General features: G+C 46.1%; 1 protein-coding gene across 1 annotated transcript; it reads left to right on the top strand.

Annotated features, from left to right (window-relative positions):
• Positions 1-25,799: 25,799 nt before the first annotated feature.
• On the top strand, positions 25,800-48,601 carry LOC309393750 (E3 SUMO-protein ligase KIAA1586-like; the record flags this gene model as incomplete). Its single annotated transcript, XM_081956245.1, has 3 exons — positions 25,800-26,427; positions 26,965-27,634; positions 48,417-48,601. Exons 1-3 carry the CDS (start codon positions 25,993-25,995, stop codon positions 48,599-48,601), a joined length of 1,290 nt encoding a protein of 429 aa, XP_081812371.1. The 5' UTR covers positions 25,800-25,992.
• Positions 48,602-72,089: the final 23,488 nt, after the last annotated feature.

Raw genomic sequence — 72,089 nt, 5'->3', positions numbered from 1 at the left:
AGGTCAAAGTGCTTTGGATGGGGGACAAAACCTTCAGCTGAACCTGGCAGGAGTGAATGGGGGGCCTGAGTTCTTTTCTCCTTTTGGTTCTGGGACTTTATCTTCTCTGAGGATGGATGGATGGATGGATGGGGGGTAGCAGCCCAGATCCCCCCAGGGCCTGATCTGGGGGTCCTTCTGGATCCACAACTCCTGCCAGAGGAGCAGGGGGGGCAGCCGTGGTCAGGAGGGGCCATGGCAGAGTTTGGGGGTTTCCCCCCCCCCGTAGCTCCCTTTCCTGGGCCACCTGGCTCCCTTCAAGGCCACTCAGGCCTTGCTCGCCCCCAGGATGGACTACCGCAAGGCTCTCCCCGTGGGGCTGCCCTTGGAGAGCATCCAGGGACTCCGACTGAGGCAGAAGGCAGCTGTGAGGACAGTTGTGTCTCTGCTTAAACAGCCCTGGCAAAGAACAGGAGGGCCTCCACTTACAACGGATCGTTTAGTTCAAAGTTAACCACAGCACTGAAAAAAAGGGACTTATGACCGTTTTTTACACTTACATTTACTGCAGTATCCCCATGGTCACGTGATCAGACGTTTGGCAACTGTCTCATATTTATGACAGTTGTAGTGTCCCGGACTCATGGGATGGCGTTTTGGGACCTTCTGGCAAGCAAAGTCAGTGGGGAAGATTCACTTAACAACTGTGGCAAGAAATGTCGTAAAATGGGGGCAAAACGCACTTATTGACTATTTTATTTAGCAACAGAAATTCTGGGGTTCATTGTGGTCGTAAGTCAAGGACCATCTATAGGCTTATTTGGAAGCCTCCTCCCCAAATGGTGAAGTGACATTCAACACAAAGACCCACAATCGCGCACAAAGGGCCAGAGTGTGACTGACAGAAGGGGAGGAATGGAGGTAGGTGTGAATTCCTGGGACTTTGATGCCTTCAGACGGAGCCCCTTCCTCACCTCGGATAAGCCCCTCAGATAAGCCCCATACATACATACATACATACATACATACATACATACATACATACACACACACACACACACACAGAGAGAGAGAGAGAGAGAGAGAGAGAGAAACAGACATACAGAGCCTAAAAGGAAATAAATTCCTGCACTGGCTCCGATTGTGGCTCAGAAGGTATAGGAAGCCCCTCCCTCCCCAGCGACCCCACTGCAGCCTGCCATGCGGTGAGCTCCCCTTCCTGGGGATGCTCCTCCAGGCCCCTCCCCCTGCCAGACCCTCTTGCAGCTTGATGGTTCGGGGGTGCGTGGCGGGGGGTGTCACTGTGTAGGTGCAAAGGGGGCCGAAGCTGAGGAACCATCCCCCCCCCCCCATTCCGTGACTTTTCATTAGGTTGGGGAGCGAAAGAAGCAGAAATGGCAAAAGGCAGATTCGCATGCTCAAGTCGCTTTTGAAGCTCGAGGCTGCCAGGACTTTGTCACATGCGGAGCGAGCCCTCTGGTGGCAGCTCCCTTTCTGAGCCAAAGGCAAGAGACGCGCCGAAAGAGGTGTTAAGTCCTAGAGCGGAAAGGAGAAGAGGCTTCCTTGCAACAGATCCTCCCACCTGGAATTCTCTCTCCCTCCCATTCAGGAGAAACTGCAGGCAACGCTCTCTGGTGCATGCTCCCTTTGACGCTACCTAGGCGGCTTCTTCCGGGCGTTGTGCGAGCGAAGCACGGAGGCGTCCCTCGAGCTGGGGGGGGTGTCTCCAGGGGAATGAATTGCTGGGGGGGGGGGGGGTCGTTGACGGGGCCTTTTGGGCGAGGGGGCAGCGGGGGGGGGCACCAAGGGGCCTTCTTTTCTCTCCCCTTTGGCAGTGCGGGAGGGGGAGAGAAGTCTGTAATGAAGAGGGGATTATGGGTTCTGTGGTCCAGGATCCATCTCACGAGAAAGGGCCAACGCCAATTGAGGCCCGGTAGTCCGCATCCTCCATGCCTGTCTGATCTGGGGCAGCGGAAGGATTAAGCTGAGAGAGGTGTTAAGTCCTACAGCGGAAAGGAATACAAGCGTCCTACCAACAGATCCTCCCACATGGAATTATCCCCCCCATTCCAGGAGCAACAGCTGGCAATTTCTTTTGCGCATGCTCCGTTTGTCCTCTGAAGCTGCTGAGTCGTATTTTTCCGGAAGTTCTGAAAGCGAGGCTCGGAGGATTCCCTCGAGCTGGGGGGATGGGTGTCGTCGCTCGAGGCAATCCGGCTTCGCTCTTGCCCTCTTGCCTGGGGGGGGGGGGGGTATTTTGGGGTGTTGGAAGAAATGTCCTTCTGGGTTCACCCCCAAGTGGAAAAAAATACACTGGAGGCATGGAGGCTGCTTACAAAGATGGTTTAATGGAAGACAGGACCGCATGGCTGGAGGTCCTGGGGAAAAAGGTGATCACATGCTTCCAGGTGTTGGGTGATGAAGAAGAAGAAGAAGAAGAAGGGGTTGCAGGGCTTTTTATAATCTGTTCAGCCTCACCTTTCTGTTTCCTGTTCCTGTGTAAGAAATGTATTCTGATTGGTTTCAGACTCATATGGGCCCATGCAAGGGCAATCCTCTAGGCCAGTCGTGGGCAACCTTTTTTTTCAACTGAGCCAAATCTCGCCAAAACCACGATTGAAATTTATTTTGAGAGCCACATTTTTAAAACCGAAAATACATAGGATGGTACACTGTTTTTAGTTTCAATAAACTCTGGCATTTGAAGCACGCAAGTCTTAAAGCTGTCAAGTTACAAGATCCTTGCCCCCCTAACCCTTTAGAAAAAAAAACCCCAGGGGTCTTCAAACCTGACAGCTTTAAGACTTGTGGACTTCAACTCCCAGAATTCCTCCTCCAGTCATATTGGCTCAGGAACTCTGGCATTGAAGTGTGCAAGTCTTAAAGCTGTCAAGTTGCAAGACCCTTGCACCCCTAACCCTTTAGAAAAAAAACCCAGGGGTCTTCAAACCTGACAGCTTGAAGACTTGTGGACTTCAACTCCCAGAATTCTGAGAATTGAAGTCCACCAAGGGCATCAATCATATTAGCCCAGGGATCTGCAAAATTGGCTCTTAAGACTGGTGGATTTCAACTCCCAGAATTCTGAGAATTGAAGTCCACCAGTCTTAAAACAGCCAACTTTGCAGACCCCTGTGTTAGCCCAAAGCCTGGTACTGGGCCTTGCTCCCCCATTGGTGGAGCCCCAAGAAGCGAGGAGGGAGAAAAAGAGACGGAGGCCAAGGAGCTTCCCCTCCCACCCCAGCAAAAATCTAACCAGGGAGCCGGGCAGTAGCAAATTAGCCAATCATGCGAGGAAAGCGAGGTCTGACCGGGTGGGCAGCGAAACTCCAGGGCTCTCTGTTCTAATTCCCCGTGAAAACTGTTGCCTCTGAAGCGTTTGCTCTACTGTTTGAACCTTTAAGCGCCCCTTTCCCTTTTTTCTTTTCGACCCACAATGATTAGGGAGGATCCCGGTTAGATTTTTGCTGGGAGGGGGCGGGGGGGAAGCTCCTTAGCCTCCGTTTCTTTTTCTGCCTCCTCGCTTCTCGTCCCCGCCCGACTTCAGGATCCTCCCTAATCATTGTGGGTTGAAAAGAAAAAAGGGAAAGGGGTGCTTGTTTTGAAGTGCCGGCACACAGAAGAGCCGCATTAAAATGTGTAAAGAGCCACATGTGGCTCGCGAGCCGTGGCTCGCGAGCCGCGGCTTGCCGACCACTGCTCTAGGCTGTTTTGAATCCAGGTTTGAGTTCAGATGCCATGTGGTCAGTTGAGCAAAGGCTTATATACCATGCCTTCATTCCCTGGAGCTGAAGGGGAGAAGTCTTTTATTATGTACCGTGGACTAGCTGGGGGTTTAATGGCTCATGAACAAAAGGTGGGGGCAGGAAGCTGCAGGGAGAGTTACCTTGTCTTTTTGAAACATGTTTCTTTTCACATCCAGAGAAATATTCTGCCTTTTCAATATTTCCTAGGATATTTCATTTTTCTGGGAGAGGGCTGGCTGATAACTTCCTACAGGGGGGAACATATTTTTCAATCGTTTACAAGATAATAGGTGTAAGAATAAAGATGAGTATGAGTGAAATGGATAGAAATAAATGAGGACGGCAGACACAATGGTTACGGGTTCTGGGGTTCTGCAAATGTTTCTCTTTCTCTACACACACTCCCTCCCTCCCTCCCTCCCTATCACAGGTTGCAGAGTAGAATCTGTATAACTTCCCAGTCCAGCGAACGGACGTCCCTCTTCCACATCTGGACGAAGCAGCCCCTTCCGATTTCCCCCCCTCAACCCTGATTGTGCCTGGAGACTGATGACGCTACAGAAGGGAGAATTCGTATTGGTCCGCTGGGGCTTCACCAGATCCTGGAAAATCTGATTCGCTGGTTGTAGCCTGCATTTCTCTGAACATCCCTCGTTTCTCAGACATTGCGTCGTCTGAAGACCTGTTCTGGGCTCGGCAGCGCGTGCGTGTATCTCCCTGGCCTGATGCTTCCAGCCCCAGAGGAGGAATCAGGAAGGGGTGTGGAGCATTTGTCTCAGATTTCGGAGGTGGGAGGGCCGGGCCAGAACTAGCGGCAGCACCAATGAGAATTCTCCCTGCCTGAGCGTCATCGGTCTCTGGGCAGAGTCCTTTGAGGCATCAGCTGAAGGAGGAAAGCCAGTTCTGCGGAGAGAGAGAGGCAGGGAAAGTGGGAGGGGGGATCTTGGCATGAAGAGCCTACTGGGGCTTCTTCTCTGCTTGGAACGCTCTACTGCATTGGGAGAAGTAGAGGGAGACTCTGCCTGGAGATCGATGATGCTGCAGAAGGGAGAATTCCTATTGGTCCTCCTCCTTTCTGGACCCTCCCAATCCCGAAGTTCGAGGAAGCTTCATTCTGGGCTCTGCAGAGTTTCTGCAATTCCTTCGCTTTGGGTACAGAGAGAGCCACCAGGGAACTGGACTGCCTGAGCCAAAGAGGTCCATGGGATCTTGAGACAGGTCGTTTTCTCGTGGGGGGGAGAACACCCCCCCTCAGGAGGGGGTTGGGGGGCAGGTCGAGTCAATTCAGCCGGTTGGCCGAACAGCTCATACAATTAACAACCCATTTTAGGGAACCCATGGGAACTGAATTGTCTGAATTCCACCCCTACCTGGTTCCATGTTGGGCCAAGTGATACGTCCCTCCCCCCTGCTTGTGGGCAGACCAGAGGCATCTGGGGGGTCAGCGTGGATTTTAGACTGACCTCGGTCTGATCCATCAAACCTTTTCTACCTGCTTAAAATGGAATTTGCAAAGTGATCCGAGTGGCAATCAGAAGCCATTCTGAAACCTCAGGCTGACTCCTGATCCACACACAATCTCTGTGGTTGGAAAGCAGAAGACTTTCCATGGGTGCCTCTTGTTAGAAACCTGGATGTGCCTCCCCATCTCCGATACTCCCCCTCCCCTTCTTGACCTGGATGAATAGGCGGCATTGAACGCAGGGAAAGGCTTTATGGACAAATTATAGAGTGGGAAATTAAAGGGCCGGAATAGTGTTAGTTGTTGCTATTTTCATTCTCTGGATGAGGAAGGAAAAAATAGAGTGGGGATTTCTAAAAGGTAGATACTTAAATAATAACAAACCCAAAGTGAAACCTCAGACAGCTGTTCCGGTCGATGCTTTCTGTGAAAGGGGTTTTATCAGGAGACCAAGAAAGAAGGACATAATAGTGATGGAGAGCAGGTCAATCCCAGCATTCCAGGTCATTCTGCCATTCCAAGGCTTCTCATGGAGATGATCCAACAACACGGTTAGAGCAGGGCTCCTACAGTTCTCATCTGACCTTAGGATCTTTCTCTCTCACATACACAAACTTTTAGTTTCTGTCAGTAGGAACAAGTGCCTCAATTATTTTTCATAAGGTGTCTGGTTCATTAGTAGTTGCTGAATATTACATTCCTCTGAATGACTTTCACAGAGTTCTCTTTAGCAAGATTTATTGGGTTGAATAGGGAGATACAAGAAGTACAGCCATTCAATCATTTCCCATTCTGAAACAAGGAGATTTGATTTTCTTTGGCTCCTGCCTACTATTTAAGTGGAAAGAATATCTCCTTTCAAATAAAAGAAACATTAACAATTCTTCCAATATAATAATGGTGTTATATCTCATGTTTTTACATTTATTTACCTTCAAATAAAAGCCAAAGGGGCGACTTGGAGCCAATCACCAGGGGACTCGAGTTCTAATCCTCCCTTAGGCATGAAAACTTCCTGGGGGACTTGGGCCAATCACCAGGAGACCCCTGAGTTCCAGTCCCACCTTAGTTCTTATTGAATGGGGCTGTGAAAGTTGGAGATATTTTCTCAGATTAATTTTGGGATACCAGAATTGGGGATTCCTAGAGTGTGAGATGTCCGAGTGTCCAATATTGTGGTGTGTGATGGAAGAAAGTGAAATTGTGCAGAAATGTCTGTTCCATGTTGAGCAAAACCATAAGTATCTGCCTTCTTCTGCTTGTAGGAGAACCAGAGGCCTCTGTGTGGTCCCTGTGAATCTTAGACTGACCTTCTTCTGGTCCATCAGATCTTTTCTTACCTCCTTAAAATGAAATTGCAAAGGGATCCTATTCCCAATTAGGAGCCATTCATAGTCCTAAACATTGATTACCAACTGATCAGCAATCTGTGTGATGGGGAGCAGAAGAGCTTCCATGGGTGCCTCGTCCTAGAAACCTCAAAGTCCCCCACCCCCTAATTCAGCACCTTCTTGGACCTGGATGGATATTATGCAGCATTGAAGGTTTGTGACCTGGTCAATGATGCGGCTGCCTTTAGACAGGATCCCTCCAACCTCCTCCTGAGGAGAGTCTCAAGGTCCCCTTTCTCTGGGCATCTTGTCCAGCCCTTCACAAAGAAGACACACTTGGAAGAGGACCAGAGAAAATGCTTTAGGTAGAAATTGTAGAGTGGGAAATTAAAGGATGTGAAAACCACTATTTTAATTCTCTGGTTTAGCAAAGAAAAAAAATAGAGTGGAAATTTTACACATTTTTTTATTTACTTTGTTTTTATTATTTTGGTGTGAAGGTTTCAGGAAGAGGAGCTTCCGGGACAATGGCGGTCTGCCTTTGAGCTCTGTACGGACCGCGGGGCTCTTTTGAAAACAGGGATGCTGCCCGACCCTCTTTACCATGTCCGAGGGTCGGGCCCAGTAAGCGACCACCCTGGCTTCCCATCAAGACCTGGGTCGGCCTCCAGGGCGGTCTGACGGTCGAGGATGGGGGCTTCACTGGCCGGAAGGCGCCGGTCAGCTGGAGTCAGCTGGAGACGCCGGGCGTTTGGCCGATGTCGGTCTGGTGTTTGGCTGATATCGGGTTTCAAGAACTTGAAGAGCCCGCCGGGGGAGTAAGCCGAGAACGCTGGGGGAGAGGGCAGAGCGTCAGAGGCCTGGCAGGAGGTTTTCAGATGCCGGAGCGGAATGGAGACAGAATGGAGATGGAATGGAGACGTTTTCCAGAAGTCGGAATGGAGATGGAATGGAGACGTTTTCCAGACGTCGGAGTGGAGCAGAGTGGTGAAGCGGTGGAGTCCGGGCAGGAGGCTGGGCAGGAGGCTGCCGAGGTGTGCCGGGCTTGGAATGCCGAAGGACGTGCGAGGCCTGGTTGCCAGAGGCCGGGACACCAGGCTGGACAGAAGGCAAGCTGGGACTGCCGAATGCGGAGGGCTATGGTAGTCGGGAATCGGGAGGTCTGCATAACAGCTAGGCCAGGGCCTAGAAGCCCTAGGTTGAGGCCGCTCCCCATTGACTGATTTACTTACTGCCTCGTTGAAATCATTCTAATGCCAGGACCCATAAGGGGGCCGGGAGATCTTGCAACGGGCCCGTCCATGTACCATCTTTGGCCGAGGCCCGTTGCCTATGGCCCTGGAAGAGTAGCTCTGGGCTGGATTTGCTAAGGCCACACTGTGATAGTGCACTCCATGCGACTATGTGCACTTTATGTGACCATCCAGTGACCATCTTACCACCTTACCCAGGATTTTGGCCTTTTCGTACCGGACATCGTCTCACTGGAATTAGTGAATTTTTAATTATGTATCCCAACACCTGAAACAACCCTGTAATCAATTGATGCTCTGCCGGTAATGTCATCCGTCATATACTCGAGGGCAGACCTGATCCTACTGCGGCAGTCCTCCCTCTCGCAAGTATGGCCCGCCGCCCTTTCGAGGGCCCACCTTGATGAGGGATTTATTAATCCAGAGAGGTGGACGAAGCGTAGTCTCAGGGGTTTTTTAATTAAATTTTTTATCCATATTTTAGGGGGTTACAGGGTGGGGGGTGGGGTTAGTCAGGCTGAGGGAGGGACCAGTGCCAGGCCGACGGGTGGGGTTAGCAAGGGAGTGAGCGGAGCCGTTAGGGGGGGGAGTAGCGATACTCCAGAAGAGGGTCTTTCTATCCCAACGGTCGTAGGCAGGGGTAGGTGCGAGGGTAGACAGAGATCCTATAACCGGTTGGGAGACCGTGGTCGTTGGTTACGGCCGGTCATATGTCCCAACCCCCGCAATCTAGGTGGTCAGGACTTATAGAGCCGGGGCCTGAGACTGATGCTATGCAATGCCAGGTCCGTTGCTAATAAAGCCCCCCTCATTAACGACCTGGTCTCGGAGGGGGAGCCGGACCTGGCAGGGATAACAGAGACCTGGCTGGGCCACGAGGGAGGTCTCCCCCTTGTGGAAATGTGCCCGCCAGGTTACCGCGCATTTCATCAGCCATGGGCCCGTGGCAGGGGTGGTGGGGTAGCAGTCATTGTAAGGGAAGGCCTTGAGCCGAGAGAGTCCACTGTGCCACAGATAACCGGTTGTGAGTCCCTGTGCGTGAAATGGGGCCCAGGGAGACAGTTGGGCTTGCTGATTGTATACTTGGCTCCTCGCTATGCATCAGCAGCCCTGCCCGAGCTCCTCGAGGTGATCGCCGAGATGGCGGTTGAGACCCCCAGGGGGTCTCATGGGGGACTTTAACTTGCCATCGGTAGGGGAAACATCCGAGGTAGCCCGGGAGTTCATGGCCTCCATGACAGCCATGGACCTGACCCAAGTAATTCAGGGCCCCACACACGAGGGTGGTCACACACTGGACCTTATCTTTGTCTCTGGCCAGTGGAGGAGTGATCTAGGAGTAGGGGATTTAGTCATTACACCCCTGTCATGGTCAGATCACTCACTTCTCCGGCTCGACTTCCCAGCTGCTACTCCCCATCGCGGGTAGGCGGAACCGGAATGTCCTAGATGGTTCTGCCCCAAACGCCTGATGGAACCTGATGGATCCACAATGGATGACCATGTGACAGCCGTGGCAAGGGGGGCGTTTCACCAGGTTCGCCTGGTGCGCCAATTGCATCCCCTATTGGACTGGACCGCCCTCCGCACAGTCACCCATGCGCTTGTGACATCCCGGGTGGACTACTGTAACGCTCTCTACATGGGGCTCCCCTTGAGATGCACCCGAAGGCTGCAGTTGGTTCAGAATGCGGCCGCGCGGGCAGTTTCGGGAGTCGCTAGGTACTCCCACGTAACACCTCTCCTGCACGGGCTGCACTGGCTACCTGTGGCTTTTCGGGTGCGTTTCAAGGTGTTGATTATCATCTTTAAAGCGCTCCATGGCATAGGACCTAGGTATTTGCGGGATCGTATCCTGCCCCATACATCCCTTCGGCCGATCCGCTCACACAGAGAGGGACTTCTCTGGGTGCCGTCCACTAGGTTGTGCCAGCGGGCGACCCCCAGGGGAAGGGCCTTCTCTGTGATGGGCCCGACCCTCTGGAATGACCTTCCCCCTGATATCAGAACAACTACAGACCTCCGCTCCTTCCGTAAGAAGCTTAAAACCCACCTGTTCAATTTAGCCGGCCTGGCCTAATCCCAGCTTACCTACCTCAAGTCTGCATTTTTAAAGTCTATGGGTTGGTTTTAGGCCGAGTTTTAATTTTTATCAATTTGTACAGGGTTTAAGGTTTAATTTGATTTTAAGGGTATTTATTATGTATATGGTTTTTTAATGTGGTACCTGTACACCGCCCCGAGTCCCTTCGGGGAGAGGGGGCGGTCTAGAAATCAAATAAAATTGAAATTGAAAAATTGAAAGTTCCTACCAAAATAAAAACAATCCCAAACTGAAATCCCAGACAGCTGTTCTGCTGAATACTTTCTGCAAAGGAGGTTTTATCAGGAAATCAAGAAAGAATGATATATTCGATTTCCCTCCCCAGCTGACAGCCAGTCAAACATGGCATTTCACATCATTCTGGCATTCTCAGGGAGAGGATCAGGCAACCATGCTGGTTCTTGGTTCCCACAGCTTCCTCCTGAACTCTTTTCCTGCGCTCTCTCTCTCTCTCTCTCTCTCCCTCCCTCCCTCCCTCCCTCCCTCCCTCACACACACACACACACACACAAACACACACTCACACACACTTTTAGCTGTAGGAACAAGAGCCTGAATTATTTTTAAACGTGTCAAATTCAGTAGCTGTTGCTGAACAGCAAATTCCTCTGAATGACTTTCAGCAAGGTTTATTAAGTTGAAAGGGAAGGGAGCTAGAACAATTCAATAATTTCCTATTTTGAAACATATAAATATTTTCTTTGACTCCTGCATACTATCTAAATGGAAAGAATATCTCCTTTCAAATAAAATAAACTTTAACAATCCTTCCAATATCATAATGGTGTTACATCTCATGCTTTTACATTTATTCTGGCTGTGAGATGCTCCTTTGTGTTCAGCTCTGGCCTCAGAAGGATAATGTAGGATTTGGGGATGAAGATGCAGCCCAGCAGACCAGCACTGGAGGCCAGGATGGAGAAGACCTGAACAGCCACCATGTATCTCCCTTTGGTGCTCAGGTAGGTGGGCACAAAAGTCACCCAGACACTGCAGAAGACCAGCATGCTGAAGGTAATCAGCTTGGCTTCGTTGAAGGCCCCAGGCAGATTCCTGGCCAGGAAAGCCACCGTGAAGCAGATGGCAGCCAGGAAGCCCATGTAGCTGAGGGTGACGTAGAACATGACAACGGCCCCTTCGTTGCATTGCAGGATGATCTCTCCAGGCTGGGAGTGGAGGTCAGCGTCAGGGAAGGGGGGAGAAACTGCCAGCCAGATGGAGCAGATGATAATTTGGACAGCAGAAGAAGAAAGGATGATGGAGTTGGCCAAGCTCTTCCCCAACCATCTCTTCACTCGGTTTCCTGGTTTTGTGGCCAGGAAAGCCAGCACCACCGTGATGGTTTTGGCCAAGAGAGAAGAAACAGCAACTGAGAAGATGATGCTGAAAACCGTTTGTCGGAGAAGGCAGGTGGCTTTCCTTGGTTGACCAATAAAGAGAGAAGGAGACAAGAAGCAAAGCAGGAGGGAGACCAGGAGAATGTAGGAGAGGTCCCGATTGTTGGTTTTGACAATGGGAGTTTCCCTGTATTTAATGAAGATGATTAAAACAAGGTCTGTGGTTAGGAAGAAGAATAGGGCAAAAGAAACCAGGATGATGCCAAGATGTTCTTCATAAGACAGGAAGGTTATAACTTTGCGGATACATTGGACTCTGTCCTCATTTGGATATTTATCATCTGGACACTTGATGCATTTTTCCACGTCTGAGAAACCAAAAAGCAATTTTCTTTAACATTCTGTCCTTTTATCTTACAGTAAATACCTTCTCTGGATAACAACTGATACCATGGACATTTTCCAAGAAGTATTTCTTAATGATTTCATTTAAAAGAGCATAAGAAGGATATTTTTTTTAAAAAAATAGCTAGGTATTTGAAGTTGAGGGAAGTCCTAGGATGTTAATTATTTCCTTTATAATGTGTAGAATCTTCTTAGGGAGCTACATTACTAGAAATTAGTATGAATCATATAATCTTTTTAGGCAAACATCCTGAGTCCTGCCACATGGCAGTTAATATACTAGACTTGGAGGATACCTACAGTATCTTGTAACACTTAAAAACAATCTTGAATTAAGGAGAAACTTCCTAATAGTAAGAACAATTAACCAGTGGAACAGCTGGCCTCCAGAGGTTTTGGGTTCTTCAACACTGAATGTTTTAAAGAAGAGACTGGATAGTCACTTGTCTGAAATGGTATAGGTTCTCCTGCTTGAGCAGGGGTAGAAGATCTCCAAGGTCCCTTGCAGCTCTACTCTGATTTATTGATCTACATGACTGGCAGAATATTTGTGTAATGAGTTCCCCCCATCACTATCCACAGCACCACATTATGGACCAGTGACACCTTCTCAGTGATCCTCAAGGGGAGGATCCAATATACAGTGAATTGCAAGGTCTTTCAGAAGGTGGACCTAAAACAATTCATCAAGTTTCAAAGAACTCAGGTGTTCCTAGAAAGGTGAATTTAGCAGCACAAGTCCAAACTAAAAAGCAGAAGAGATATTTCCTTAAATAGTAGTAAAACTTGCTCAGTCTTCCACCTCCTCTTCCCAACTCTTCACAGCCCCCCCTTCAAAGTTTTTTTTATTTACTTCCTTTTAGATAATTGTGCAGGTTAAAAATAAAAAAAACTGGTGAACTTCAGTCTGTCTTTTAACTTACATTTTCATGAAAATGTTCTGGATGGATCCAGTTCCACAAAGCCTCCCATTTTCCTCAGTGTGACCCACCTTCCTGAGTGGAGAAGGTCCCCTCCGGACAAGGAACGCAGTCATAGCAGCAAACTGGCTCTCCTTCTTGAGCCCTCTTGACAAATCCAGGATGACAACTTTCCACACATTTGGACTGAGGCAGGGACTGAGCAGAAAAACAAGGAATGCCAAAGAAATGGTACTAGGACTCTCCGTCCATGGAAAATGGAGGGAGAAATGGATGGAGACAAGTAGCCTGTGGTCTTCACTGAGGTAATTTTGAAAAATGAAATTACAAAAGCCCAGTCTAGCACAATACCAATGAAGAAGAAAAATAACAGCTCCCAAAAGAAACCAGCATGGCTGCATAAACAACTATCTGACAAACTGAAAGACAAAAAAAGTAAGTATAAAAAGTGGAAAGAGGGGGACATAACTAAGGCAGAATATCAGCAAATAGCCCGAGCCTGTAAAGATGAAGTGAGGAAAGCTAAGGCTCACAATGAGGAAAGGCTTGCCACAAAAGTAAAAATTAACAAAAAAAGCTTCTTCCAACATGTTAAAAACAAGAAAAAAGTTAAGGAAACAATTGGTCCATTGCTAGGAGAAAGTGGCAAGAAGGTGACAAACAACAGGGAGAAAGCAGAACTATTTAACTCATGTTTTGCATCTGTCTTTACACAAAGGGATAAAACAGTCCAACCTATCAAAAGCAGCACCACAAAATTAGGAACACAAATTGAAATAGGGAAGAAAATGGTAAGTGAGCACCTGTCTACCCTAGACGAGTTCAAATCACCAGGACCGGATGGATTACACCCCAGAGTTCTGAAGGAACTAGCAGACGAGATCTCAGAACCACTGAATTATATCTTTCAGAGATCCTGGAACACCGGGGAACTACCAGAGGACTGGAAAAGAGCTGATGTGGTTCCCATCTTCAAAAAAGGGAAAAAATTAGATCCAGGAAACTACAGACCTATCAGCCTAACCTCAATACCAGGAAAGATTCTGGAAAAAATAATCAAGCAACGAATTTGTGAACACCTAGAAGCAAACAAAGTAATAGCCAAAAGCCAACATGGATTTGTCAAAAACAGATCATGCCAGACTAATCTTATTGCATTCTTTGATAATGTGACAAAATTAGTGGACCAGAGGAATGCCGTTGATATAGTTTACTTGGACTTCAGTAAGGCTTTTGATAAGGTAGACTATAACCTACTACTAGATAAAGTAGAAGAATGTGGGTTAGACAGCATCACCACCAGATGGATTCATAACTGGCTGACCAACCGCACTCAACGTGTAGTTCTCAATGGAACTGCATCTACATGGAGGGAAGTATGCAGTGGAGTACCCCAAGGCTCTGTTTTAGGCCCAGTACTCTTCAACATCTTCATCAATGATTTGGATGAGGGAATAAATGGGGAACTCATCAAATTTGCAGATGATACCAAGCTGGCAGGAATAGCCAACACTCCAGAAGATAGGCTAAAGATACAGAAGGATCTTGACAAACTTGAACATTGGGCACTATCTAATAAAATGAAATTCAATGGTGAAAAGAGTAAGGTTCTACATTTAGGCAACAAAAACGGAATACACAGGTACAGTATAGGTGATACCTTGCTCAGTAGTAGTAACTGTGAAAGGGATCTTGGAGTCCTAGTGGACAACCATTTAAATATGAGCCAGCAGTGTGCAGCAGCTGCCAAAAAAGCCAACACAGTTCTAGGCTGCATCAACAGAGGGATAGAATCAAGATCACGTGAAGTGTTAATACCACTTTATAATGCCTTGGTAAGGCCACACTTGGAATACTGCATTCAGTTCTGGTCGCCACGATGTAAAAAAGATGTGGAGACTCTAGAAAGAGTGCAGAGAAGAGCAACAAAGATGATTAGGGGACTGGAGACTAAAACATATGAAGAACGGTTGCAGGAACTGGGTATGTTTAGCTTAAGAGAAAGAAGGACTAGGGGAGACATGATAGCATTGTTCCAATATCTCAGAGGTTGTCACAAAGAAGAGGGAGTCAAACTATTCTCCAAAGCACCTGAGGGTAGAACAAGAAGCAATGGGTGGAAACTAATCAAGGAGAGAAGCAACTTAGAACTGAGGAGAAATTTCCTGACATTGAGAACAATTAATCAGTGGAACAGCTTGCCTCCAGAAGTTGTGAATGCCCCAACACTGGAAGTCTTTAAGAAGATGTTGGATAGCTATTTGTCTGAAACGGTATAGGGTTTCCTGCCTAGGCAGGGGGTTGGACTAGAAGACCTCCAAGGTCCCTTCCATCTCTACTATTGTATTATTGTATTAAATATGAAATCTCTGACTACTTCTAAACAGATGCAGGAGGGATAACAACTGGAAGATTCTTCATTTACTTCCTCCCTTTTGATTTTGGTATTTAATATTACAATAAAGTACTTTTCTACTTTAAATTTTATTAACAGATTTAATTGAAAAAAATTATGATGATATATGTAAAAGATTTAGGAAACTTTTATTCCATTAGATTTTTTAATATAGAATAAAACTGTGATGAAGAAAGAAACCTCTGACCAGTAAGATCTTGAAAGGTTTCCATAAAACATGGCAAAGCCCCTCCACTTAGATCCCATCTGTAGGAGAACTTCCATTAGATGACACTAACTGGCATGGAAGGCCAACCACCCTGGAGACTCTAGGCTTTGCCCACTTGAAATGGGACCTCAGGCTTTGGGAATCAGAGAAAAGACACCAAAATTTCTCTCACCTTATTGAGCAACTTTAGCTGTGAAAGAGTATCTTGATTGATAGAAAGTCTCTGTCTTATAAAATACGCCAGAATCTCTTTCCTGGGATGCTCATTGGGGAGAACCAAGAAGCCGTGAATGCCAACATCTGCTGTTATCTCTCCATTTTGATCCAAGTACAGTTTTCTCTGAGAAATATTCCAAAATTCATTCTTCTCCAGAAAGGGATGAAACTAGAATGGGAACATCCAGGAATTTGAAAAACAGAAAACTTTGTTTCTTATCCCACATAGAATCTTTCTTCTACAATTGTCCAATCTCCAAATATAGTTAAATAGGGTACAAATACTGCCAATATCTTCATAAGTGAATGAACAGTTTGAGAAAAAATTGTCAATCACATACTGTCAAAATATAAAGAAAATATAATCCATACAGTTGGTCAATTATAGGGAACATTCAATAAAATGAACAGAGAAAAAAAGATGATCCATAAACTCTTTGAAAACAACAGGTTGATTCCCTGAAAGCATGGGTTGATCAAGAAGAAATCTTTCAGGCTAATCTTCTCCCTTGTAATCCTGATGGAAAACACCTTCAGATGTGCTAATTCTGCTTTATTGTAATGTGACTTTAACAAAAATTTTAAAATCTGAAAGAACAAATCTCCCACCAACACTTTTCTCAGCTTGAAAAGTTAGTGAGGATCCTTTCTGAGTTTCTTTCTCTCCCATTATGCAGCTGCAGGATTCTCCCCTCTTCTCTGATCCTTTCCTAGGCAGCCGCTCTTCTCCTCATCCCAAAAGTCATTCTCACATATCATTACACTTTCTAAATGGATTATGGGAACTGGTGATAGAACTGGATTTCAGTAAAGGACTCACAAAGAATTTTGTGAATTTTGTGGAAACTTGAGGGGTGGTCTGATAACTAAATGGATAAAAACTGTCTTCAAAATGTTACTCAAATATTTTTTAACAATTTTTAATCTTTCCTATGAAACCTGAAGGTGATGGATTATAATTTGCCATTGGTCACAAGTCAAGTAGTTGCAAGTAGATGCCTAATTTATAATGGTGGGCCTGTTTTGCAAGGGGGAGAAACTTATTGCTGTATTGTATTCAACTGGGGGGACAATATGCATGTTTTTTTCTGTTTTTAATGAACATTTTTTTAAAAAAAACGTGTTGTCTACTTTTGTTTTGTCATTGTAATAGTTTTATTTTACCTTTTTGAATAAAAAAAATTGTAAGAGGAATATCAAGTTTCCAGAAACAATATTTATGATTAGCACGCAGAGAAGGGTGCATAAGTAAAAAGCAGTAGAAAAATATCTGATTTTTAGCAACTAGGACTTGACTAACAATAGAGTCTCATACAAGAACATGAATGATGGACTGGAAGAAAGATGAGGGATACCAAATTTTATATGTATGTTTGTGAAAATGATCTCAAAATCGTAGTTAACTGGAAACAGAATCTGAGTCAGCCGGGAGATGTTCATGGAAAGAAGGCAAATGCAGGAATAAGAATCTTAGGAAGTGAATGTTCTGGTTTGGGGAGACCCCGACTCAAGGACCAGGTCCCCTTGCAGGCATCACACGTGGAGGAGAATTTGTACAAAATCTACGTGAACTTCAGGGAAGGACAAGGAAGCCAAGGAAGAGATCAAAGGAGTTGCTCTTAGCCTTGAGGAAAGACCACAAGGAGAAGAGCTGAAGATCAGGAGGAGTCTGGGAGCCCCCTTTCCAACTGACACAATCTCTTGGTTGGAGAAGGGAGGATACAGCCAGTGGTGGGATTCAGACGGTCCGGCGCGGTTTGAGTGAACCAATAGTAAAAATTCTGCCTGGCCACTTCTCTCCCTACCACTACTTGCCTCGCAGGCCTTGGCTGGTGCCTTAGAGTCATAGTTGCAGCTGCTCTTTGGCTCCCTTGCCTCAACCACGTGTCCATGCAGCCCATCCTGTTTGCCTGTCTTTGCCATGGCCTCCTGCTCTTCTTGGCCTGTTCCCAAATGCCCACCTCAGGCTGCTCCCCACCACTCCAGCAGCAGCCATTCTTCACCTTTTCCCTCTTTCCTTTCCTTTCTCTTTTCCTTTTTCCTTCCTTCCTTCCTCCCTTCCTCCCTTCCCATTCCCTCCGTTTTTCATCCTTTCCTTCTTTCCCATTTCCTTTCCTTTCCCTTTCCCTCCCCCTTCCTTCCTTCCTTCCTTCCTTCCTTGGAGTCTGAGGGAGAGTCAGGGGACCCCTTTCGTCCTTGACCCCCTCCCCAACATCTGCTCTGATGGCAATTATGGCTAAAAGGTGTTTGGAAGCTGGGGCTACACCCTCCCGCTCCCCATTGCAGAAACTCCTCTTGCTGCAGAATTGGGATCTTTCAGATCTTCTTCTCCTGCCCCCCCACCTCCCCCCTGCACAGTCTCAGTTGCTGCTTGGAGGGGGGGGGGATATTTCTGGTTTTGCAGGGGCTGAGAGGAAAAGGGGAAGGGTGAACAGGCCCTCCAAGGCTGCCCACCCCTTGGCGTTTCTGCAACCAAATTCTACCCCCAAACAGAGGGAAACCCCCCCACCCGAATACTGCAGGGAAGAGGAGGCTGGGCTCATAACTGGGCAGCGTGTTGGGGGAGAGGCTGCAGCAGCTCCGCAGTGACCGGAGGGAAGGAGGAAAGTTTGGCCAGGTCCAACCGGGACGGGGGGGATTGACCAGCTCAGCCAACAGATTTCAATCGTCCCTCCTGGCTCACCCAAGCCACTCCAATTTCCCCCCTGGCCAGAGGCACCTCCGGCTAAAAGCCCCTCAGTGGATTCCCCATGCACACGCCCCCCAACACGGAGTTCAGAATGACGCTTCTCCCAAAGAAGTTCTGGGGAACCCAACCCCTCCCCCGCAGACCCTTCCAGAGCCCCCAAAAACTCGCAGGCAAAGCAGCGCCGCCTCGCTCTCAGGAGAGGGGGATAGAATGGATGGGAGGAAAGAAAAACTTGGGGAAGAGGGATGGAGATCCAGAGGAAACGGGGAGAGGCCCTCATCCCATTTCCGCCTCCTCCCAGGCGGCCCACAAGGTTGAAAAGCTTCTGATTCCTCACTCTCACTCTCTTTTTCTTTTTTCTTCCCCCCCCCCTCTCTCTCTCACACACACACACACATACACACTCACACTCTTGTCCCTGCAAGACCCCCTTCTCTGCCTGCTCCAGAGAGAGAAGTTTGCCTGCGCAGAAGAGGCACTGATCGAAGCGCGTCCCAGTAAGTTAATCAGCCGGGCTTTTCTGGGATGTGAGCGATGCTGCCGGGCGCTTGGAAAGGACTTCGGCCACCGGCCCACCAATAAAATCAAACAATGAGGCGAGGCGCAGAGCTGGTTGGAAGACTGTGTGCATGTGTGCGTGTGTGTGCGTGTGTGTGTGTGTGCGCGCGCGCGCACGCGCGTGTGTGTGTGTAAAATGGACGGCTTCATCCAAAGGAGTTTTTGTTTCAGGTGGATGTCCTAGCTTTGGAAAGAGGAAAGGAAGGGGTAGAAAGAGAAAGAAAGAGAGAGACGAAAGAAAAGGAAAAAGAAAGAAAAGGAAAAGAAAGGAAAGGAGAGAGAGAGAGAAAGAAAGAGGGAGTTATGGAAGGAAGGGAAAGAAAGAAAGAATGGGAGGGAGGAGGAAGTGAATGAGATATAATTGGATGGATGGGTCAATAGATACATGGAGGGAAGGAAGGAGGGAGGGAGGGAAAGAGAGAAAATGAGAGGAAGGAAGGACACAAACCATGGCTTCAGAAGACTCTTTCGAAAAGCACAACAATGTTTGAAAGGGCTGGAAGGGATCTTGGAGGTCATTTTCTAGTCCAACCCATGCTCTAGTAGGGTCAGAAGGAACCGTAGAGGCCATCTAGTCCAACCCCCTGCTCCAGCTGGAGATCTGATATCCTCTGGATTATTTTGGTGCCTCTAACAGAGAGGAAAATTTACTAGGACAAGGCTGCCATGCAGAGGAAGGAAGAGACAGTTTTTGACATGACCACAATTGAGCCCAACATTTTGTTTCCTAAGCAAGAGCGTTGTTAAGTGAGCTTTTCCACATTTTACTCAATCCATGACGTCTTCTGGCTCTAACAGTCATGTGCAGGCTAGGGAAGAGCATCTGAAGGCCTGTGTAATGTTCTAATGGGCAGAAGTTAAATGTGTGGCAGAAAGTGGACTCTGGGTGTGTTTTTCCAAACGCAATAAGTGAGGTTGAATGTGTATAGTTTTAGAAGAGCTGTGTGTGTCTGTGTGTGTGTGTGTGTGTGTGTGTATACACATACAGTGTATAAAGTAGATAATGTATCTTTTTGTGTGCCTATACACATAATATGCCTTGTAATATGTATGTATACATATGGCATATATACATAGGATTAAATTGTGTATTTTGGATGTTCATTAGTAGTAAATAAATAGACAGGGAAATTGTATCTCCTTGAGGCAAGGAGAGGCCAGGCAAGGTACCCCTTGTCGTGAGTGATGTCAAGTTGGCTACGCCCACCCAGTCACATGACACCAAGCCACGCTCACCCAATCACATGACCGCCAAGCCACGCCCACCCAGTCACATGACCACAAAGACACACCCACCCAGTCACATGACCACCAAGCCACGCCCACCCAGTAACAAGACCACCAAGTCACGCCCACCCAGTTACATGACCACCAAGCCACACCCACCCAATCACAGGACCACGAAGCCACACCCACCCAGTTACATGACCACCAAGCCACACCCACCCAGTCACAGGACCACGAAGCCACACCCACCCAGTTACATGACCACCAAGCCACACCCACCCAGTCACAAGCCCACCAAGCCATGCCCACCCAGTTACATGACTACCAAGCCACACACCCCCATCACATGACCACCAAGCCACATCCACCCAATCACATGACCACCAAGCCACACCCACCAAGTCACACGACCACCAAGCCATGCCCACAGAACCAGTAGTAAAAAGATTTGAATCCCACCACTGGATACAACCCTCATACAAAAAATATGATAAAAGGATGAGCTGTTTTAGAGCTGAGCCAGTAAAGCAGAGAAGTTCAGTCTCCTCTTCATGGATCGTCTGAGAGCAAAGACTGAGCAGCCATCAGTCAGGGAAGCTTGAACTGGGATTCCTGCAGAGAGGAGGGGTTGGGCTAGATGGTCTCAGGGTCTCCTCCTAATTTATAAAGGTTGTCATGCCACAACATGTACCGTATTTTTCGGACAATAAGATGCACCAAGGTTTTGAAGAGGCAATTTTTTTTTAAAAAAAGTAGGTAGGTAGGTAGAGGGAGACAAAGAGAAAGAAATAAAGTAGGTAGGGAGAGAGAGAGGGAGAGTAATTAGATAGGGAGGTAGATAAAGGGATATATATATATATATATATATAGAAAAATAGAGAGAGATATAGAGATAGAGAAATACAGTAGGTAGGTAGGTACATGTTTCCAAGTGTATTTATCCATGTGCTGGAGAAGGAAATCGCTGACAATCTGCAGCACCTAAGACTTTGTTTCTGCTGGCAAAGCACTTGATCAATGTAATTCTCATCAACCACTTAAACAGCTTTCCAAGAGGGGGAAAAATGTTTTTACACTCTGCAAACCTCCCCAAAACAGCCTGTTTTTCTGAAAATCCCCCCCTTTTTTAAAAAAGTCATGAATAGCCTTGGGGGGGCTTGCAGAGTGCTGGGGGGGAGGGAAAAATGAGCAAAAAATGGCTCGATTTTCCCCAAAACAAGCCTGTTTTTGTCAAAAAATTTGCATGCATAGCCTTATGGAGGCTTATAGAGTGCTGCTGGGATGGGGGGGCCCAAAATGGTCCAATATTTGCTCATTACTGCCGTCCCCAGCCCCCAGGAGCTCTCTGAAAGCCTCCATAAGGGTATGCACGGCCATTTTGGTGAAAGTGGTGGGGCTTCGGAAGGCAAAAAATGCTGTATTCGATGTATAAGACACACCCAGATTTTCAGCTTCTTTTTTGAGGGAAAAAGGTGAGTCTTATATTCTGAAAAATACGGTAACTGTTGTGCTGTTCTTGCTCTAGCCCCACCTAGTGGCCGGGGGCAGAAAAGCCTCACTATAAGGTCTGAAGCCAGACTCCATTTTCTGTCAGCCTTTGGAGAAGACGGAAGCAGCCGTTGTGACCGAACCCGGAAGTAACCAAACCCGGAAGTAACCGGCACCGGCCCCGTCGCTCGCCGTTAAGGCTAGCTCGCTCCCCCGCCCATCGCAGCTCGCTCGCTCCCCCGCCCGTCGCAACTCGTTCGCTCCCCCGCCCGTCCGCACTAGTCTAGCCCAGCCCACCGATCACTGATTGGCTGGAGACTCCAGCCTGGAGTCCAGCCAATCAGCGCTCGAGGCGACCTGTTTAAAAACGTAGCGCCAACGGCCAAAAGTCCTCTTTTGAAAAGAGTCTTTCTCTTTTGGAGACTTCTCTTTTCAAAAGAGTCTTTGCAAGTTGCGATAGAGCAAACGGTTATCTGGAGTTTCGTTTCTTCTTCCCTTCGTCTTCCAGGAGCTGCTTCCCTCAGGTAAGCAACTAAGGCGGGGCGGCGGGAGGCGGGCGGGCGGCGGCGGGCGAGTTTTGCGATGAAAGGCCTTTTTCAGGCCCGATAGAAGCCGCGGCCTCGTGCAGGCGCACGAGGCGGCGGGAGGGGGGCAGCTGCACTCGGGAGGCAGGCGGGCGGCGGGGGGGGCGAGCGGCGGCGTGGCAACCTAGTTTTGCTCGGGAGGCAGGCGGGCGGCGGAGGGGGCGAGTGGCGGGGGGGCACACGGCGGAAGGCGGGCGGCGGCGGCCTAGTTGTGCACGGGAAGGCCTTTGGCCTTCCCTCGCAAAAGCCGGGACCTCGCGTGGCCGATCTGGCCGAAGGCGGGCGGGCGGCGGCGGCCGCGGCCTTTCCTCACGAAAGCCGCGGCCTCGCATAGGCCACGCGGCCGCAGGCGGGCGGGGCGGCCTAACTTGCGTGAGCCATGGGCTCGCGTAGGCAATCTGGCCGAAGGCGGGCGGCGGCGGCCTAGTTTTGCGCGGGAAGGCCTTTGGCCTTCCCTCGCAAAAGCCGGGACCTCGCGTGGCCGATCTGGCCGAAGGCGGGCGAGCGGCGGTGGCGGCGGCCTTTCTTCACGAAAGCCGCGGCCTCGCGTAGGCCACGCGGCCGCAGGCGGGCGGGGTGGCCTAACTTGCGCGAGCCATGGGCTCGCGTAGGCAATCTGGCCGAAGGCGGGCGGCGGCGGCCTAGTTTTGCGCAGGAAGGCCTTTGGCCTTCCCTCGCAAAAGCCGGGACCTCGCGTGGCCGATCTGGCCAAAGGCGGGCGAGCGGCGGCGGTAGTGGCGGCCGTGGCCTTTCCTCAGGAAAGCCGCGGCCTCGCGTGGCCGATCTGGCCGAAGGCGGGCGAGCGGCGGTGGCGGTGGCGGCGGCCGCGGCCTTTCTTCACGAAAGCCGCGGCCTCGCGTAGGCCACGCGGCCGCAGGCGGGCGGGGTGGCCTAACTTGCGCGAGCCATGGGCTCGCGTAGGCAATCTGGCCGAAGGCGGGCGGCGGCGGCCTAGTTTTGCGCAGGAAGGCCTTTGGCCTTCCCTCGCAAAAGCCGGGACCTCGCGTGGCCGATCTGGCCGAAGGCGGGCGAGCGGCGGCGGTAGCGGCGGCCGCGGCCTTTCCTCAGGAAAGCCGCGGCCTCGCGTGGCCGATCTGGCCGAAGGCGGGCGAGCGGCGGCGGCGGCGGCGGCCTTTCCTCAGGAAAGCCGCGGCCTCGCGTGGCCGATCTGGCCGAAGGCGGGCGGGCGGCGGCGGTGGCGGCGGCCGCGGCCTTTCCTCAGGAAAGCCGCGGCCTCGCGTGGCCGATCTGGCCGAAGCCGGGCGAGCGGCGGCGGTAGCGGCGGCCGCGGCCTTTCCTCAGAAAAGCCGCGGCCTCGCGTGGCCGATCTGGCCGAAGGCGGGCGAGCGGCGGCGGCGGCGGTGGTGGCGGCAGCCGCGGCCTTTCCTCAGGAAAGCCGCGGCCTCGCGTGGCTGATCTGGCCGAAGGCGGGCGAGCGGCGGCGGCGGCAGCGGCCTCGCATACGCCCCGCGGCCAAAAGCCCCCCCCCCCGTTCTCCAGCCTCGCCTGGCTAGCTAGCTAAGCCTGCCAGGCGATGTCTTTACTAAACTTTACTCTATTTCTTCTCCAGGTGTCTTACCTTTCCTGCTGCCAGCCAGTCTCGCCATCCATCGCATCGGAGTCCGGAGTCTGATCCATCGCATCGGAGTGCTGCTGATTCTGCCTGCTGGTAAGTGACCTGGTTTTTTTTCTTTTTTTTTAAATGTATTTTAAAATATATTTTATTTAAGAATTGTTTTAAAATAGTTTTACTTAAAAGTATTTAGCATAGAATATTTTAAAATGGTCTACTTCAATTTATTGTGTCTGGATCTTTTTTTAAATAGTCTTAGACTATTTAAAAAAAGAATCTTTCCCCAATAAATTAAAGTAAACAATTTAAAAATATTATATACTCAATGCTTTAAAATGTATTGTGCATAGATTTTTTAAAAATAGTTTTATTGCAATTTTTGGTGTATGGAATATTTTTTAAATGGTTCCCTTTTAATTGTATGTGGCAGATCCTTTTTTTAAATTGTCTTAGACTATTTAAAAAAAGAATCTTTCCCCAATAAATTAAAGTAAACAATTTAAAAATATTATATACTCAATGCTTTAAAATGTATTGTGCATAGATTTTTTAAAAATAGTTTTATTGCAATTTTTGGTGTATGGAATATTTTTAAAATGGTTCCCTTTTAATTGTATGTGGCAGATCCTTTTTTTAAATTGTCTTAGACTATTTAAAAAAAGAATCTTTCCCCAATAAATTAAAGTAAACAATTTAAAAATATTATATACTCAATGCTTTAAAATGTATTGTGCATAGATTTTTTAAAAATAGTTTTATTGCAATTTTTGGTGTATGGAATATTTTTAAAATGGTTCCCTTTTAATTGTATGTGGAATAGTTTGAAATGGTTAAAATCTAAAACATTGCTCGTGAAATAACAGTAATAGTATAACTTAAAATAGTTACAGTATAAGTTATTGCTGGTGGAATTATGGTAACAGTATACCTTGGCTGATACACTACCTTGCAGTATAAATTTTTGCTGGTGGAATACTTAACAAAAGATTTTTTTTATTTATAGATTTTTTTTTCTAATTATTTTTTGGAATTTTTATTTTTTATTGTTTATAAGTTGAAATTACTGTAATAATTTATTTATTTGTTTGGAGTTTTTCCAAATGTTTTCTTTGTGATGCACTATGTTGGAGTTTTTCCAAATGTTTTCTTTGTGATGCACTATGTTGCTTAAAAGTGTTCAGACCAGGTTTATGTGCCTCAAAGTGGCTGCTTTTCTATGGGCAGGCCAGGTGCAAGGCAGATTTAGTGTGTTTCACCCTCCTTGTTAGGTAATTCTGAGGTGGTTGATGGCTCTGTGAGCTTCATGGCACTGTCCTTTATAATTTCCCACAATGTCTTGATAATATTTATTCCAGTGGCTTTGTCTTTCCTGTCCTTAGGGTTAGGGAAAAAATAGCTGGTTTCATTTGCAGTCTTTTTTTTGGGGGGGGGGGGGGATATTATTTTTGGGATTTTCCTGGCACTGTCATAGTTTGTATGGGTGTGGGTGTGTAATGCTGCGAGAGTAGGCTTAATTATTGTTTTCTTTCATACTTTTTTCTGTTTCCGTTAATTAGCAATTGCTAAAACAAATCCCATGTGACAAAGTATTCTAAGACTTCTTGATTTTAATTGTCAATTTATTTATTCCTGCACATTGTAATATTTATTCATTTTCATAACTCTGTTTTTCCACTGTTGTGCAAACACAATTCCAGCAGCTGCTAACATGTGTAAAATTAAATATATATTGTACTCCCTTTCAAATAGCCAACAAAATATTTCTGGTTTTAATTCCATATCTTGCTTTACCATTGCTTCTAACCACTAACTTCTGAATAGCTACTTGCATATATTCTTGTTTTTTGGAACTGAGAACTAAATCTACCTATGACATTCATTCTTGAACTGAAGACTATATCTTTCCTGTTTCTCATCCTTCCTGAAAAGACTATACATTGTTGGTTGAATGCAGAGGTCCCTTCTGTTACCTGTAGTCCTCAGCTTACAACCCTCAGTCCAATATTGTTTTATTTCTTTGGCAGGCAGTTAGTATTACTTATCATAATGAAGAGGCAACAGAGTTTGACTGCTTTCTTCTCCAAAAAACCAAGAGTTGAGGAATCAGCTGATCCAAAACAGGCACCACCAGCAGCGCCAGCAGCGCCAGCGCCAGCGCCAGCAGCACCAGCGCCACCAGCGCCACCAGCGCCAGTGCCAGCACCACCAGCAGCGCCAGCGCCACCAGCAGCGCCAGCGCCAGCACCACCAGCAGCGCCAGCGCCACCAGCAGCACCAGCGCCAGCAGCAGCACCAGCACCAGCACCAGCGCCAGCAGCACCAGCACGACCACTACCACCAGTTGAGGCCGGCGAAAGCAGCAAGTCCATCGACTCCACTGTAGTTCCACAACTTCCTGATTGCTGGAATTTGCAGCAATACAGTAACTTCAAGGACAAGTATGATGGACTGGCAGTATCCGACAAGAAGCTGGGTTGTGAGTACTGTGCAAAACCCATGTTCTCGTTAGAGCAAGGTATTCATGTTTCCAAAGAGTGGAAACATTTCCAGGTGGCACCAGCAGGGAAAAGCAAGGATGTTCAACAAGCATCACTCCGAAAAAAATTAAAGGAACATTTTCAATCAAAAGCCCACCTTATTTGCGTGGAGACCAGTAAGCAACGGGAGCAGGAGGCTTTGACCAAATCCGTGGATAAGTCAACTGAGAAACATTTATCCACTACTTGCACAATATTTACCACCGTTTACGATCTGGCGCAAAGATGTAATCCCTTCTCAGACATCGAAGCGCAAGTAAATTTGCTCAATACAGTTGGAGTGGATGTGGGAGTTGGCTTGCATTCACGGAGATCTGCAGTGAAAATCGTTGAATTCATTGCAAACCAAATCAAGACCACCGTGTTTTCAAGGATTATTGCAAATAATCGAAAGGTGTGTCTAATTATTATTTTTTTATTAAAAGAGTTTTGTAATGTAATTGTGATGTAATTTAACATCTATAACTCTTAATATAAATTTCTCCTAGCATAACAATGTTTCATTAATCCCATCTTATAATTTATTCATACATATATATTGCCCCACCCTCCACCCTAAAAAGGTAGCATCTAGACACCCGCATCTCCAACATTTTGGTTGAACATTTGGGTACATGCATGATAATTTTTTAGGATCTAAATACCATCTGTAAAACATTTTATAAAAATTCTCCCTTAAATTCTGTGACTGTGTAAATTTAACATTCTGAACCCATATTTTTTCCCACGTTTCCAACATAACCACTTCACCAAAATTCTGAGCCCATTTAATCATACAATCCTTAACCAATTCACTTTCTGAGTCTCTTTCTAACAGTACATTATATATTCTTTTAACTTGTTTTGGACCAGTCTCTTTTATCTGCTTAATCAGTTCCACTTCTTTATCCATAAAACCGACCCTGCGATCTTCTTCCCATCTCTTCTGTAGGTGTGTCTAATTATTGATGAAGCCTCAACACTTTCAATGAGAGCAGTGCTGATAGTTTTCGTTAAAGTTGAGGATCCAGAGTGCCCAGCAACCATCTTCGTTGAGCTTCTGGAATTACAGAGACAAGATGCAGAGACCATATTTTCTGCAGCAATGGAAAGCTTGCATAGAGTTGGATTTACCACCGGATATCTACGCAAGAATTTAATCGCTTTCTGCTCCGATGGTGCCAACGTTATGCTTGGAAGAAAATCTGGAGTCAGCTCCAGAATAGCTCAAGAGTTCCCAAACATCATCATCTGGCACTGCCTGAACCACCGCCTGCAACTTGTGCTGGATGATGCAATAAGAGAAGTGAAGCAGATCAATCATTTCAAGATCTTCCTGGATAAAGTGCACACCACCTTCCACAAATCCTGCAAGAGCCAGAATGACCTCTTCCAAATCTCTGAACAATTGGGAATAGAAATTGTGAAGATTGGCAGAGTTTTGGGACCAAGATGGGCTGCCTGTAGTTTAAGGGCAACCATGGCTGTGTGGCGTGCTTATCCAGCGCTACATCAGTTTTTTCAGGGAAATGAAAGGTTCCCGGGCATGGCTTCCCGTTTCGAAAATTTACACTTTTTGCAGGATTTGGCCCTTATGATCGACATCCTAAGTGAACTTTCAAGTCTGTCAGATACTCTACAGGGGAGAGAGACAAATATCTTCCAAGCTGAAAAGTTAGTATTGCGAACAATCGATTCTTTTGAAGTGCTTAGACAGAAAAAGGGCACATATGAAAACAAAGTTGTGGAATTGCTAAAAACAGAAGCCTTCCAAAACATCAAGTTAGCTCCAAATCACCGATTTGTTGCCCTTCCTCGTGCAATACTTGTGGAAAGCATCATCACCAATTTAAAGAAAAGGCTGATGGATTGCGACCATCTAAGAACAGGTAGCCTATTGCCAGCAGCAAACAAATTGCACTTTATCACTTATCTGGAGCCAGATTACTGGCACATTGAAGATGTAGTCGTTCCATGGGCTGATGCAGAGCAAGCATTGGATGCATTTGGCACTATTTTTAATCATAACATTAATGTGAACGACTACAGAGATTTTTTGGAAAATGTGAAGAAAAATCCACAGAAGTACAAAATTCCTGGCAATATCCGGAAAGCTAGAGATATTGTCAGGACAATTGCTGTTAGTTCAGCAGAGGCGGAAAGGGGGTTCTCAAAAATGAACCTCATATGTTCGGAACAAAGAACACGCCTAACTGTACAAAACATAAGTAATCTGATGGTGATAAGTGTTGTTGGCATACCTGTTGAGAGATGGGACCCAATTCCGACAGTGAAAGCTTGGCTCAGAGCGCACCACCACACAGCTGATGATCCACGGGTGAAGACGAAGAAAGCTGCAACAGAAGAATCTGGAAGCCTAAGGACACTATGGAGATATCAACAACCAGAAAAGCAATAAAACAAGTAAGTACTTGAGTGTATCTCTTTCATTGTGCTATTCTTATGTAAGGTGCAAGTGCAAGCAATTAAGGTCTTGCTTCCTGTGTCTTTCTTTATGCAGGTATCTTGGGCTTCCATTGAAAAGGTGGTGTGCAGAAGACGGGCAAGCTGGTCATCTCTCCTCTGTAAGTAGCTGGGTTTATTGCTGGCTGAGTGGTGTGGTCTGTGCTGTGTTCATGCTTGAGATGGTGAAGTGCAAGCAATTAAGGTCTTGCTTCCTGTGTCTTTCTTTATGCAGGTATCTTGGGCTTCCATTGAAAAGGTGGTGTGCAGAAGACGGGCAAGCTGGTCATCTCTCCTCTGTAAGTAGCTGAGTTTATTGCTGGCTGAGTGGTGTGGTCTGTGCTGTGTTCATGCTTGAGATGGTGAAGTGCAAGCAATTAAGGTCTTGCTTCCTGTGTCTTTCTTTATGCAGGTATCTTGGGCTTCCATTGAAAAAGTGGTGTGCAGAAGACGGGCAAGCTGGTCATCTCTCCTCTGTAAGTAGCTGGGTTTATTGCTGGCTGAGTGGTGTGGTCTGTGCTGTGTTCATGCTTGAGATGGTGAAGTGCAAGCAATTAAGGTCTTGCTTCCTGTGTCTTTCTTTATGCAGGTATCTTGGGCTTCCATTGAAAAGGTGGTGTGCAGAAGACGGGCAAGCTGGTCATCTCTCCTCTGTAAGTAGCTGAGTTTATTGCTGGCTGAGTGGTGTGGTCTGTGCTGTGTTCATGCTTGAGATGGTGAAGTGCAAGCAATTAAGGTCTTGCTTCCTGTGTCTTTCTTTATGCAGGTATCTTGGGCTTCCATTGAAAAGGTGGTGTGCAGAAGACGGGCAAGCTGGTCATCTCTCCTCTGTAAGTAGCTGGGTTTATTGCTGGCTGAGTGGTGTGGTCTGTGCTGTGTTCACGCTTGAGATGGTGAAGTGCAAGCAATTAAGGTCTTGCTTCCTGTGTCTTTCTTTATGCAGGTATCTTGGGCTTCCATTGAAAAGGTGGTGTGCAGAAGACGGGCAAGCTGGTCATCTCTCCTCTGTAAGTAGCTGGGTTTATTGCTGGCTGAGTGGTGTGGTCTGTGCTGTGTTCATGCTTGAGATGGTGAAGTGCAAGCAATTAAGGTCTTGCTTCCTGTGTCTTTCTTTATGCAGGTATCTTGGGCTTCCATTGAAAAGGTGGTGTGCAGAAGACGGGCAAGCTGGTCATCTCTCCTCTGTAAGTAGCTGGGTTTATTGCTGGCTGAGTGGTGTGGTCTGTGCTGTGTTCATGCTTGAGATGGTGAAGTGCAAGCAATTAAGGTCTTGCTTCCTGTGTCTTTCTTTATGCAGGTATCTTGGGCTTCCATTGAAAAGGTGGTGTGCAGAAGACGGGCAAGCTGGTCATCTCTCCTCTGTAAGTAGCTGGGTTTATTGCTGGCTGAGTGGTGTGGTCTGTGCTGTGTTCATGCTTGAGATGGTGAAGTGCAAGCAATTAAGATCTTGCTTCCTGTGTCTTTCTTTATGCAGGTATCTTGGGCTTCCATTGAAAAGGTGGTGTGCAGAAGACGGGCAAGCTGGTCATCTCTCCTCTGTAAGTAGCTGGGTTTATTGCTGGCTGAGTGGTGTGGTCTGTGCTGTGTTCATGCTTGAGATGGTGAAGTGCAAGCAATTAAGGTCTTGCTTCCTGTGTCTTTCTTTATGCAGGTATCTTGGGCTTCCATTGAAAAGGTGGTGTGCAGAAGACGGGCAAGCTGGTCATCTCTCCTCTGTAAGTAGCTGGGTTTATTGCTGGCTGAGTGGTGTGGTCTGTGCTGTGTTCATGCTTGAGATGGTGAAGTGCAAGCAATTAAGGTCTTGCTTCCTGTGTCTTTCTTTATGCAGGTATCTTGGGCTTCCATTGAAAAGGTGGTGTGCAGAAGACGGGCAAGCTGGTCATCTCTCCTCTGTAAGTAGCTGGGTTTATTGCTGGCTGAGTGGTGTGGTCTGTGCTGTGTTCACGCTTGAGATGGTGAAGTGCAAGCAATTAAGGTCTTGCTTCCTGTGTCTTTCTTTATGCAGGTATCTTGGGCTTCCATTGAAAAGGTGGTGTGCAGAAGACGGGCAAGCTGGTCATCTCTCCTCTGTAAGTAGCTGGGTTTATTGCTGGCTGAGTGGTGTGGTCTGTGCTGTGTTCATGCTTGAGATGGTGAAGTGCAAGCAATTAAGGTCTTGCTTCCTGTGTCTTTCTTTATGCAGGTATCTTGGGCTTCCATTGAAAAGGTGGTGTGCAGAAGACGGGCAAGCTGGTCATCTCTCCTCTGTAAGTAGCTGGGTTTATTGCTGGCTGAGTGGTGTGGTCTGTGCTGTGTTCATGCTTGAGATGGTGAAGTGCAAGCAATTAAGGTCTTGCTTCCTGTGTCTTTCTTTATGCAGGTATCTTGGGCTTCCATTGAAAAGGTGGTGTGCAGAAGACGGGCAAGCTGGTCATCTCTCCTCTGTAAGTAGCTGGGTTTATTGCTGGCTGAGTGGTGTGGTCTGTGCTGTGTTCATGCTTGAGATGGTGAAGTGCAAGCAATTAAGATCTTGCTTCCTGTGTCTTTCTTTATGCAGGTATCTTGGGCTTCCATTGAAAAGGTGGTGTGCAGAAGACGGGCAAGCTGGTCATCTCTCCTCTGTAAGTAGCTGGGTTTATTGCTGGCTGAGTGGTGTGGTCTGTGCTGTGTTCATGCTTGAGATGGTGAAGTGCAAGCAATTAAGGTCTTGCTTCCTGTGTCTTTCTTTATGCAGGTATCTTGGGCTTCCATTGAAAAGGTGGTGTGCAGAAGACGGGCAAGCTGGTCATCTCTCCTCTGTAAGTAGCTGGGTTTATTGCTGGCTGAGTGGTGTGGTCTGTGCTGTGTTCATGCTTGAGATGGTGAAGTGCAAGCAATTAAGGTCTTGCTTCCTGTGTCTTTCTTTATGCAGGTATCTTGGGCTTCCATTGAAAAGGTGGTGTGCAGAAGACGGGCAAGCTGGTCATCTCTCCTCTGTAAGTAGCTGGGTTTATTGCTGGCTGAGTGGTGTGGTCTGTGCTGTGTTCATGCTTGAGATGGTGAAGTGCAAGCAATTAAGGTCTTGCTTCCTGTGTCTTTCTTTATGCAGGTATCTTGGGCTTCCATTGAAAAGGTGGTGTGCAGAAGACGGGCAAGCTGGTCATCTCTCCTCTGTAAGTAGCTGGGTTTATTGCTGGCTGAGTGGTGTGGTCTGTGCTGTGTTCATGCTTGAGATGGTGAAGTGCAAGCCCTTCATGCTTCCTGTGTCTGTCTTTATGCAGGTTGTTGGAGCAAGGTGGTGCAGAAGACGCAAAAAAGGACAGTAATTTTCCTTTTCTATTCTTTTGTGTGCTTGTTTCATCCTAATGCAGTGCATGCAATTAAGGTCTTGCTTTCTCTGTCTGTCTTTATGCAGGTTGTTGGAGCAAGGTGGTGCAGAAGACGCAAAAAAGGACAGTAATTTTCCTTTTCTATTCTTTTGTGTGCTTGTTTCATCCTAATGCAGTGCATGCAATTAAGGTCTTGCTTTCTCTGTCTGTCTTTATGCAGGTTGTTGGAGCAAGGTGGTGCAGAAGACGCAAAAAAGGACAGTAATTTTCCTTTTCTATTCTTTTGTGTGCTTGTTTCATCCCAAACTGGCAATGAAAGAGTTCATTTCTGTGTGTTTTCTTTGTGCAGCCCATTCACTGGAGTCCGTGATACTGAAGACTGGCAAGAACAGTCATCCTCCTTCTGTAAGTAGCTCTTTTATTGTTTTTGTACTTATTTTAGTCTTATTGTAGTTCACCCATTGTGGCAAAGAATTCAGTGACATCATCTTGACCACTCCCACCAGGTCACATGGTCGGCAAGCCACTCCCACATGGTCACACGGTCGGCAAGCCACTCCCATACGGTCACATGGTCGGCAAGCCACTCCCACCAGGTCACATGGTCGGCAAGCCACTCCCACCAGGTCACATGGTCGGCAAGCCACTCCCACCAGGTCACATGGTCGGCAAGCCACTCCCACAAAGGAGGCCACACCCACAGAGTAGGTTCCAAAAAAATTTGAAACCCACCACTGACCGAGACCCCTGGTCATCCGGAGACGGCCTCCGTCCCTCACACGGAGCATCGCTGGAGAGGTTCCAGCTGCTTCTTTGCTGGCTGTCAGTTAATGCTGCCTATCTTGTCTTTCTATTTGATTTCCACTCTTTGCATCTCCTCAGTTTCACCTGCCCTCTTCTCCTAATAAAGCATCCAGATTCACGCCAGGCTCCCTTTCATTGGAGGAGAATAGGGGGGCTTAGCTGCCTCTCCAGCTGCACACAGACCCACCTGCAATGGGGACGGAAGAAAGGTGGAATTCCACCAGGTTAATCACAAACCCACAAATACAGGAATTTATTTTAAAAAGAATACAGCATTTTCCAACTAGCAGTGCTAAATGTAAAAATGCCATGGTATTTACTCTTTGGAACCATTAATTCCATGAGTAATTAAATTGGCCAGATCTGTTGAGATGCTTCCCCTCCTTCTCCTCTGGATTCCTCCTCCAAAGGATCTAAGATTAATGGATCCATATTGGGACCCCCTTACCTGCCATGGCTGCAGCCTTGGAGACCCCAAGATCTTTTCATCCTCCTTCCTTCCCCTCCTCGATCTGGAGGAATAGGCAGCATTCATGGCCTGGGCCAGAGTCTTCGTGAGGCTGTAATATTGGTAGGAATTTTGGGCCCCTTTTCTGTCCCTTTTCCTCTGGGTCTCCAGTGGGGCTTTCTGGGTGCATCTTCTGCGGCCTTTGACAGAAAAGACATTCTTTGAAAGAGAACAATGAAAATAATGATCTTGAAACTTTTCTTCCACAAAGAAAAAGAGTTTAAAGGCATCATCCCTTGGTCTTTCTTTCAACAGATAACCAAAGCTCCAAAGACTATGGATGTATTTGAGAAGTCTGCACTTGTTTATTTGATATGCTTTAAAACTTGTGAGGATCCAGACTTTCCCTTCAATGGGTCCTGGCAGACGCATAAGTGTTAAATGGAAAGGAAGAATTCTGTCCCAAATGAAATCATATTCCATGAAGTGAACAAAGACGTTGACTTGTCTCCACTTAGAGAGGGAATCCCTGAGGGCTGCTGTGTGTCCAGTTGTTGAGAACAGTTGTGATATAACCACACAAATTCCACTCCTGACAAGCACAGGAGTAAAAGTCCTCATGAAATTCTCTCCCTTTTCTGTGTCTGAAGCAAAGAGGCCAATCAGGGTCCATCTGAAGTGGAGGAGCAGCTGGACAATTGCTAGGTCCTGGAATCCTTCTTTGGGGTACATCTGGTGGAAAAAGGGGAATCGACTTTTATCAGTCAGAGCCTCTGAAGCTGTTGCAAAATTGATCTGAAAAAGGAATTGAAAGGATTAGAGCTGTGATGGGGAACCTGTGGCATGCAGAGCGTCCTCTCCCGGCACACCAGCCGCCACAGCCCAGCTCCACTAGGATCCACATGCAGGGGCACCTCCTGCCGGCCAGCTGGTTTTCGGGCCTTTCTGGAAGGCCAGGGCGGGGGTCGCATGAGTATGCAGTGGGGGGGGGGGGCTCACATTGTGCAGGAAACTCCAGCGGGCTGTGAGTGAGTGTGGATCCCCCCCCCCAGTGCTTCCTGGCTCAGTTGGAGGCTTCCTTCAGCCTTCAAACAGTTGCAGGGGTTTTATTTTTTATTTTTTGCTTCCAGGTTGGTGCAGGAGGCTTTCCAGCCCCCCCCCCCCCGTTATTCCCGAATTTGTGAGCTCTTAGGAAAGAATCCCCTCCTTGTGGGTTGCTAACAATGGTGGGTTTTAAAATTGCCAAGGGCCAGGGCGAGGGATGCATGAGTATGCAGTTTGTGTGTGTGTGTGTGTGTGTGTGTTTCCCCCCCCCCCATTTTGGCCCTGGAAAGCCTCCTGCACCAACCTGGAAGCAAAAAAACCCCAAACAAGCCCTGCAACTGTTTGAAGGCTGAAGGAAGCCTCCAACTGAGCCAGGAAGCACTGGACAGCCAGGCCATTCACACTCACTTCCAGCCCACCAGAGTTTTCTGCCCCAGGGCAGAAATGGAAACCTGTCCTGTGGAGCCCACTGCCACTTGGGCGGAGGAGGAGGACGACACGAAGAAGAAGAGGAGGAGGAGAATGGCGAGGCTTTGCAGGAGCCAGCAGTGAGCAGGTCAGGTGGGGCTGGCTGGCTGGCTGGGGAGGGGGCAATCATGGTGCTTAGGTGGCAGCAGCCTGCATGGCCCAACTGTGCTGGTGGGAGGGAATAAGAGGCCCTGCTTGAATGGGGATGAAAGTACACACACACCCTGCCTCCCTGCTCAGGTGTCAGCCACACCAGTTTGGGTGCTCTGACTGAAGCACACTTTCTCTGACACACACACACACACAAACACAAACTTAGATTACTCTCTTGCCCTCCCTGTCTCTGTCTGGCCCCATTTGCATGCTCAGCTGTCGCCCACACCATTGGCAGCAGTTTGGGTGCCTTGGCTGAAGTATGCTTTCTCTGCCAAACACACTTGGATTGCCTGTCTCTGTCTGGCCCCATTTGCTGCTCCTTGAGACAAAGAAGCCTCATTAAGTAGCTAAGTGGAAAGTAGTTGGGGGGAGGGAAGGAGCAGGAGACCTTCAGGTAACCACTTTCCCCACCCACCCACCCCCAATAGAGGAGACAGAGGTTTGGAAAGTAAGTGAGTCCTTGTTGCAGGAAGGGAGGGAGAAGCAGGAGGTAACTTAGTGGGTTGGGGAGGCCTTGAGGGTCTCTTCTATCACGAAGACCCCCATGGCCTTCCCCACCCTGAGATACAATACAATAGCAGAGTTGGAAGGTACCTTGGAGATTTTCTAGTCCAACCCCCTGCCCAGGAAAGAAACCATATACCGTTTCAGACAAATGGCTATCCAACAACTTCTTGAAGACTTCCAGTGTTGGGGCATTCACAACTTCTGGAGGCAAGCTGTTCCACTGATTAATTGTTCTAACTGACAGAAAGCTTCTCCTCAGTTCTAAGTTGCTTCTCTCCTTGATTAGTTTCCACCCATTGCTTCTTGTTCTACCTTCAGGTGCCTTGGAAAATAGTTTGACTCCCTCTTCTTTGTGGCAACCCCTGAGATATTGGAACACTGCTATCATGTCTCCCCTAGTCCTTCTTTCTATTAAACTAGACATACCCAGTTCCTGCAACCGTTCTTCCTATGTTTTAGTCTCCAGTCCCCTAATCATCTTTGTTGCTCTTCTCTGCACTCTTTCTAGAGTCTCCACATCTTTTTTACATCGTGGCGACCAAAACTGAAAGCAATATTCAAAGTGTGGCCTTACCAAAGCATTATAAAGTGGTATTAACACTTCACGTGATCTTGATTCTATCCCTCTGTTGATGCAGCCTAGAACTGTCTTGGCTTTTTTGGCAGCTGCTGCACACTGCTGGCTCATATTTAAATGGTTGTCCACTAGGACTCCAAGATCCCTTTCACAGTTACTACTATTGAGCAAGGTACCACCTATACTGTACCTGTGCATTTCGTTTTTGTTGCCTAAATGTAGAACCTTACTCTTTTCACCATTGAATTTCATTTTATTAGATAGTGCCCAATGTTCAAGTTTGTCAAGATCCTTCTGTATCTTTAGCCTATCTTCTGGAGTGTTGGCTATTCCTGCCAGCTTGGTGTCATCTGCAAATTTGATGAGTTCCCCATTTATTCCCTCATCCAAATCATTGATGAAGATGTTGAAGAGTACTGGGCCCAAAACAGAGCCTTGGGGTACTCCACTGCATACCTCCCTCCATATAGATGCAGTTCCATTGAGGACTACACGTTGAGTGTGGTTGGCCAGCCAGTTACGAATCCATCTGGTGGTGGTCATGGCCACATTGGTATCCTTGAATTCTGAGCTCTTAGGAAAGTATCCCTTCCTTGTGGGTTTCAAACAGCTATTTCCAGTGGGAGGAAAAGGACAAAGCAATTGGGGAAATAGTTTCCTTTGCTATATTTCCAGTCTGAATTAGACCATGGCAGGGGCCCTACAGAAGAGATCTTTCAAGGATCATTATGTATTCATAGAAAAGCAACTGACTTAGCTCTGTTCTTAAATGCTAAAGCTGTTGTACATAAAAAACAGAGGAGCTCTGATCAACTACCAGAGCCATCATTTTGACAGTTTTTCTGTCCTGTAGTCTGTCCCCATGAAATGCAAGCATGGAATAAACTGAGCCTGGTTTGTCCTCAGTCTTTTCAGTGGCCACAAACTACTAGCAAAAGTGGCATTTGATCACAAGGCAAGGAATGTTTCCCCTTTTGCATTGGAGCATCCAAGAAGGGACAGGAAAGACCAAGAAAAAGAAGGAAAGGGGAGAAGAGAGCAAGGAAGCAAAAAGAAGGAATGAGGGGAAGAAAGAATGAAGAGGGAAGGAAAAAGGAAGGAAGGAGATTATAATGAGAAAGAGTGAGGATGTGAGGTAAATCATGCCTTAGCACTTGATCACCAACAGCCCTGTTGCCTTTTACCATCTCCTTGTCCTCTCCTCCTGACCTCTCCTGGTGGTCTCCATCCTATCATTGAGTATGCTTTGGTTACAAAGCTAGGTCTCGTAAGGAGAGGGAGTGGGCCTCCCTCTAACCCACATACTTTGCCCTCCTGCACTCCCCATGGGACACCAAGGAGAGTGAGCACAGCAGTGGGAACTAGCCATGCCCGCCATCTCCAAAGTCAACCACAATGGGGTCCTCATTGAAATTGAGTTTGACACCCCTGGACTTACAGATGACCTGAGTGCTGCATGTGTTGCTCTCAAACTTACAAAGTATGAGTCAAGGTTAGAAAAATTATCAGCTTGCATTCAACAGCAAAGGTCACATTAATCAAAAGCATGCCAAAGGCAAACGTTTACCTTTCAATAAAAAGGTGTTTGTATCACTGAAAGCGCTGTTATTGTGGGGGGTGTTTTCAGAGAAAAGACATTAATTATGTATGAATTGTTTTTCTAAACTAAAACCTCATTATTCAGGTTAAAATGCCGTGTTGGCACTCCGAGATAAATAAGTGGGGTTTGGAGTTGCAGTTTGGGCATTCGGTCTCTAAAAGGTTTGCCATCACTGCATTAGAGCATACACAGAGTGTAACCTAATTCAGCTTTTGTTAAATTGCTGTTGAGAGAAGCTCCATTGTAACCTAAGGTGCCAACTACATAGATAAAACTTCTAGGCGAATTGCCAAGCTTAGCCTAGCAAAGTAACGTCTTGTGAAAAGTAAAATGTGAATTCTGCCAAGTAGCCTTGCTTGTAAACTAAAATGTATGTTCAGCATTCCCTAACAAAGCTATGAGTTATACTCCAAAAAATGGATTTCTTTTCCCTTCTACAGTCTATGGTTTTCAGAGCGCTGACAAAAATCATGAAATTTGTGTGATATCAAATTATGTCTCTATAGCAATGACGTTCTGTGCAAGGTATAAGATGTTTGGAAAAGGTTTTGGCACATGCCTGTTTTTCTCTCTCTGCCTGCTCTGTTAAGGTGGGAGACAAAAAGGTCATCCAGTCTTTTGCTTTCTGCAGAAATAAAAGCTGATAATCCATAGCTTCGTCTTCAGAGTTTCACTGGACTTATCAGATTCTGAGCTGCATTCAAAAACCTTACACAATGAAGAATGCTGTGTTATATTTGGGGTCAAATCAAGTCCAAACTATTATATTTTAATAAATACAATCTTGTTCTCATGAAGGCATTAGACTAATTTGTTAATTAGACGTTGTTTAACATATTAAAGACAGAATATTAACAAGATTGTATTATAAAAGTGAAAAATAAATAAATTAAATAACTATAAACAATGTAAGTCATATTACAGTGTCTCACCCCTACAATTTATTGCAATTAGATTAACATGTGCAAATGCCAACTGAAGTATTCTATTCCAATAAAGGGCCTACTATAATTTTTGAGGATTGCTGCATATTTTAATGCTTCTAAGGCCCAGATTCTTTGTGGGGGAATCTTTTTAGCTTCTCCAGTTGTACAAGAAACAGGGAGACCTCAGTTCCTCATACAATTTGTCACTATAGAATTCAAGATTGGTCTTTAATTGAAGTTTTGTCTGTTCTAACAGCCACAATTTTCAGAGTCTGTCAGTTTCCACAGATTAAATGCCAAAATCCATATTTTCTGATTTTAGACAAAGCAGAAATTGTGTAAATTCCCAAATCAGCTCTGAGGGGCAGCAGCTGGAGTCCTTTTGTCCACCCCAAGATACTCCTCGGAAGCTGTGATTGGGTTGGTTCTGCTGGTGGTTTCTCTCTGAAGCCCCAAACATCAGATTGATGTAAGAACATGGGGAAAACCTTGGCCTCATATACTTCAATAATTGGGGCTGAGGAAGCTGGAGAGCTATGAGGTTTTCATTTAAGCACCACTTTCACTCATGTCTTTGATCTAACTGAGCTCCTTTGATGATGAGGGAGCCAAGATTCAGTCTCAGAGAAAACAACCCCAGGTAAGGAAAGGTCTTATTTGCTCTATTGGCTGACCATCTATGGCAACGATGTCATTTCCCAAAGACCATAATTTTTGAACTTGATTTATTAATTATCAGATAATTATTATGAGAAAAGAACCGAAGTCTTCCTCACAGGGTATATAATCCAATGTGTAAGTATGATAATATCACAGTGTAAATCAGCATGTTCCAATAGATATTTAGCATGCTAAACATATGTACCCATAACAGAACTTATAACAAAATAAAAGGGTTGGAAAGGACCTTTGAGGTCTTCTAGTCCAACCCCCTGCTCAAGAAGGAGACCCTATACCAGGGGTCCTCAAACTACGTCCCAAGGGCCGGATACAGGCCACTGAAGCCATTAATCCAGCCCATGTGGGACCATGAGGCTGCCCTGCCCAAATCACCCCGCCCACTTGCCAGTCCCCACCCACAGGCTGAGTGCAGGCCTTACCTTTGCAAGTCCCACGGACTGAAGCTGCAAAGTAAGACCAAAGCTTTTGGCCGGCACAGTACTTCTGGGGACTGGGGAGGCCAAAAATGGGATGCACGGCGGCCCCAGGAGGGGAAATGGTGTCCTCTGCTTCAGATTCTTAGCTTGGGCTAAGTGGAACGCAAAGCCATGTTGACTGGCACGCGTGGCCTTGCCCGTTGCTCTTCTGTGCATGTGAGCACGACGATCAGCTGGCCTTTACATGTGCAGCAGTGCCAGGAACTGGAAGAAAATGCACACTAGACAACTTCTCTTCCAGATTGCATCCCTGACAAGAGCACTCGGTGCCAAAAGGGTTCGCCATCAATGCCCTATTCCAAGGGTGGTTTTATCAGGGCATTATAAAATGGTACCAATGGTACCAACTTAGAACTGAGGAGAAATTTCCTGACAGTTAGAAGAATTAATCAGTGGAACAGCTTGCCTCCAGAAGTTGTGGAAATCTTTAAGAAGTTGTTGGATAGCCATTTGTCTGAAACGGTATAGGGTTTCCTGCCTAGGCAGGGGGTTGGACTAGAAGACCTCCAAGGTCCCTTCCAACTTTGCTATTGTATTACTTTACTTTTGTCTATACTGAATTTCCTTTTGTTAGATAGGCCCAGGGTTCAAGACCATCAAGATCCATCTGGATCTTGAGCCTATCTTCTGGGCTGTTGGCTATTCCTGCCAGTTTAGTGTCATCTGATGAAGATGATTGATGAAGATGTTGAAGAGTACTGGGCCTAAAATGGAACCTTGTGGTCCCCCACTGCTTGTTTCCCTCATGTAGATGTAGTTCCACTGAGGACCACAGGCTGAGTCCATCTGGGGGTGATGCTGTCTATCCCATATATTTTTAGCTTTCGAAGAAGTAGATGGTGGTTTACTTTGTCAAAGCCTTTCTAAAATCCAAGTACTGGAAACATTGTGCACTGCATTTTGCTGGTCCACTAATTTAGTAATTTTTGTCAAAGAAAGAAATAACATTTATTTATGATGTTTTTGGATCCTTCATTAGTTGAAGTAAATTGTCAATATGAAGAGAGAATAACAAGGGTTCAAATATACATCCTTCCCTTCCTCCTTGGTAAGTATCAATTCTTCTTCTCATTGCTCCATTGAGCCCCAACCTCCCTCTTAAACAAGGGCCTGGAGAAAGAGCCTAGATCAGGACTGACAGGTGGAGCTCCATTTTGAGGGCAATCATTTTCCTACATAATATTTCTCTGTTAATTATGACAAATGCACTAACATCTAGAAAGTCAGCAAAACCGTGTTTTACTTCGCTGATATAGATTAGATATTTCAAGACAAATTTGTTACCAATATTAGATTATTGACATGCAATATTTCTTATAAAATCTATATAGCTGTTCACTACCTAAAACCTTCTGTTTCTTCTGCAAGGAATGCATTTTTCTCAAGTTTAACTAAGAGGATCCAGGCATACATTTCAGCCACAATATCTACTAGTCTATTTGGCCTATAATTGCTAGAATCCTTTTTATTCCACTTTTTAGATAGATAAAATGCTGCTATTGCCAACTTCAATCCGACTGGATACTATTTGTATGTGAAAATGAAGATGCCAATAGAGGCCCCAACAACCAGGGGTATTTTTTGATCAGTTAAATAGTTGGTAGAATGTCTTCTCCAGGGAATGTATTGCTTGCATTTCAGGCCTTTTATGATTAATCTCAACATGAACGTAATGGGGTAAAATATTGTAATTTTTGCTAATATGGAGAAAAGCAGCTCTTGAATTACATGGAAAAGACATGATTGCATCTATTGCTCACCCACCACCACCCACCCCTCACTTTACCAGAGAGAGAAAAACGCACACAAACCTGTGGGACTTTGTAGGTGCCTCCTAATGTTGACATCTGGGTGGAGATGCTCCTTCTAGCTCCATCAAGGAGAGCCAGAAGGTTCTCCTTCCTTCCACAGCCGTAGTTGGGGACATTGGCTTCTCCAGTGGAGAGAATGTCCAGCAAGGTATCTGAAGTACGTAAAGTGCTCCAATAGTTGTCATGGATGTTGTAGCCAAGTGTGAGATTGTGCAGGAGCTGGGAACTCTTGTTGACTGTTTGGATGTTGAGAATGAATATTAAGACATCTGGAAAACCATAAACATCCCTATTGTAAAAAAATGTTATTATAATGGGCAGCAACAAATACTTTTTAAAAATATATAAGCCTCCAAAAGCCTACTGAGCCTTAAGCCAACATTGATCCAAAAGCAATGATCAGTTATACAAATATGGAAATGGGCTGAGGTTCAGCAACTACAACTGATTCCACCACTACTTTAAATAAAATTCATTATTCAAGTGATAAATTAAGGATTGAACTGAGAGAGGAAAATAACCTGCAGCCCTTTCAGCTTTTTTTTCAGGCCTATTTTTCGATTTGTTTCTTTCACAAAATCAGACAAAAGAGAGAAACCACGGAAGTCAAAATCATTCAGGAAATTAGACATAATCCCCAATGTAGGAATAAATGAAAAAATAAAAACAGAAAAGAAGGAGAGGGTTAGAATGGAGGGAGTGCAACTCCATCACCCTGAATGACTTACAGATCACGGAAAACAAACTGAAGAGAAGGAGCCACGTTGAAAAGCAACTTTGTATGCAATATTTCCTTTCCAGTGGAGACTATACCAATGAGATGGTCTCCTGGGCTGTAAAAACTCTGTGGTCCTTTTCCATCCTGGTGCTCCAAACTCAGAGGGCCTTTCATTCCAAGCTTCCCAGAGTCTGGATGGGACAAAAGCAGCATCAGAAGCAGAAGCAGGAGGTCCATCATTCATAGTGTGAATCAATGAATCCCTTTTCTGTTTTTAAAGAAGAATTAGAAGGATTCAAAGGAGTCTCACAAGGTGGAATATGATCCAATGTCTTTCCTGATTCAAACACAGAGAAACACTCAGCTTCATCTGGAAAGGAGAGAGACGGACATTCAAGAGCACAGACCCTGCCTGTCCCAAAACTCCATATTTCTCTGCCCAAAGTCTCCCCTGGAGGATTCGGCCAAAGAGCAGAGATGAAACTTTTATCATAATTCTCCCTCTCAGGAGGGATCCCTGGATAATTCAACCAATTCTTGGACTAAGAAATTGTTGGGAAATTCTCTGGAGGGAAATGAAAGGGAAATAATCCCCATGTGATTCATAATAACAGGGGCAGATATCGAATTAAAGCCATCATCTAGAATTGAGAGATTTGGGGTCTCCATGCTTGAAACTGAGCCCAGAGGGAATACACAGCACCTGTGGCTGAAGAAACAAATAAAACTGAGATTGTTGGCATAGTGATTAAAGACAAAACTCCAGGGACCAGTTAATGGCAGAGCATATCACAGAACTGAAATAGTTGCAGCTGTACTTTATTTTGAAAGCTAATGCTCAAGGGCACCACACAAAAGGGCTGATGCTATAGTATGGCCTGTCTCCTAGAACAAAATCAACTTTATTGAAAAACTAGTTACCAGAATTTTGCAGAGTTAAAAAAAATGATAGAGAGAGAGGGAGGGAGGGGAGAGAGAGGTTAGAAAAAGCGAAATCAGGGCTGCCTCTCACCCCATGGAATGAACGTAGGAAGGAGAGGGGGAGAGGGGGGGGAGAAAAGTTAAAAGAAATGAGTGAAAAGATGTCAAAATCAAGGCATGAAGTAAGCATGCCTTAGGAGATAAATGCCTCTTTGCTGATGTTATGATATTACTTTATAGTTTCAACTTGGGTTGTTGTTCTGACCCCCCCTCTCGTACACCAAATCACTCCGAAACCAAGTCTGTTCAAGATGTTTTATTACATACAGTTTCAACCTTGGCAGCAATCCAGCCTGCCAAGCTCCAGATTCCACCTCGGCAGCAATCCAGCCTGCCGAGGTCCAGGTAACAGATTGGCAGTAATCCAGGTGAACACTTTGGCAGCAATCCAGTGTGCCAAGCTCCTGATTCCCCCTTGGCAGCAATCCAGCCTGCCGAGGTACGACACAGATCTGAGAGCTTCTCCAAACTCTAATGATCAGTTGATTCCTGCAAAGGGCGTGTCCACAAGCAGCCCCTTTATAGTCTGGAGAGGAGTCTACTTATTAGCAGCTGAGAGCAATTACCGCCTATAACTGCACCCTTGTTCCTGGCATCTGTGGGCGCGGTGGTAACGAGCATCTCCCTGCTGATGTCTGAGTCACTGTCCCGTGACTCCTCCCCACTGCTCCAAGGCATGGCATCAGGAGCCCCCCTCCTTTGGCTCTCACCTCTGCTCCATGCCTCTGGCGCCTCCTGGTGGCCGACCAGCCTCTCTGCGCCCTGCTCAGAGTCAGAAATATAATCAACTGCTTATAATGAAAAGGATTTTATAAGTGGAGCCCCAGTTAAGAAGATGTCATATATACTTAATACATCTGTTATTGGAATGTCTACTGTCTAAGAAAGAGAAAGATCTTGGACTGCATTGTTAGACAAATGACCCATTGCTTAAATCCAAACAATTGATTTCCTGGGTGGTCAGAATTCCAAAATTACATATAATGCAGCCCCTTATTGGAGCAAAACTCTTCCATTGAGAACTGGATATGTGGGTATGACTGTGGCAGTGGTGGGTTTCAAAACCTGGAAAAAGTTCAGAGAAGAACAACTAAGATGCTCAAAGGCCTGGAGACTAAACCATAGGAAGAATGGCTGCAGGTTTTGGGTCTGCCTAGTCCAAAGAAAAGAAGAATTAGGGCTGACATGATAGCATCATTCCAGTATTTGAGAGGCTGCCACAAAGAAGAAGGGGACAAATTATTCTCCAAAGCACCAGAGGGCAAAACAAGGAACAACGGATGGAAACTAAAGAAAAAGAGAAGCAACTGGAACTAAGGAGAAATCTCCAACCAGTGAGGAGAATTCACCAGTGGAACAGAAGTTGGCTCCAGAAGTTGTGGGCTCTCCTTCACTGGAGGTTTTTAAGAAGAGACCAGACAGCCACTTGTCTGAGATAATGTAGGTTCTCCTGCTTGAGCACAGGGGGCTGGACTAGAAGACCTCCAGGGCCCCTTCCAGCTCTATCCTATCCTATCCTACCCTACTCTATCCTATCCTATCCTATCCTATCCTATCCTATTCTATCCTAGATGAGGAGGCCTCAGACACAATTGGACCCCCATTTTCTGGGCTGCTTCCTCAGGAAGATCACAGCCATTAACACACAAAGACCCCTAAGAATTGGTACATTCCAAGGACTCTCTGCCTGCCCAGAATCCCCCTGTCCAAGTGGATCAGACCAAAGAAGCTGCTGGGGGGAGCAGCAAAAACTCTCAGCTAATGAAAAATAAAACCCGTTGCCATGACTACATTTCTAGGCACCCATTTGAGGTTGTGAAAGAGAGAATAGAATAGACTAGAATAGAATAGAATAGAATTTAGGATAGGATACGATAGGATAGAATTTAGGATAGGGTAGGGTAGAATAGAATTTCAAACATGATAATATAGGATTGGAGAGGAGAGGATAGAATAGAAGAATAGAATGGAATAGAATAGAATAGAATTTAGAATAGGATAGGTTGCAATTGGATAGGATAGGGTAGAATTTAGGATAGGATAGGATAGAGAAGAATAGAATAGAATTTATAATAGAATAGAACAGAATAGAATAGAACAGAATTTAGGATAGGATAGGATAGGTTAGGATAGGTTAGGATAGGATAGGGAAGAATAGAATAGAATTTATAATAGAATAAAACAGAACAGAGTAGAATAGAATAAAATTTAGGATAGGATAGGATAGGATAGGATAGAAAGAAGAGAAGAGAAGAGAAGAGAAGAGGAGGAGAGAAGAGAAGAAGAGAATGTAAGATAGAATAAGATAATTTTATTGTGACTTTAAATGTAAACTGATTAGCATACATTCAAATGAAATTTTGTTGCATAGAGCTCTCAAAGGGTTTCCACCTCCAATGTACACTACATAAATGTGACTAAATGAATAGATAAATAAATATTATGTGTATACCCACACAGACACCTATATTATATGACCAAGAGAAAGAACCCAGTCTAGTTCGGATGTAAAGATGTATGTGGGGAGAAAAACAAACCCTGAGTTTTCCAGACGGAGGGCATCGGGAATAAAGCCGTTACAGAATCCGAGGGTCCTGCTGGAAATCCTTGGAAACCCCTTCCCAGAGGGGAGCAAAAGCGGGCATGTGGGGTCTCCAACAATGCTTTGAGGTCTAGGTGCCTAGCGCTTATAGCCTGCATACAATCTCTTTGGTCACTGTCATTAAGTGAGTCCGGCTTCTCCCATTGACTTGGATTGTGAGAGGCTGGCTGGGAAAGTTGGCTGGGAAACTTCTGGACCAAGAAGACTTTGCAATCCGATCTTTCCATAAATTATGGACCGGACAGCATCTCTCCTTCCCAGCTGCCCCGTCTGCCTCCAATCTCCCACTTGACAAAAGAAATCTCAAAGGAAATGAAGTGAAGCTGGTCTGTTTGATGAGAGGGGTGGGCTTGAGGATCCAGGATGGAAAAGAGAGGGAGGGGAGATGGTGGGTTGAGAGGGAGTTGAGTGACCCACTTCATCCCTTCAACCTTGGAGAAAGATCCTTTTTTTTTGTTGTTGTTATTGTATTGTTTGTTTGTTTTTGGATTGTTGTATCGTTAAATCATTATTAATAAATATTTATTATCAGTCCCATCTTTGGCTTTGTGTTACTTGGGATATGTAGTTGGCTGTCAGGATATTCATGTAATGGGGTTCCCCCATTACTGTCCACATCTCCTCATTGTGGACCAGAAACACCTTCTCAGAGTTCCTGAAGGGGAGGCCCATGTAGAATGTATCACAGTAATCTTCCACGTGATTGACCTAACAGAGAAACAGATTTGGAAGGGACCTTTGAGGTCTTCTAGTCCAACCTCTTGCTCAGGCAGGAAGCCCTACACCATTTCAGACCTAAGAAAACCCCTCAAATTCCAAAGAACGCAGATATTGCTAGAGAGGTAAATGTGGCAGGACACATCCAAAGAGAGATTTTCTCCTAAAGTGATAAAGCTTGTGCAATCTTCCACCCTCTTATCTCTTCCTTTGACTAAAACACGGGTGACTGAATAATATCTCTCGATCCAGGAAATGGCTGCTCACATTGCATTGGATGTTGAAAAGATCTTTGATGTGATTCAGGTGGAATTTCTGAAGAATTCCTCATAGAATTTCTAAGAAGATACGGTTTCTACTCTTCTGCCCTTTGGATTGCACAGAGGGTTCTCTTAGGTGAAGTCAAATACGTTAAATGTATGGATACCATTTCAGGAGATCAAGTCTGCGCTGTAAAAGCTACATTGAGTCTGTGAGGTAGAATTCATGAAATTAGAATGAAAGTTATGATCTATTTCTTAAAAGGTAAAAAAGAAATAGCAGGAAACATCAAAACTGAAAACCAGAAGAGATAATGGGTAGGTAAATTGATTAGAGATAAATAATAATGGTAAAGTTTGCCCAATCTACCACAGCCTCCCATCTCTTCCCAGCCTTTCCTTCGTGGTCTTTTTGCTCTTTTCCCCTTTAGATGGAGCATTTTGAAAATAAACAAGAAAAGAATTGAGCTTCAAAGCGTATTTTAATTGGTACTTTCATGAAAAATGCTCTGGATTTCTGCAGTGCCTCCCATTTTCTTCAATGTCACCCACCTTCCTGAGTGGAGAAGGTCCCCTCTGGACAAGGAACGCAGTCATAGCAGCAAACTGGTTCTCCTTCTCGAGCCCTCTTGACAAATCCAGGACGACAATTTCCCACTCATCTGGGCTGAGGCAGGGACTGAGCAGAGAAACAAGGAATGCCAAAGAAAATGTGTTAGGACTCTCCGTCCATGGAAAATGGGGGGAGAAATGGACATTAGACATTGGCCATGAAGTCCTAGCTGGGCCCTGGGAATTGAAATCAGAGCTTCCTGGTGATTGGCTCAAAGCCCCCAGCTGCCTCTGATGCCTAAGGTGGGACTAGAACTCACTTACTGATTGGCTCAAAGTCACTAAAGGGCCCCACCTAATCTTCTTCATAGCAAGATAGGTTGGCCACTGCCTTCTTTTCAATCTAACCCTGGCATTTCCTGGTGGTCTCCCATCCCTGCTTAAATCCATCCCTGCTTATGTTTTTCCAAACCAGCCTGCTGCTGCACCCTACAGCTACCTCTCAACTTACGACCAGAATTGGGACCAGAAATGCCATTGCTAAGCTAGGTGCTCGTTAAGTGAGTTGTGCTGAATTTTACAGTGTTTATTGCCTCAGTTGTTAAGTGAATCACTGCGGTTGTTGAGTGAATCCTGCAGTCATGAAACAAACACCGTTTTGCCCACTGATTTTACTTGTCATAAATCCATGTTGATTGCCAGGCACCCAAGTGGCGACTATGTGCTGCACTAGTCATAAGTGTGAGGACCATCATAAAGCACTTTATTCAATAACCGTGGAACTTGAAACTGTTGCTAAATGAATGGATATAAATTGAGGACTATGTGTAGGATACTTGGTTAGGGACTGTATATCAACGGATCCATTATTTCTTCAGGCACATTCTCACAAGTCCTTTTAAAGAGGAATCTCTAATATTCTATGCATATTTCCCTTTCATCATCTGGGCAGGTGCAGGAAAACCTGGATTCTCTAGATCTCTAATACCAGATTCCAGATCCAAGGGACAAGATTTCAATCTGGGCTCCACCCCCAGAGAAGGGGCGGAATCTGGGGCTCCCCGACCTCTCCAGGCAACCAAGGCCCTTCAGAGGGAGCCACTCCGGCTGAAGCCAATTCAGGGCTTAAAACCCCTTCAGGATTGGCTCATCTATGGATAAGCCACGCCTCCCAGGTGAAGGCAGCCGGTTGGTGGATATTATTCAAATCCCAGGTCCAGGCCAATCAAAGCCTTGGCTTGTGACATCAGAGGCTCCTCCTAAGCTCATTGGCTGGAGTTTGCCAGAAAAGTGGGCCAAACGTGCTGATACCTGCCATGTCTGCAGCCTCCATACCTGTCACCAAACTCCTCATCCAACATGTCAAAGGTTCCTGTCTCTGGAAAGGGGCTGAGAGCAGCCAGCTGGGGGTCGGCAATGTGATCTATGAAAAAAAAATGGCTTCAGGATGTCCCAGTTGGAGAGGCATTGAGACCCCAAAGGTAGAAACTGACCTGGGGAGATTAACCTAAAAAGGGATTCCATTGGCCAAATGTAGTTATTTCCCAAATAGACTCATCCTGCTGATTTATTTATTCATATATTTTTATTTTTTATTACTCAGATTTTTATCCACCTTTATTATTTCTCTAAATAGATGAAGACAGTGAACACACTGAAGACTCCATCATCCTCACAACAACATGCTTGCGAGGTAGGCTGTGGCTGAGAGGCTCAAGGGGACCCACCAGGATTTCCTGCCTTGGATGGGACTGGTGAGTACTTGGAGGGGGGGGGCTCTTTCCTAGTCCTAGTCCGAATGGTCCCCCCCTTTAGCTCTCATGTGAAACCCCCTAGCAGTGCCAGAGGGGGCCGAATTGACCGATAGCAGATTCTGACTCCTTTGGAGAGTCTTGACAGAAGATGGGCCTCAAATTGGAGTCAGAATCAAATGGGAAGTCAGGATAGTTTGAAGGGAGATCAGTTGTGATGGATTAAGTCAGAGTTTCTCAAACTGGGCCACTTGAAGGCATCTGTGGACTTCAAGCAGTTAGCAAACCTATCCCTGAACTGAGAGAAGAAGTGACTGTGTCTCTCCATTTTCCAAACAGGTCAGCAGCAGGGAATAAATTGTCCTTTAGGGAATATCCTTGGGCTGTTTTCTCAATGAGCAGTGATGGCCTCCATGATCTCCAGATTAACCAGATTCCCTTGACTTTCAGATCCAGGAATCCATGAAAGACAAACAAGGGAAGAAAGAGCAGCACAGTTGTCTCAAGCAGACAGTGGATCAACTTCAGACCACAACAGAAGACCTGCAGAAAACTCTGCTGGACAACAAAGGAAGCTTGGACCATGCCAACACGATGATCCACCAGTTAGAGCCAGAGAAAGAATCTTTGGTGAAACACACTGAAGAACTCCAGAAAGAAATGTCTGAGGTTACTAGCCAAGTGGCCTTCCACAAACCTGAGAAGGCTGCCTTAGAACCTCTGAGAAGCTCCTCAAAGATGTCTGGAATCTTCTTAAGAACTCGAGAAGCACCTCTAGAGTCTGCAGCATGAACTGGCTGAGATGGACCAAAGTTCCACTTTGTGGAGAAAAGCCACTGAAGCAGAAAGTCTCCATTCTTCAGAATGTGAGGGGAAATGAGAAGAAGCACCTCAACCATCTGCAGCAGCAGCAGACCTGTGTTTACCAGGCCAGAATGGAAGACCTGCAGAAAACTCTGGAGGACAACAGAGAAGGATGGACCCATGTCAGAATGGCCATCCAAGAATAGGAGCTGCAGAACAGGTGTTTGGAGAAAGCAGGGAAGATCTCCACAGGGAGGTCACCAGCCAAGTAGCCTTCTTCAGAAATGATGTTGGCACTCCTGAGTGACCAGCACATGGGACAACTTTGCTGACACTTTCTCTCCCCAGACCTGGAATGGAGAAATGGCGGCCTTTTACCCATTGGAAAGAGAAAAGAGATTCTTCCCCTCCCTTCCCTTGACTTGCCACCCAGTGTGCCAGGGGAGTCAGGAGAGCCCCACCCTTACCAACTGAAGCCCCCACTTTACCAGTCACTGCAGGACTGTCAGCTGGGCTGAAAGCCTCCCAGCCACCGAGCATCAGGGCTTGAGAGCACCAAGGAATCCCAGGGCTCCAAGCCAAGAAGGAGGGTGGAGGTGATGGCCGTGGCAGTGGTGAGATTGGTAGCGGTGGATCCCCAGGCTCAGCTCCAAGCCTCAGAGTGCCATCTGAGGCCAAGGGGCAGCAGTGAGGAGGGTGAGGGCTCTGCTGTGGGGAGGGCAGAGAGTCTGGCCAGAGCCGCATCTGGGAGCCAGAACCGAGCAGCCAAACGAGCCGAGCAGCTGGGATCTGGGCAGCCCACAGGAAAGGAGAAGAGGGGAGAACAGCCAGAAGCGGAACTGGGAGCTGAGGGGTCTGCAGGAGATGCCTCGAGGCAGCAGACACCCCCGGAGGCCGCAAGGCTGATGGAGCTGGTGACAGAGCTGGAGGACAGGGCTGGGGTGAGGGTCTCTGGGGCAGGCAGAAACTCCTGCTGCTCCAGAGGCTGAAAGGGAGAAGCAACAGGAGGGGGAAGCCAGGGGCCACCAAGGCGAACTGGAGCTGGTTCAGTGGCCGGTGGGTGGTGGGTGGTGAAGTAGTCTTAGGGGTGGTAGATTTATAGGGCTGGTAGGGACTTTGGAGGTCTTCTAGTCCAACCTTCTGCTCAAGGCAGGAACTTTATATCATCCCAGTCAAATGGTTCTCTTGTCCACTTTGAAAACTTCCAGAGATGGAGCACTCAGTACTTTGGGAGGCAACTTATTCCATGGCTTAATTGTTTCTACTGTCTGAAAACTTCTCCTGACTTCTAGATTGGGTCTCTCTTTAACAAACTCCCACCTGTTTCCTCTTCTCCTTCCCTCCAGGGCTCTGGAGACGAAGTCACTTCCCTCTTCCCTGTCGGAGCCCCTGAAAGTGCCAGAAGATTCTATCATGGCTGCCCAATCCTTCCCATCTTGTCTTGGCTAAACATAGTGAACTCCATCAACTGTTCATCAAATTATTTGGCCTCTAGACCTTAAATCACCTTTGTTCTTCCTCTCCTCACACTGTCCAGAACCTCCACAACTTTTTCTTTTCCGGGGTGACCAGAATTGGACAAAGTATTCCAAGGATGGTCTGACCAGTGAGACAGAAAACGGTACCAGCACTTCTCTCCCTCTTGAATCTTCCCTTCTTTTATTGCTGCCTAAGACTGCCTGGGCCTATTTTGTCCTCTGCAGCAGAGTTCTGGCTGATCCTTAAGTGCTTTGCCAGGAGATCCTTCCACAGGTACCACTGCTGAGCCAGGTACCCCCTGTTCTGTACCTGGGCATTATTATTTATTATTTCATTATTCAATTTTAACTGGATATTCCTTGAGTGTTTTTATTTGTTCTGGTCTTTGATTGTAATAAACTTGATTTGATTTGATGCAATTCTATTTACCAAGAAGGGGACCTAAAAAGACATATGACAGACTTGACTGTTCCCCATGTAGTGAATACTTTCCTCAGATAAAGGAACAATTCATGTGTCTTCAAGGAATTCACCATCACACGGAGGTTGCAGTTATCACATTTAAAAAAATAGGACAGAACCGACCATTAATTACTGGACAGGGGCCTTCCACCTGTGGATTCATGGCTGTTAAGACTCTATCAGTTGTGGATAATGAATGAGAACAGCCTGCTCAAATCTGGTGGCCTCTGGATGTTAATTCATGCATCCTTGTGATTCATGCTTGGCAACAAATAAGGCCACCTTCCTCCAAGAAGGGAGACCCAGGTGTGTTTGCCAACACTGGTGCGGCTCCATTTGTAGACCGGAGAAAGAACCTTTGATGTTGTGTCTGTTGCTGCTGCAGCCCTGGGAGACCTAGAATAAAAGGGGAGCTCAACATTGTGACCAGATCCTTGGTCTTTCACTTGGACCAGTAGCTTCCAGTCATTGCCCAGGCCCCTCTCCTCTTGTAGGGCACCTCAGTTATCTGGATCCTGATGGAGAGAGCACGGAAATGGCCTCTCTGCCTTTTGGCCTCCAACTTTGGAAGGGGAAATTTGTGGGCCTGATTCCTCAAGGAAATCCTGCTGTTCCTTGCAGCTTCTGAACAGTTACTTAAAGATGCCAACTGGGCTTTGGCTGTTATAACTATGGGTGTCCTTTATGGAAACTGCTGCATAAAACTTTATATCTTGCATATATGAAGAATTGTGCACTGTGTGTTTGTGTGTGTATTTGTGTCTTGTGGCACAATGGTCTTTTTTCTATACTTATCTTTTTCTTCTTTCTACTCCAGCTAAATTCAATAAATTTAAAACTAATAATTAATACATTTCAGTTGCCAGAGAGGACAAACACTGAATTAAACAGTATAGGAATTCCAACATTTAGGATCCTTTGGGTTTATGTCCTCATGGTTTACGTCCTCATGTTTCGCCCAAATCCAGTCTGCAAATTGCACACGAGTGGATGGCCTCTAGGAGCCCCCTTCTCCGTTCCATCATCCAGCAGGTGCGTCAACTAGAATTCCAAAAAGGCCCAGGGCTGGGTGGCCCATAGGTCAGAAGCATCCATGATGATGCAATCAACGCTCTGCTGGGAATTCTGGGAGTTGTAGTTGAACCTATCTGAAATGGCCAAGCTGGGGAAAACCACCCCAGGGACAGATTAAGAGACCTCCTGGATTCCCTCCTGGATATCTACTCTATGTTTGCACCCAGGAGTTCTTTCCCCTCTCCCACTTCCTGCCTCCTTCCTCAGTTCCAGGAAAGAGGAAGAATCCCCTGCAATGAGTCATCCTGATTGGAGGCCTCCCACTTGTGGGTCTTCTCCTGCCTTTGCTGCTCTGGAGAAGCCACTCAGAAGAAACCTCCCACCCTTCACAAAAGGCCAACAAGGAAGATGGGATCAACCTAAGATTTGCTTAATGACCACGCTCATTTGCTTAACAACTGTGACAAACAGGTTGTAAAATGAGGCAGAACTTAATTAAGAACTGCCTTGTTTAGCAACAGAAATTGTGGTCATACATGGAGGACTACCTTGATTGCCTGATAGTCCATTGGAATTTATCTCCAGAAATGTTCAGGATCTTGTAATAAGAACTTCCCCTTTCTTCTCCCTTCTGCTAGCTTCTGAGGAGCCTGGAGCTGAGTTCTTGGTAGGGCTTATTTCTGGGGCTTCTGGGGTTGGAAGCAGCCTGAGATGACTGAGGGCAAACCAGCAGGTCAGACCTTCAAGGGTTGCACTGCTGGGCTTCTCACCTTGAAGAGAGGGAGACTCTCTTTCTTTCCTCTGATGGAGTTTGAGACACACCCGATCTCCTGCTTGCAACTATTCACCTGGTACAGCCACAAGGAGCCCAATCTGCTCAGGATGCAGTCTGACTCTCCTGTGGGGTTTCTCCACCCACATCCTCTGGACTCCAGTCTCAACCTGGCCCATGCATTGGGGAAAAGAACTGGCTGTTTGTGCTGTCCTTATCACCCAATTAGGAGATGGAGACAGGATGGTGGATCTCATAGAAAAGCTTCTTTAACAGGGCAGGAGCAGCTATGGAAAAGGTGAACTAAGTAGGTCTCCTTGGATGAGAACATCTAAGCAAGAGGACCGGGAGGCCCCCACCTTCTCTGGCTTGGTGGGATGGCCAATGGTTCTCATGGAGATTATCAAATAACATGGTAGTTGGAGCTTGGCTCCCATAGAATCTATCTTACCACTTTTCCTATTCATTCTCTCACACATACACTTTTAGTGCTCTCCATAGGAATCATTTTTTTAAAAAAATGTTTTTTAAAAGGTGTCAAACTCATTGGCAGTTGGTGAACAACAAATTCCTCTGAATGACTTTCACAGAGTTCTCTTTAGCAAGATTTATTGAGGTGAAAAGGAAGGCAGTTATAAGAATTAAAATCCTTCAGCAATTTCCCATTTGGAAACATGTAGATATGTTCTTTGATTCCTGCATACTATCTAAGTGGAAATAATTCAGGTATTTGTTCAAATAAATGGACTGTATACAATTCTTAAATATCATGGTGTTATATCTCATGTTTTTACATTTGTTCTGGCTGTGAGATGCTCCTTTGTGTTCAGGTCTGGTCTCAGAAGGATAATGTAGCACTTGGGGATGAAGATGCAGCCCAGCAGACCAGCACTGGAGGCCAGGATGGAGAAGACCTGCACAGCCACCATGTATTTCCCTTTGGTGCTCAGGTAGGTGGGCACAAAAGTCACCCAGACGCTGCAGAAGACCAGCATGCTGAAGGTGATCAGCTTGGCTTCATTGAAGGCCCCAGGCAGATTCCTGGCCAGGAAAGCCACCGTGAAGCAGATGGCAGCCAGGAAGCCCATGTAGCTGAGGGTGACGTAGAACATGACAACAGCCCCTTCGTTGCATTGCAGGATGATCTCTCCAGGCTGGGAGTGGAGGTCAGAGTCAGGGAAGGGGGGAGAAACTCCCAGCCAGATGGAGCAGATGATAATTTGGACAGCAGAAGAAGAGAGGATGATGGAGTTGGCCAAGCTCTTCCCCAACCATCTCTTCACCCGATTTCCTGGTTTTGTGGCCAGGAAAGCCAGCACCACCGTGATGGTTTTGGCCAAGATAGAAGAAACAGCAACTGAGAAGATGACGCTGAAAACCATTTGTCGGAGAAGGCAGGTGGCTTTCCTTGGTTGACCAATGAAGAGAGAAGGAGACAAGAAGCAAAGCAGGAGGGAGACCAGGAGGATGTAGGAGAGATCCCGGTTGTTGGCTTTGACAATGGGAGTTTCTCGGTATTTAGTGAAGATTATTAAAACAAGGCCTGCAATTGGGAACAAGAGCAGGGCAAAAGAGACCAGGATGATGCCCAGATGTTCTTCATAAGATAGGAAAGTTATAACTTTGGGGATACATTGGATTCTGTCCTCATTTGGATATTTGTCATCCGAACACTTGGTGCATTTTGCTGCATCTGAGAAAAAAAACATACTCCCTTACTATTATCTCCTTTTACCTTTCAGGAAATACCTTATTTGGACAACAAGTGATACCAGGAGATATTGTCTAGGACACATTTATTAGTACCTCTAGTGAGAGATGGTAAGAAGTATAAGACTTTTTTTAAAAATCAATTTTTGTTTAATCATCTATGAAAGTGAGAGAAGAATTGGACCCAAATAATTTCCTGTCTGATGTTCAGAACCAAACTTTATTATTTGATGTATGTAATGAATCAGTTCCACTTCCTTTCCTCCAGTCTCACTCACCTTTCTGAGTGGAGAAGGTCCCCTCCGGACAAGGAACACAGTCATAACAGCAAACTGGCTCTCCTTCTCGAGTCCTCTTGACAAATCCAGGATGACAACTTTCCACACATTTGGACTGAGGCAGAGACTGAGCAGAAAAACAAGGAATGCCAAAGAAAAGATGTTAGGACTCTCCATCCATGGAAAATGGAGGTAGAAATGAATGGAAACAAGTAGCCTCTGGTCTTCACTGAGGTAAATATGAAATCTCTGACTACTTCTAAACAGATGCAGGAGGTAGAACAACTGGCAGATTCTTCATTTAGTTCCTTTTCCTTTTGGAATTTAACATTGCAATAAGGTACTTTTCTACTTAATAGTCTAGAGGGATGGAATTGAAAAAAAGATTTAAATATGATGATATATTCATATTAAAACTGAGAATAAAGTTTACTATAAAATTTTTAGGAAACTTTTATTCCATTAGATTGTTTAAAGATAGAATAAAACTGTGATGAAGAAAGAAACCTCTGACCAGTACGATCTTGAAAGATTTCCATAAAACATGGCAAAACCCCTCCACTTAGGTCCCATCTGTTGAAGAACTTCCATTAGATGACACCAACTGGCATGGAAGGCCAACCACCCTGGAGACTATAAGCTTTGCCCACTTGAAATGGGACCTCAGGCTTTGGAAAACAGAGAAAAGACACCAAAATTTATCCCACCTTATTGAGCAACTTTAGCTGTGAAAGAGTATCTTGGTTGATAATAAGTCTCTGTCTTTTAAAATCCGCCAGAATGTCTTCCTTGATATACACTTTGGGGTGAACCAAGAAGCCCAATATGCACAGATCTGCTGTTATCTCTCCATTTTGGTCCAAGTACATTTTTCTGAGAGAAATATTCCAAAGTTCATTCTTCTCCAGAAAGGAATGAAACTAGAATGGGAACATCCAGGAATATGAAAAACATAAAACTTTGTTTCTTATCCCACATTGAATCTTTCTTCTACAATTGTCTCATCTCCAAATATGGTTAAATAGGATACAAATACTGCCAATATCTTCATAAGTGAAGGAGAAAGTTTGAGAAAAAATTATCAAACTATAGAGAAAATATAATAGACACAGTTGGTCAATTATAGGGAACATTTTAGAGCAGATAACAAATAAAATGAACAGAGAAAAAAAAGATTATTCATAAACTCTTTGAAAACAACAGTGTCCGGCGTTCTAAATACCATGCAGAATTAAATCATTGTCCAAGACAAAGTTATCCTTAAAGGTCCAATTTATTCGTACAGGCAAGTTAGCACGTCTATGGAATTCCAACTCTGATATTCATCCTGGAATTCCACCCAGTTGAATGTTCATGATCTATCCCCACACCCACAAACCCATCACATGTTCCAATCATCATCTTCCACGCTGGCATCTACACCCCTCTGCTTCCGGTCAGGTGTCGAGGTGCAGAGAGAAAAAATGATCTTGAGCTTCTATAAAAGAATGATAACAATACATTCCACAATCCTACTCCTTTCTACTCCCCCCTCCCAACTACTACACTAATGAAACACATTAGGAAATTAATAAAAAGTGTGGCAGGCCAAAGATCCTAAAAAGAAACATAACTATAGGCCTGACAGGCAGCCTCTCCTCAGAAGAAAAACGTTTCCTGTAAAGAGAATAACATAAAAGTTCACATAATAAAATTAACCACCTCTTCTCCACCCAGGGGACCCTTTGACTTATTGGGAAACTTCCCATGAAATTGCTTTACTAACTTCTCCACTTTTTGGTTCCCACTGTTCACCCAATTAGATTCAGACCAAGGGTAACCCTTCCAGTGCCCTAAGTACTGTAAGCGACCCCTATTCAGCCTGGAGTCTACAATTTTTTCCACCTCAGATTGTGTTTCCCCTTCTATCACTACAGGAGGAGAGTGAGCTTGGGTGGATGCTCTTATGTTAGACCCAATTACTGGTTTCAACAAGGTACAATGAAATTCTGGGTCAATTTCCCCTAGACTTCTGGGTAGACTGAGTTGAACTGTAAATGGGTTAACTATCTTCACTATTGGGAATGGACCTAGAAATTTTGGGCCAAATCCTTGCTAGGCATTCCTAATCTTATGTATTTGGTAGACACCAAAATTTTGTCCCCCACACGGTAGGGGTTTTGGAGCGAGCGATCTTGATGGTGAGCTTGCTTCTGGTAGGCTTCTGCCGCAACTGCTAAAGCCTTCTTCGTATTCTCCCATCCTTTCTTTAGCGTGTCCATCCATCCATTCAAAGGCATGGACGGAGGTTCTCTAGGCAACTCAGGCATGGCAACAATTTCCATGCCACCGGTAATCTGGAACCCTGCTAATCTTGTGTTGCTGTGGACCGCATCGTTGTACTTCGCCAAAGTGAAGGGTAGCAAGTCCAACCAGTTGTCGTGCTGATAGTCCACAAAACACCTGTTGTATTGTTCCACCACCGCATTGGCTCTCTCTGCTGCGCAGTTCATGCTGGGATGAACCTCTGAGCTCAGTTCTTGTGTGGACCCAATGGATCTCAGGACCTCTCTCCAGAACTTGGCTGTGAACTGGACTCCTCGGTCTGAAATGATCCTCTTGGGTACTCCGTGCAGGCGATAAATGTGTTTCACAAACATTTTCACTAATTTCTTTGCGGATGGCAATCCTGAGCAAGCAATGAAGTGTGCCTGCTTAGAAACCAAATCAATAACTGTCCAAATTACTCTGTTCCCACTTCTGTCTGGGAGTTCCACGAAGAAGTCCATAGTGACCTCTTCCCATGGCCGTTTAGGGCTCTCTGCTGCAGGTGCTGTAGGTTTTGGGCTCTTGGATTCAATCATCCACGGCTGGCCCTTTTCCTCCTCCAAGGCCTCCCCCTTGGTAGGACTTTTCGTCACCTTAAGCTGGGGATCTTCTTCCAGAGGTCGTTGGCCCAGATGACTCTTCTGTGGTGGCATCTGGGGCCCTCTCTTTACCACCGTGGCGATTGGTACGCCAATTCCCTCCTCCGAGGCCTCCCCCTTGGTAGGACTCTTTGCCACCTTAAGCTGGGGATCCTCTTCCAAAGGTCGTTTGGGCTTTTCCCCCTCCAAGGCCTCCCCCTTAGTTGGACTCTTTGTCACCTTAAGTTGGGGATCCTCCTCCGGAGATTGTTTGCCCTTTTCCTCTTCCGAGGTCTCCCCCTTGGTAGGACACTTCGTCACCTTAAGTTGGGGATCCTCTTCCAGAGGTTGTTGGCCCAGATGACTCTTCTGTGGTGGCATCTGGGGCCCTCTTTTTACCGCCGTGGTGGTTGGTGCACATGTTTGTGGCATGGGGGCTGGAGCCAAGCACTCTGACGCTCTGTGGCCGAGTTGACAGCAATGGTGGCATTTTATTGGCCCCCATGAGGAATGGAACCTAGTTACATCTCTAAACTTAGGAACCGTTTCATCACATTGGCTTGCTCTCCAACTTGCAGCTTCCCCCTTGGTAAACCCTTCTTCCATGGTGGAGATTGCTTCTCTGTAGGAAGGTGGGGTAAAAACCTTTTGGGGCATTGCAGATGCACCTTGTCCCGCTTCCCATCCTGCAGGCCTCTCTTTGGTAATCCCTTCTTCCATGTTGGAGATTGCTTCTCTGTAGGAAGGTGGGGTAAGAACCAGTTGGGGCATTGCAGGTGCATATTTTCCTGCCATCCATCCCGCAGGCCTCCCTTTGGTAATACCTTCTTCCATGGAGATTTCTTCTCTGTAGGAAGGTGGGGTAAGAACCTTTTGGGGCCTTGCAGGGGAGACTGGAACCGGTGGGGAGGTCAATCCCTCGGTTGGCCACTGCCCAGTTTTCTGCCATGGTGCCATCCGCTGAGGGAGGGCAGGTGCCCACTGGCATTCCTCCCCTCCATGACCTGGGGTTAAGACCATCCTGGGGTTGCCTGCTTCACAGGTTGCAGCTCAACCCATGATGGCTGGCTAGGGGGGGTTATGTGCCAAGGACCCTCCTGCTGGCTTGGAGGAGTTATGGGCCAAGTAGGTGGCCTCTGCTGGCTTGGAGGATTTTCCCATGCTGTTGGCAAAGGAGGTGGCCAGTGGCATCTCATCCATCCATACTCTGGGAAGAAAACCCAATCTGGTTTTGCTTCATTTACTGGTTGCAGCCCCATTTGTGGTGGCTGGCAAGTGAAAGATGCTGGCCAAATCCCTTCTTGCTGCCTGGGTTGAAATTCCCATTTTGAAAGGGAATCTGTCTCCCACTCAGTTGCAGGGTAATAAGCCATTTCATTTATTGCTGTCTGGAAGGAATCAAAACCTCCATTCCAGGTTTTTTTTCAAGCCTTGCTTCCAAGCTGGGGGGAAGGAGGGGGAGCATGCACTCGCGGTTAGTTGTCCGTAATGGTAAGCCCATCAGAGATGACTGCGTGGGGATGGCTTGAATCTCCATTCCTTTCATCTTCTAACCAGGTGTAGAAAAACCTTTTCCAGCCCCCTCCGTCCTCTTGCCAGATGCAATAAATTTTGAAGCAGCATTCCATTTGCCTTTTGAAGCTTCGGCTCTCAGCTTCTTATCACCAAAAGCTTTCTCATTATTTCTTCGCTGATATTTTACGCTGTCCCGGTCAGGGTTGGGAATTCAGCACCCCCCATCACCAGACCCCCACCCCCTTGTGAGGGTGTGTGTGCTAGTGAAATATTTTAAACAGAGAGTTGGAATAATGTCAGGCGTTCTAAATATCATGCAGAATTAAATCATTGTCCAAGGCAAAGGTATCCTTAAAGGTCCAATTTATTCGTACAGGCAAGTTAGCACGTCTAATTCCAACTCTGATGTTCATCCTGGAATTCCACCCAGTTGAAAGTTCATGATCTATCCCCACACCCACAAATCCACCTGTCAGGCCTGTAATTATATTCTTTTTAGGATCTTTGGCCTGCCACACTTTCTTATAATTTTCTATGCTGTTTCAATAGTGTAGTAGTTGGGAGGGGGGAATAGAAAGGAGTAGGATTGTAGAATGGATTGTTGACATTCTTTTGTAGAAGCCAAGGTCATCTTTTGTCTCCGCACATCGACACCTGGCCGGAAGAAGATGGGTGTACATGCCAGCGTGGAAGATGATGATTGGAACATGTGATGGATTTGTGGGTGTGGGGAGAGATCATGAACTTTCAACTGGTTGAACTTAGAGAATGTACTTCCAGAGTTGAAATTTCCATAGCCGTGCTAAGATGCCTGTGGAATAAATTGCACCATTAAGGATGTTTTGCCTTGGACAATGATTTATTTCTGCATGGTATTTAGAACCCTAACATTATTTCAACTCTCTCTCTCAAAATAATTCACTAGCACCCCCCCTCGCAGGGGGGGCTGGTGATGGGGGTCTCGACATTCACAATGCTGACCGGGACAGCGTAAATATCAGCGAAGAATAAATGAGAAGCTTTTGGTGATAAGAAGAGGAGTACGGAACTTCAAAGGCAATGGAATGCTGTTTCCAGTTTAATTGCATCTGGAGGAATGCAGGAGGAGACGCGACAAGACGAAGGAAATCTCAGACGGACTTCTTCAGCAAAATTGTGAGTGCATGCTCCCCCTCCTTCCCCCCCAGCTTAGAAGCAAGATTGGAAAAAAAAAAAAAAAAAAACCTTAGAACGGAGGTTTGGGCTCCTTCCAGACGGCAATAAATAAAATGGCTTATCACCCTGCAACTAGCTGGAAGAAAGATTCCCTTTCAAAATGGGAATTTCAAAGGAGGCAGGAAGAAGGAATTTTTCCAGCATCTGTTACTTGCAAGCCACCACAAATGGGGCTGCAACCAGTAAATGAAGCAAATTGGGCAGTAAATTGGGCTTTCCTCCCAGGACTTGGATGGAAGAGATGCTACTTACAAACTCCTTTGCCATCAGCATGGGGAAATGCTCCAAGCCAGCAGAGGGCACCTACTTGGCCCATAACTCCTCCAAGCCAGCAGGAGGGTCCTTGGCACGTAAAACCCCCTAGCCAGCCATCATTGGTTGAGCTGCAACCTGTGAAGTGTCCGGCGTTCTAAATACCATGCAGAATTAAATCATTGTCCAAGACAAAGTTATCCTTAAAGGTCCAATTTATTCGTACAGGCAAGTTAGCACGTCTATGGAATTCCAACTCTGATATTCATCCTGGAATTCCACCCAGTTGAATGTTCATGATCTATCCCCACACCCACAAACCCATCACATGTTCCAATCATCATCTTCCACGCTGGCATCTACACCCCTCTGCTTCCGGTCAGGTGTCGAGGTGCAGAGACAAAAGATGACCTTGAGCTTCTATAAAAGAATGATAACAATACATTCCACAATCCTACTCCTTTCTACTCCCCCCTCCCAACTACTACACTAATGAAACACATTAGGAAATTAATAAAAAGTGTGGCAGGCCAAAGATCCTAAAAAGAAACATAACTACAGGCCTGACAAACAGATTGATTCCCAGAAATCATGGGTTGATCAAGAAGAAATCTGTCAGGCTAATCTTCTCCCTTGTAATCCTGATGGAAAACACCTCCAGATCAGAGGTGGGTTCCTACCTGTTTGGACCAGTTTGGCTGAAACGGTAGTAACCTGGTGGCCTGGGTTGCTGGAACCAGAGTCAACCCAGGCTGGCCACACCCCTGAACCGGTTCTCTCGGCCATATTGTTTTTGGCTTCTGTGCATGCGCAGAGCAACCGGCAGTAGCAGTAGCCAGAACCCACCCCTGGCTCGATCCCACTTAGGAACCTCAGTTTACTCGTGAGCCCCATTGGCCTTTCTCCCTGCCTCTCCTGGCCAATGGGGCTCACGAGTAAACTGCAGCTAGGATCTCCCGCGTGTTGCACACCCAAAAACAACATGGAGGCATGGGAGAAAGTTGGGAGGGGGGTGCAACACATGGGGTGGGACATTCTCAGCCCTGCTGTCGCAGCAGCTGTCTGGGCAAGCCACTCCCCACCACCCCAGACCAGGCCGGTAGCTCGCGACAGACTGAGGCTGCAGCTGCCACCTGCTCCCTTTGTCAACCCAGCCGGGGGGAGCCACAGCAGCGCCAGTCATGGCTGAGAGCTTTCTTTGCCAGCTGGCAGCCCAAAAGTTCTCCCTTTTAAAAGCCTCCAGTGATGGAGCATTAGGATCCAACCACACTTTTACCAACCAACCAACTGGGGCTTAGTTTGGAAACAGAAGAAGAAAGAACTGATGAGTGGCTGTGCCCAGGTGGGGCGGGGTGTTGGGGGAGCTGGGGGGTGCGTGGGAGGGTAGGAGGTCTCTGAGTGAACGCTGGGCAAATAGGCAGGTGGACAACCTTGCTTTCCAGTTGCCGGTGAATGGCTGCATCCAGCTGGGGGATCGGAGGGGGCAACTGAGCAAGCGCTGGGCAAGCAAGCACCTGCCCATCTGCCTGCCCCCTCCAGAAGCTGTTTTTTGGGGGGAGGGGATCCCCAGAGCACCCTTCGAAAGGATGTCGGCGACCGGCCCACCGCTAAAAGCAAACAATGAGATGAGATGCAGAGCTGGTTGGAAGAGAGAGGGGGGGAGGGAGGGGGGAGAGAGAGAGTGTGTGTGTATGTAATGGCCAGTTCCATCCAAATGAGTTTTTATTTCAGGTGGGTCTCCTAGCTTTGGAAGGAGGAAAGGAAGGGATACAAAGAGAGAGAGAGAAAAAGGGCGAAAGGGAGAGAAAGAAAGAGAAGGGAGAAACAAGAAAGAAGAAAGAAAGAAAGGCAGGGAGGGAGGGAGGGAGGAGATATACATACACACACACACAGACACACAAACAGACACACAAACATTTTATTTATTTTATTTTATTTATTACATTTATAAACCGCTCCCTCTCCCCAAAGGGACTCGGGGCGGTGTACAAAACAGCTAAAACCACATACAAAATACAATATCAGATACCCATAAAAACAAAACAATATAAAACCGTTCTAAAGCAAAAATTAAAAGCAATCTAAAAAATCTATCCCCAGAGATTAAAATACCGGCCAGAAGTGTTGAAAATTAAAACTACGGTTAGGCCAGGCCGGCTAAATGGAACAGGTGGGTCTTTAATTTCTTGCGGAAGGAGCGGAGATCGGTAGTTGTTCTAATATCGGGGGGGGGAGGTCATTCCATAGGGTCGGGCCCATCACAGAGAAGGACCTACTCCTGGGCGCTGCCCGCCGGCATTGTCCGGTGGACGGCACCCGGAGGAGCCCCACCCTGTGAGAGCGAATTGGTCGCAGGGATGTATGGGGTAGGATGCGCTCTCGCAAATAACTAGGTCCTATGCCATGGAGCGCTTTAAAGATGATAGTCAGCACCTTGAAACGCACCCAAAAAACCACAGGTAGCCAGTGCAGCCCGCGCAGGAGAGGTGTTACATTGGAGTACCTATTACATCCCATAATTGCCCACGCGGCCGCATTCTGGACCAGCTGCAGTCTTCGGGTGAATCTCAAGAGAAGCCCCATGTAGAGAGCATTGCAATAATACAGACGGGACGTCACCGTCGCGTGAGTGACTGTGCGAAGGGCGTCCCGATCCAATAGGGGACGCAATTGGCGCACCAGGCGAACCTGGTGGAACGCCCCCCTAGCCACGGCTGTCACATGCTCATCCATCGACAGCCGGGCATCCAGGAGGACGCCCAAATTGCGTGCCCACTCCACGGGGGCCAGTTGTTCACCCCCAATGGCCAGTGATGGAACCCACTGGTTGAATCGGGGTGCCGGTAACCACAGTCTTGGAGGGGTTGAGTTTGAGTTTGTTACCTCCCATCCAGACCAGTACGGCCTCCAGGCACCGAGACATCACTTCGACGGCCTCGTTGGGGTGGTTCGGGGTGGAGATGTACAGCTGAGTATCATCAGCGTACAGATGGTTCCCGACCCCGAACCCACGAATGATCTCGCCCAGCGGCTTCATATACATGTTGAACAGGAGAGGCGAGAGGACCGACCCCTGTGGCACCCCACAAGTGAGCGGCCTCAGGGTCGACCTCTGCTCCCCTGCCAGCACGCATTGCGTCCGGTCGGAGAGGTAGGAGGAGAACCACCGCAGAACGGTGCCTCTCACCCCCAGCCCCTCCAGACGGCGCAATAGGATACCATGGTCGATGGTATCAAAAGCCACTGAGAGGTCTAATAGAACCAGGATGGAGGAGCAACCCCCATCCCTGGCCCTCCAGAGATCATCCACCAACGCGACCAAGGCCGTCTCCGTGCTGTGACCGGGCTGGAAACCGGACTGGCGCGGGTCTAGATAGTCAATTTCCTCCAGGTGGCGTGGGAGCTGTTGCGCCACTACACTCTCTACAACCTTCGCGAGAAAGGGAAGGTTGGAGACGGGACGGTAATTAGCTAACTCAGTTGGATCCAGAGAAGGCTCTTGAGTAAGGGCCTCACCACCGCCTCTTTCAAGACGGCCGGCAACGACCCCTCACTCAATGAAGCATTCACTAGCTCCTGGAGCCAGCCTCATGTAACCTCCCAGGATACATGGAGGGAGGAAGAAAGAGAGAAAAAAAGAGAGGAAGGAAGGCTTCAGAAGACTCTTTGAAACAGCAGAGCAATCAAGGGCTGGAAGGGATCTCAGAGGTCATCTTCTAACCCACCTCTTACAGGGTTAGAAGGGATCTCGGAGGCCATCTAGTCCAACCCCTGCTCCAGCAGGAGACCTGATATCCTCTGGATTATTTTGGTGCCTCTAACATAGAGGAAAATTGCCAGAAAAGGGAAGGAGTTTACTGGGACAAGGCTGCCATGCAGAGGAAGGCAGAGATAGTCCTTGACTTATGACAATTGAGCCCAACGTTTTGGATACTAAGCAAGAGCGTTGTTAAGTGAGTTTTGCCACATTTTACTCAATTCATGACATCTCCTGGCTCTAACAGTCATGTGCAGGCTAGGGAAGAACATCTGAAGGCCTGTGTAATGTTCTAATGTGCACAAGTGATAGTTAAATGTGTGGCAGAAAGTGGACTCTGGGTGTGTTTTTCCAAATGCAGTAAGTGAGGTTGAATGTGTATAGTTTTAGAAGAGCTGTGCGTGTGTGTATGTGTGTGCGTGCGTGTGCGTGTATACACATACAGTATATATAGTAGATAATGTATCTTTTTATGTGCCTATACACACACTATACTATGTAATATGTATGTACACATATGGCATTTATACATAGGATTAAATTGTTTATTTTGGATGTTCATTAGTAGTAAATAAATAGACAGGGAAATTGTATCTCCTTGAGGCAAGGAGAGGCCAGGCAAGGTACCCCTTGACCTGAGTGATGTCAACTTCGTCACACCCACCGAATCACATGACCACCAAGCCATGCCCACTGTCACACGCCCACCCAATCACACAAACAAGCCACACCCACCCACTCACACACACACTCACTCACACACACACACCCAGTCACACACATGAACAAGCCACGACCACAGAACTGGTAGTAAAAAAAAATTAATTCCCACCACTGGATAGAGCCCTCTTCCAGTAACTGACTCATGTAAGTGTAAGATCTCCTGAGTGTAAGATCTGCTCACTATTATTCCAGAGTGTCAGACATGGAAAAAATGAATTCAGTTACAAGAGAGGAGATTTTAGGTGAACAAGAGAGAAAAAATATCATAAAAGGATGAGCTGTTTTAGAGCTGAGCCTGTAAAGAGAAGTTCAGTCTCCTCTTCATGGATTATCTGAATGCAAAGACTGAACAGCCATCAGTCAGAGAACCTTCAACTGGGATTCCTGTAGAGAGGAGGGGTTGGGCTAGATGGTCTCAGGGTCTCCTCCAAATTTATAAAGGTTGTCATGCCACAACATGTAGCCAGACTCCATTTTCTGTCAGCCTTTGGAGAAGACGGAAGCAGCCATTGTGACCGAGGCCCCTGGTCATCTGGAGACACCTCCCTCCCTCACCCGGAGCATCTCTGGATAGGTTCCAGCTGCTCCTTTGCTGGCTGTTAGTGAATGCTGCCTATCTCGTCTTTCTATTTGATTTCCACTCTTTGCATCTCCTCAGTTTCACCTGCCCTCTTCTCCCAATAAAGCATCCAAATCCACGCCAGGCTCCCTTTCATTGGAGGAGAACAGGGGGGCTTAGCTGCCTGTCCAGCTCCACACAGACCCACGTGCAATGGGGACGGAAGAAAGGTGGAATTCCACCAGGCTAATCACAAACCCACAAATACAGGAAATTATTTTAAAAAGAATATAGCATTTTCCAATTAGCAGTGCTAAATATAAAAATGCTATGGTCTCTACTCTTAGAACAGTGGTTCTCAACCTTTCCAATGCCGCGACCCTTTAATATAGTTCCTCATGTTGTGGTGACGCCCAAACATAAAATTGGTGTCTGAGTTGCTAAGACCTTCGAAAATATGTGTTTTCTGATGGTCTTAGGCGACCCCTGTGAAAGGGTCATTCGACCCCCAAAGTGGTCCCGACCCACAGGTTGAGAACCACTGCTTTAGAACCATTAATTCCCTGTGTAATTAAATTGGCCAGATCTGTTGAGATGGTTCCCCTCCTTCTCCTCTGGATTTCTCCTCCAAAGGATCTAAGATTAATGGATCCATATTGGCACCCCCATACCTGCCATGGCTGCAGCCTTGGAGACCCCAAGATCTTTTGATCCTCCTTCCTTCCCCTCCTCGATCTGGAGGAATATGCGGCATTCAGGACCTGGGCCAGAGTCTTCATGAGACTGTAATTTTGATAGCCATTTATCATCTGTCTTCTGCCCCATTTCCTCTGGGTCTCCAGTGGGGCTTTCTGGGTGCATCTTCTGTGGCCTTTGACAGAAAAGACATTCTTTGAAAGAGAACAGTGGAAATGATGATCTTGAAACTTTTCTTCCATAAAGAAAAAGGGTTTAAAGGCAGAATCTTTTGGCCTTTCTTTTGCCAGATAACCAAACTTCCAAATACTATGGATGTATTTGAGAAGTCTGCGCTTGTTCATTACATACCCTGTAAAATTTGTGAGGATCCAGACTTTCCCCTCAATGGGTCCTGGCAGACGCATAAGTGTTAAATGGAAAGGAAGAATTTTGTCCCAAATGTCTTCAAGTTCCATGAAGTAAACAAAGACGTTGACTTGTCTCCACTTAGAGAGGGAATCCCTGAGGGCTGCTGTATGTCCAGTCTTTGAGAACAGTTGTGATATAACCACACAAATTCCATTCCTGGCAAGCACAGGAGGGAAAATCCTCATGAAATTCTCTCCCTTTTCTGTGTCTGAAGCAAAGAGGCCAATCAGGGTCCATCTGAAGTGGAGGAGCAGCTGGACAATTGCTGGGTACTGGAATCCTTCTTTGGGGAGAATGTGGTGGAAAAAGGGGAATCGAACTTTATCACTCAGAGCCTCTGAAGATGTTACATAATTGATCTGAAAAAGGAATTGAAAGGATTAGAGCCGTGATGGGGAACCTGTGGCATGCAGAGCGTCCTCTCCCGGCACTCCAGCCACCCCAGCCCAGCTCGACTAGCATCCACATGCAGGTGCTCCTCCTGCCAGCCAGCTGGTTTTCGGGCCTTTGTGGAGGGCCAGGGCGGGGGACGCGTGAGAATGCAGTGTGTGTGTGTGTGTGTGCTTACAAGAACAAAACAAAGATCATTACAAAGAATCTCACCAAAAAACAAGTGCAAGAATTAGAGGAAATCATGGGAATGCAGATAGTAAAAAAGGTAAAATATTTTGGAATCTGGCTGACAGGGAAATGCTCAACTATTAAGGAAGACAATTATGATAAAATGATTCAGAAAATTAAGAAAGATTTGGAAAATTGGAAGAAACTACAAATATCACTAATGGGAAGAAATGCCATTGTTAAAATGAACATCCTACCAAAAATTTTATTTTTATTTCAAGTGGAACCAATTAGCCTAAGGAAAAACTTTTTTACAGATTTAAACAAATTAATTGCACAGTTTATTTGGTCAGGAAAAAAAACCAAGAATTAAATTAAAATTGTTACAGGACAGTAGAGAAAATGGAGGATTTGGACTTCCTGATTGGGAGCTTTATTATCACGCAGCAGCTCTCACGTGGATCAATCTAAAAAACAGAAGATTACTAACAATAGAAGGTTACAATTTGGAACTGGGTTGCCATGCCTTTATCTGGGATGGGAAAGACAAAACCCATAGCTATTTCCAAAAACATTTATTTAGAAAAGCTGTGCTTCAAATATGGTTAAAAATCAAAACAAAACCTTACAACAAAATCCCAATCTGGCTATCCACCATGGAAGCTCTGATATACCCGAACATATTGGACATAAATAAGATAATAAGATATAAAGACATATTAGACAACCAAGAAAGACTAAAATCAAGGCAAGAATTGAAAGACGAGGGAATAGATATAGGCTGGTGGCCCTATTTACAAATACAGGCAAGGTCTAAAAAAGACAGGGAAAAGGATGGATTTCATAAGGAGCCACGAGAGCTGGATAAAATTCTACAGGGAACCAAAGAAAAATTGATTAAAAATATATCATTATTTATTAAAATTTAAAATGGAAGAAGAAACTGTGAAAGGAATAAATGATAATATGGGTGACAAATTTTGGGTATACTATAGAATTGGCGGAATGGGAAAAAATTGGGCAAAAAATTACAAATTAACGATGGCAACGGCATATAGAGAGAACATGTACAAGATGTTCTACAGATGGCATCTCCCACCAGCGAGAATTGTGAAAATGTTCCCGGAGTGTTCACCTATCTGTTGGAAATGCAACCAACAACAAGAAACATACTACCATATGTGGTGGACGTGTACATCTGCGAAAAAATATTGGAAAAAAATAAAAGATTGGCTGGAGGAGATTACCACGGACCAAATTGAACTAAAACTGGAAGTATAAAAGGAAATTATGAAAAAAAAATTAGATACTTAATTCTACACATAATCATGGCAGCGAGAATTACATTCGCACAAAACTGGAAAAATAATTACAAACCAACAGAAGAAACGTAAAAAAAAAGTATTGGAATGTGCAGAGATGGATAGGCTCACGAAAGAATTAGAAGAGAAAGAAGAATCTGAATATTACTCCGTATGGGATTTATGGTATAATTGGCTAGAGGAAAGGGGGGGGGGGGGACAGGAAAGCAAAAAAGAAAGGAAGAAAGATCAACAAATCAATAGACAACTACAAAACTGGAAAATGATTAAAAGATAGAAATACAAAATAGACTGTAGCAAATAAATAATAGGAAATAAATGCAAAATGATTCAAATGTAATAAAGGTTGTTACACATAGAATATATAGAATGTTATATATAGAATGAAGAAAAAAAGATGTATGAAATAATATAAATGCACATTTATATAAAGTTATAGCTGTACAAAACTTATATGTACAGATAAAAGAATCACAACAGATATGTAAAAGAAGTTTAATGTGTTGCAAAGATATTATTATTATTATTATTATTATTATTATTATTATTATTATTATTATTATTATTATTATTATTATTATTATTATTTTATTAAATTTGTTAGCCCACTCCACAAAGGGACTCGGGGCGGCGTACAATAAATAAAACACATATTATAAAAAAATTACACATTGTACACATTGTACAGAGGAGGTATAAAAATATGAAGTTTGCATAAACAAAATAAAAAGGTTAAAAAAAGACCAACAAAGCCAGCAAACGGCAGTTTATCTGACTGACATATTTTGTGATTGGATATTTCAAGACAATTTTTTTTGCCAATATTAGATTACTAATTTATGCATTATTTCTTATAAAATCTATACAGCTTTTAACTCCACCTAAAACCTTCTGGTTCTTCTGCAAGGAATGCATTTTTCTCAAGTTTAAATAAGAGGATCATGGCATAAAGTTTAGCCACAATATCTGCTAGTCTATTGAGCCTATAATTGCTAGGTTCCTTTTTATTCCACTCTTTAGATAGATAAAATGCTACTATTGCCAACTTCAATCCGACTGGATAGGGCAGGTCCAATGGCGGTATTCAAATTTTTTTACCACCGGTTCTGTGGACATGGCTTGTTTTGTGATCGTGGCTTGTTGGTCATGTGACGGTGGGCGTGGCTTGATGGTCATGTGATTTGGTAGGTGTGACTGGTTGGTCATATGACTGGATGGGCATGGCCAACTTGACATCACTCACATCAAGGAGCGACTTGCTTCGCCTCTCCTTGCCTCAAAGGCCTCAATGAGATACAATTTCCCTGTCTATTTATTTACTACTAATGAACATCCAAAATACACAATTTAATCCTATGTATATATGCCATATGTGTACATACATATTACGTAGTATAGCATGTTTATATGCACACAAAAAGATACATTATCTACTATATATACTGTATGTGTATGTACACACACACACACACACACACAGAGCTATTCTAAAACTATACACATTCAACCTCACTTACTGCGTTTAAACACACCCAGAGTCCACTTTCTGCCACACATTTAACTATCGCTTCTGCCCAATAGAACATTACACAGGCCTTCCAATGCTCTTCCCTAGCCTGCACATGACTGTTAGAGCCAGGCGATGTCATGGATTGAGTAAAATGTGGCAAACCTCACTTAACAACGCTCTTGCTTAGTATCCAAAACGTTGGGCTCAATTGTCATAAGTCAAGGACTATCTCTGCCTTCCTCTGCATGGCAGCCTTGTCCCAGTAAATTCCTTCCCTTTTCTGGCAATTTTCCTCTCTGTTAGAGGCACCAAAATAATCCAGAGGATATAAGGTCTCCTGCTGGAGCAGGGGGTTGGACTAGATGGCCTCCAAGGTCTCCTCCAGCCCTAAATTGCTCTGCTGTTTCAAAGCATCTTCTGAAGCCATGTCTGGTGCCAGGGTTTGTGGTGCTTCCTTCCTCTTCTCTCTTTCTCTCTCTCTCTCTTCCTCTTTCTTTTTCTTTTTCTTTCTCTCTCTCTCTTTGTCTCTTTCTTTCCCCTCTCTTTCTTTTCTCTTTCTCTCTCTCTTCCTCTTTCTTCCTCTTTTCTCTCTCTTTCTTTCTTTGTTTCTTTCTTTCTTTCCTTTTCCCCTCTTCCTTTTCTCTCTCTCTCTTCCTCTTTCTTTCTCTTTTTCCTCTCCTCTTTCTTTCTTTCTTTCGTTCTTTCTTTCTCTTTCTTTGTCTCTTTTTTCTTTCTTTTTTTCTCTCTCTCTCTCTTCCTCTTTCTTCCTCTTTCTTTCTGGCAGCTTCAGGAGAGGCTAGTCCAGTGTGGAGGGGGAGGGGTGGCCCAGCAAGCTTCATAGCCATGCGAAGCGCTGCCAGCAGGCACGGGAAGGCCTTCTGGGATGCCCCGCCACTCCTGAAGCTGCCCAGCCACAGAGGCTGCTCGAGTAGACTGTGCCCAGAGGAGGAGGCTCTCTGCCCCAGTCGCCTCCTCGGCAGTGACCCTGGTGTTCCCTGCTCCCCTACCGAGGCCCATAGCAGTCATGGTCGGCCTCTCGGCAGAAGGGGCACTAGCATGGAGCAGCAGTAGCAAATGGTATGCTCACAATGGCCCAAGGCCTCCACCTCAAGCTTACTACTGCACATGACGCAGCTGCCCAGCCCTCTACACCGCTCCCCGTCCCTGAAACGGCTGCAACTCTGGCAGCTTTGAGAGACACTAGCCCAGCAGAGACAGGGGCAGCAGCCCAACAAGCTTCACAGCCACACTGCTGCTAAGCTTGCTGGGCTGCCCTCCCATGTCCCCACTGGGCTAGCATCTCCCGAAGCCACTGGTGTTACG

Source organism: Natrix helvetica (assembly GCF_964273705.1).
Source record: "Natrix helvetica genome assembly, chromosome: 5".
Lineage (NCBI taxonomy): Eukaryota > Metazoa > Chordata > Lepidosauria > Squamata > Natricidae > Natrix > Natrix helvetica.
This window is presented reverse-complemented; position numbering and strand designations above follow the sequence as displayed.